Source organism: Cavia porcellus, unplaced genomic scaffold (assembly GCF_034190915.1).
Source record: "Cavia porcellus strain 051 isolate PalLab524CR breed Dunkin Hartley unplaced genomic scaffold, mCavPor4.1 scaffold_7, whole genome shotgun sequence".
Lineage (NCBI taxonomy): Eukaryota > Metazoa > Chordata > Mammalia > Rodentia > Caviidae > Cavia > Cavia porcellus.
Genome location: NW_026947490.1, coordinates 82,044,956 through 82,117,044, shown reverse-complemented (window position 1 = coordinate 82,117,044; position 72,089 = coordinate 82,044,956). Strand labels below are relative to the sequence as shown.

The window sequence follows — 72,089 nt, the reverse complement described above, 5'->3', positions numbered from 1 at the left end:
AGATTCAGCATGAAGTTAACATGTATTGAAACATCACATGTTACTACTAAGGTAGGTATAAACTTCATGATTTTAGGTTCCATCTAAAGGAAATTAAAACAAATAAAAAACTTATATTAGAACAGCATGAGCATGAAATGATTTATTTCTGCTTAACTCATAACTGCCCATTAGCGCAAAGAAAAGTGTCATTCAATCTATGAAATGATAAAGAAATGTGGTATAAAAGTAGAGTAAAATACTCCTGATAATGATTTTTTAAAAAAATATCCATTCTATGCTCTGAAATGGCCACATAGTTTCTTGCACTCAAATTTTTGGTTTTTCTAAATTTTAAAAAAGTTTATTTGTCTTGTATCCACCTTCCTTCTCTAGACATTGTGCTTTCACTTGAAGAATTAAGATCACTCTTACAGTCTGAATACGTTTATACACAGATTATACAGAACTCTGCTCCCTGAATGTCTTTTCTCTGTTCAAATATTTTCTTTGTCATCCAGTACACCCCAGTGTTTGCATGGAGACTTCCTTCACAGGCCCTGACAGTGGCAGATTGTCCATATTTTGGAGTATGTCACAAAGTGCCAGATGACAAAATCAATGTGTTGTGAGGACTTCAATGTGTTGTGGGAGCCATCATCAAGGTAGTAGCCCTCTTCTTTTGGAGATGCACTTATGAGGAGAGGTCATTTCTAACTCATGCATTGATCAATTTGAATAAAATATGTTTTGATTGACCCGCTCCTCACTGTGATGTCTGCAGTACACTGTCTGTGCTGTTTGGAAAACAAGGCTATGCTCCTTTTGTGGACCTCACCTCTCAGGCCTCAATAACACCAATGACCCTCAGTCCACATAAGTTAGCTATGACCTCTACCTTGCTTCACACGCTGTCACCTGCCTTAAGATTTGATGCAAATTTTTCTCACATATGAGTTATCTGTGACCTGTTAAAATGTTGGCATGCACAAGGTCACATCACAATATTCACTTTGTAGGTAGAAACCCTAGAGAAGATATCAATATGAATTATGATTAACATGAATGACAGAGGTCCATGCAGGTGGGCCAAGGTAGAGACCACAGCACCAGCAGGAACAGCACCTTCCTAAAGGGTTTCTCCAGAAATTAATATTAAAGCCACAGAATGCTGGGATGATAGAAGCCAAACAGAAAGTCTCAGTGTTTACTTTACATGATCATCATATACAGCACTACTCTGTGTAAAGCCACAAAACAGAGAACAGATCTGCCAGGGCTGAATTCCACACCAGCAGTGCCACATTCAGCAGCTCCCACCACCCAGTTCAGATGTGAGGATCCAGTGTTGTCCTGGCTCAGCCACTTATACAGCCACCAAGACACACATGCAAATCACCCTAGGTGCCGGCAGAAGAAATCTCAGTTTCCAGCACCTTGGGAGTACAGATCTCCATCCTGCAGGTAACATGGAGATGCTGTTCAACTTTTTCTGCCTAGTGGCACCTCCCCTGTTGTTCCAGGGTGTCTAGGTGTTTGTGGGAGCCAGGATATAGGAAAGGAAAACCTCACCATGCCTCCCCTTGTCCTCAGGTGTGCTGTCTGAGCTGACACTTTGATAATCAGAACCCAGCTTGGTGAAGCCCAAGGAGACCCTGTCCTTCACCTGCACTGTTACCAGGGGCTCTATCATAGTAGTGACTACTGGAGTTGTATCCGCCACCCTCCTGGGAAAGCTGTACAGTGGATGAGTTACTGCATAGGAAAACAAAATACAATGCAGTACAGGGTCACACTTCAATCGCAGTTGATACAGGCAACAACAAGTTCTCCCTGCAGATGAATTCTGAGACCTCTGAGGACAGGGCTGTGTATTACTGTGCAAGACAGAGGGAGATGAGTGCAGTGTGAGCCCAGGCATAAACCTCTATGCAGTTTCATATGTGACCTGCAGGTGGAACCCATGTGCACTAAACTCAGAGCTCAATGCCAGAGACAAAGGAAGCCCGTAGATCCCTAGGTAGATCCCACAACTCACAGACAGGAGAGTGACACTAACTATCCTTCCTCTTTCACTCACACTCTTTCAAATCTGTCACTTAGGTATTTGCAGGCATCACTCCTCATCTTTTTTTACTCTTGATTCCTAAGGAGCCCATTTTCTCTCAGCTGGAAAATGAATTTCCTTGCACCCTGGACCTGCTTTATGTTGGGCTCCTCCACAGAATCCTTCACACTGAGCCTTCCCTTGGAAATGCATTCAGTGCTGCACACAGTCCCCATGTGCATACCCTTGCCTGCTTCAGGGAGTTTCTCAACTGACCCAAGTTGCTTCTTCTCACTGCTGCTCTTTCCCAGGCAAAACACAACACTCTGCATAAGAACAATTGTTTCAATCAGCGCCAGCCAATTCCATGCATATGAAACCCCTGCTGTTTGTTTTTGAATATTTTTTGCATAAAGAGACTTGGAACTTGCTCTTTTCTTTTTTTAATATTACTTAAAGAGATTTTTTTTTTTTTTTGTCTTTTTCGTTTTTTATCGGTACCAGGGATCGAACTCACGACTGCCTGCTTGCAAGGCAGGCGCTTATGTGGCTGAGCTAAATCCCCAGCCCCTACTTAAAGAGATTTTTAAAAAAGCAAAAGAGAAAAAAGGGTAGAAATAATACAGAATTTCAAAAAAATAAAAAGTAAGAAATCACTGGTTGGTATATTACACACTGTCATCTTAGAAATAGTTGTTTAAGTTACAAAATTAAAGGATATAAAGTGGGCATTCAAACAATGAGACAACGAACAGTTCTGTTCAATGAGCCAAAAAAAAATTTAGTAATATGGTTATCTATCTTACACATTTAAAAATACATGCAGTTATAACCTTTAAAGAACTTTCTTTCCCTCTCTTTTTTACAATAGCAATTACACATTTTGGGTTGTATTAATCTTACATTTGTTATTACTTTTTACACTAGAGACACAATGTGATATTTATAAATATGATCCTTATCTATTTCACTTATGAAGCTACTCTCAAGTTGCCTCCATTTACCTATGAAGGCCTCAAGATCATGCTTTTTATAGCTGAGTAATATTCCATTGTATAAAAATACTACATCTTTTTATCAACTCTGCAGGTGATGAGAATTTTGGTTGTTTCAAAGATTTAGCTAATGCAAGTTGTCCTGCTATGAATATGTCATTGTGACATGACCTTTTCAGTTTTCTGGGAAAATACCTAGAAAGGGAATACCTGGATTGAATGAAACTTCCAATCTCGGTCTTATGAGAAATCACCATATTGATTTCCATAGTGGCTGCACCAGTCTATACTCCCACCAACAGTAGAGCAGTGTTACTTTTTCCCCACAGCTTCACCAACACTTGATATTAGTTGATTACTTGGTGTCAGCTATTGTTTCCCGAGTGAGATGAAATTTCAATGCTGTTTTAATTTGCATCTTCATTTGAGAACTGTGTATGCATCTCAGATGTCCATTTTTGGAGAAGGCTTTTGAATTAGGAGGGTTTGATGCTTTTCAATTCTTTACATATTCTGGATATGATTCCTTTGTCTGAAGGGTTGCTGGATAAAATTCTTTCACATTCTGTGGATTTTATTTCACTCTGTTGGTGATTTCTTTTGAAGTGCAAAACTTTTCAATGATAGTCAATGATATGTTGATTCTTTCAAGTGTTTCCCATGCAGTTGCCATTTTGTTCCTGAATTCTCTGACTACCCCATATGTCTCTAAGATTTCTACCTACCTTGTCTTCCAGTAGCTTTAATGTTTCTAATTAATATTTAGATCTTTGATCCATTTAGATTTTAGATTTTTGCATTGTGATAGGCATGCATCTAATTTCAGTCTTTGGCATGTGAACAGCCAATTTTTAAACATCATTTATTAAAGAGGCTATCCTTCCAGTGAACATGTTTAACCCCTTTGTCATACATCAGATGGCTGAGTGTCTTTATAGTTGTGTTTGCACCTTCTAATCTGTTCCATTGGTCCTCTGGTCTGTTTCTTCACCAATATCATGCTGATTTTATCACTTTGGCTTTTTAGTATAGTTTCAAGTCATGAATTGAGATGTCTCCTGCATTACCTTTGTTGCCAATATTTGGCTTTGGTATTCTAGGTTTCTTCTGTTTGCAAATGAATTTTAGGAATGCTTTCTCTAGATCTGTGAGGTATGTTAATGATATTTTGATTGGGATTGTGTTAAATCTGCCTAAGAGTTTTGGGAGTATGGCCATTTTCACAATGTTGGTTTTTTTTCTAGCCAGGAGCAAGCCATCTCCTTCCCTTTTCTAATATCTTCTTTAATCTCCTTTTTTAGTGCAGCATAATTTTCAGCATATAGATCTTTTACTTTCTTATTTGGACTATACTCTTAAGTATTTCTTTTTTGATGAAGTTGTGAAGGGCCATATTTCCATAATTTTTCTCTCAGTGAGATTGTGTGTGTGTGTGTGTGTGTGTGTACAGGAATGCTTTTGATTTTTGAGCATTGACTTTGTATCCAGCTACACTGCTGAATTTATTACCTCTAGTAGTCTTTTAATGGAGTTTTTTGGGTCTTCTATATAGAGTATCATGTCATCTGCAAATAGTGATAATTTAACTTCTTCCATTTCTATCTTTATTCCTTTTATTTGTCTCTATTTTCTGAATGCCCTGGCAAGTGTTTCCAGAAGTATATTGAATTCAGGAGTAGTGATCATGGACATCCTTTTCTTGTTCCTGATTTTATAGTAAAAGCTTTCAGTTTTTGTCCATTTAGTATATTGTTGGCTGTTGGTTTGTCATAGAAGCCTGTGTGAAATTGAGGTAGACACAATGTATTCTGAGTTTCTCAAGGAGTTTTAGCATGAACATATCTTGGGGTGACTTTATTGAAAGATTTTTTCTGCATCTATTGAGATGACCATGTGGTTTTGTTTTTGGCTCTGATGATGTAGTGTATTTCATTTATTGTTATGCATATATTAAACCATCCCTGCATTTCTGGAATGAATCTCACCTGATCATGGTGTATAACCTTCTTGTTGATTTGCTGCATTCTATTTGCCAGTATTTTATTGAGAATCTTTGCATCAGTGTTCATGAGTGAGATAGTACTATAGTTCTCCTTTTGATTGGGTATTTCTCTGGTTTTGGTCTGAGAGTAATACTTGCCTCCAGGAATAATATAGGGAGGATTGCTTCTTTTACAATTTCATTGAAGAGTTTAAGGAATATTGGCATCAAATCTTCTCTAAATTTCTTGTAGAATTCAGCCTTGAACTCATCAAGACCTGGGCTTTTCTTTGTTGGTAAGTTTTTAATTACATTTTCAATTCCAATAGCTCATATTGGGGTATTCAAAATTGCTATATCTTCTTGGCTCAGCTTTGGTAGTTCATACATCTATCCATTTCCTCTATGTTTTCCACTCTATGAGTAGAGATTTTAAAAGTATGTATTTAAAATATTTTGAATTTCCATGGGATCTGTAGTAATTTTCATCTTTTAATGTGTGAATTTAGGATTTTTGTGTGAACTTAGGATTTTTGTGAATTGTTTGAATTTAGGATTTTTCTTGATGAGGTTAGCTAGATGTTTGTCAATACTTTTTATTCTTAGAAAAAAATCAACTCATTAGCTCCTCTATCCTCCTTCATTCTCTTGATATAGTGCTTTCCCTTGAAGAACTGAGATCGTTCTTACTGTCTGAATACAATTACACACATTATTCCAGAATGCTTTGCTCCCTGAAGGTCTTTTTTCTATTCAAATCATTTTCTTACTCTTCTGTTACACACTAGTGTTGTGTGGAGACTTCTGTAAGAAATCCTGATAGTAGTAGATTGTCCATATTTTAGAGCATGTCACAAAGAGCCAGATGACAAAATCAATGTGTTGTGAGGACTTCACAAGGGGCCATCATCAAGGCAATGGGCTTCTTGTCTTGGAGATGCACTTGTGAGGAGCAGAGGTCTTTTCTAATTCATGCACTTGTGCATTTGAATAGAATTGTTTTGAGTGAATGCTCCTCCCTGTGATGTATGCAGTATGCTGTCTGTGCTGAATGGAGATCAAGGCTGCCCTCCTTCTTGTGCTTCTTTTCACAACCCCCACATTCCATACACAAACCAACACTCTGCAGTGAAGAATATTGCTTAAACTCAGTGCCAGCCAATTCCACACATGTGAAACCCTTGGGTTTTATTTTTTTAAATATTTGCTATTGCTTATATTTTTGAAGCATAGAATAATGGTTACATTGCATTAAATGTAGTGCATTCTCTTCCCATCCACCTTTGAAAATAATGCCATTCATTCCATTCTAGATTTTTAAATGTGATGTGATTCCTTGAGAATTTACTTATGTCAGTGCCTACAATTATACTCTGTTTTTTGACTTTTGAAACTTCAGAAAGTTCTTCTTCATTAAAATGGATTCTTCCACTTTTCATTCATTTTATGTTTTATCTTTTATCTGTTTTATATTAGAAAATTCAGAAATACTTTGTAGGAGGGCTGTACAGTTGCACCTTGTGTCATTTGGTCTTCAGACTTAGTATAATATTCTTTCCTTTCTTTTGATATGGTTTCTAATTTCTTTTTTTTTTTTTCTTATGGTTTCTAATTTCAAGATGTTATTAGTGGTGCAGTCATCCCTGGACAGAGGTACCACATTGGTGGTGTCTTACCCCAAGCCCCTAGGGTCTCCATCTTCTCATGGCATACTTCACTAGTTATGTCTTAGTTTGGCACTGATGCACCTTTGTGGGAAGAGGGGCTCCAAGTTTCTGTCATGTCATATCTGCACTTCCTGAGCACTGTATATCCTTGGTTTTCTGTCTGAAAATTCTTAAAACTCTCTACAGCATTAAGTGCATAATGTGGGAGTTAACTAGTTGGGAGGTGATAAGATTATATAGTGTGTCCAAAAGATGAGAAGTATAAAACAAAAGAGGCCTTTATTCTGAGAAAGGGGAGAGAGAAAACAACCCCCAGCCCACCCCCACCGCTGGAGTCTGGCTTTCTCTCTGGCTGACACATGGTGTGAGGGGGGTGATATATAAGTAGCCTAAGCTTAAGGTGGTGCCCTAGGGCCATTAGAGATGCACACGTATCTCATTGGCACTCGTTTAGCACCAGGAGCAAGTTCTAAGGGTGGGGGCGATGGAGTCACAGGTAAATTCCTAGGGGTGGGGGAGATGGGAGCTCCTTGGTTCTGGCTGAGGCTTTTCTGGCTACAGAGTCCCGTCTGGGCGAAAACTCTTTCGGGGGCAGCATTCCACTGTACAGAAACACTTCGAAACAGCATGTTGTGCACAAAAAACACAATTTCTCTTGTTCGATAATAACTAAATTTACTTTCTACAAAGATCCTCTCTGAGGTGGAAACCTCATTCCAATCCCACAGCCACATTGCTGTGCCTATCCTGTGTGAGAGACACACTTCTGAAGTGTCTTCTTTTCCAGACTTTTCACTCTGAATTAAAATGTACTGTATAATAGTGTCTGGCTCACTGCAGGATCATTTTTTGGTGGAAATACGTGAAACAAATCACCCAGTGCTTTAGTGTGTGTCCTCAAGTAAGCAGGACACTTCCTAAGAAGATATCTTTTCCTGGAAAAGAATTAATTATAACATTTAGAAGGGAGAAAATGGCAAGGACGAGAAAATGCATAAGTGTAGTACTAGTGACATAAAATCCACAAGAGTATGAAGACAAATTCCTGATGTGCATAAAGCATATGATAATCATAGTTACAGGGAAAAATATTTTGGAATAACTATAATTAATTACTCACAGAATCTAAAACATCAGAGAAATATTATCTGAAGGATTACTCAGCATAGAGAGAAAATTACCTGCATGTGGCAGAGAGTATATATTTTGGCCCAACTATTTGAGAGCCTCCCTAAGATGTGTCTCTAAAATCCCTTTCCTGTGACACAGTAATCCACCTAATTAATATCTTCGTTTAGTCCAAAACTCTTTAGTGAACAAGTAGCTGTAATTTTTGGGAAATGGAAGTTGATGATAATTTTATCATACACAATTTTTTGTCCACACTAATGCAGTAAGAGAATGGGGATAACCACCCTTGCAATTTTATATGGAAAATGTTCTCCAACTGGTGGCACTTGGTAGGTATCTGCTTCCTTTTTCTGTGGCTGCAACAGGATGCGTGTAACAGGGTAAGTTCTAAAGGATCAGAATTCATTGTCATCATTTGGACAGTCACTCAAGTGCTCAACACAAGCCTCTGCTGGTTTAAGGAGAGCACGTCACATTGGGTCTACACAAGGCGGTGGCATCCTGTTTGAGAAACTAAGTGGCTATGAAATACCCCTCTTATGATGAAGTTCCTCACATACAACCTACTAATCCACTGTTCCATGAGAGGATGAATCAAGCTGTGATGGAGTTCTCAAGACCTAATTACCAGTTCATATTTGCATTTCCAAATACTAATATTTCTCATATACTGTCTATTAATATTAATTACTTTTTCCATTCTCTACTTTCACATAGCTCCTCTTTCACTAATGTAGCTAGTAAATTTTAGGAATCTTTATATACCTGGTGTACATTACAGTATTTCCATTGAATAATGTTCTAATGTTATAGAGGTAATTGTGTGGCGTTTAGTAGATACTTAGTTTAGGTGCATAACTGGTGAATATTTTGTTTCTCTTAGTGTTCACACCATAAATATAGATCCCTTTTCTATAGGTAAGTGTACTATTTTATTGGTCCTTAAGGTCAATATTCATTTTCATTTAATGACATAATAATACTGATTTAATTACTATACCAAAATAACATATTTATTACTATGAATTGACTTTCATTGACATGCAAGTATCTACATAAACTTGGTGTCATTAATAATACTCTGGCCCACCCCAGGAGAACTGTGTATGAGGCCCAGCATATTATACATTCATATATCAATTAAACAGATGTGGCTGAATCCTGGGACAGAGGCAAAGGCTGCTAGTTAACCACATCCAAGGAACCTCACTGAAAAACTGAAATTAACCAAAGACACACCTACAATAAATAGTCCCCTGCAATAAACTACTCTCAACACCAAAAAAAAAAACACAAATAGAAACATAAGAAGGCAATCCAACAGAATGCTTCCCAGAATTCCCAACTCTCCAAAAACTCATCCATGTGGCACTGATGAGGAAGAATCCAAAAGCCTCAAAGGAAATCAATCAGTGAGGTTTTAGGACAGATAACAAAACCATTCAATCTAAAAACTGGCACAAGACCAGAAGGCATAAGTAATAAGACATGGTGCTGGTTAAACAATGCTAAAAACAGAACTAAACAGAATATAGAAGAGCTATGCAAGTGATGTGGAGCACAGATGATAAACAGAATGATGGAGATGCTGGAGAGAAAAATCAATCTTTATTCTGTAAGACCCTTATCTGATGTAGGTAGGCTGTTATAGTCCAAGACAGACGCGCAAATATCCTCTTTGCACCTCCACCAGTAAAGCACCTGCATGAAGTGTTCTCTGGACATTGCAATTGCAGCCACAGCCTGATGGCTGTACAGTGTAAGAGCATGATTATAAATTAGTAAAGGCACAGTTAGTGTAGCAAACTTACAGACCTGATAGCAAGTCAAAAATTAAATAGTGGCCTCTGCCTATGCTATTGCTGCTTGTTATGTAGCACCCTGCTAAATACAGTCACCCTTGACTTTATTTCTTCTGACAGTGAGCTGATCTGACTATTCCTAGCTTGTGATTCCTTTAGTTAAAAGACCATATATCTTATTTCCAACTTCTTTCAAGGACTTTGGTGGAACAAAGTGATAGAATCAAGGATACTTTTAACTTTACTTGCTCCATTCAAGTCCCCTCTTCTCATCCCCAGGGTGTTCCTACATAACATTAAATGGTTGTTTTTAAGTAAATCTATTTAGAGTTAACTTGCCTGACAATATGTGACTAATTTGATTCAGGCAACTAAGCATGTATTAACGTGTCATCTGCCTTGTATTCCTGCTTGCAAACTATTTAATCTGAACTCAAATCTGGCTCCTTACTAGTGATTTAGACACTATAGTCCCCCAGCCCAATCACTTTGAGATCACTAAAGTTGCCGGCTAGATCCCTTAAGGCATAGAGTCTTCTGTCTGCTATGAAATTGGATTTTCTGCAACAATAGAAGTCAGGAGGGAAAGCCTCAGCATTTCCTTTCCATGCCCATCAACTACCTCAACCACCCTTACAAAGCCACAGAACACAGCACAGCTTAGGCAGGGATAAATCTCACATGAGCAATGCCAAATGTGGTAGCTCCCATACACAGTAATGCCAGACCTTGGACACCAGTGACAGTCATCCTATATGTCAGCATACTGTATGTCCCCATTCAGCATATAAATTCAAATTAGGCTAGAGGCTAGCAGAATAATTTACAGTCACCAGATAGCCTGTTGGGGTGGTATTCATCCTGCAGGCAACATGCAAACACCATGGACCCTTCTTCTGTGCCTGAGTGCTGCTCCCCTGTGTGAGGCTCCTGGCTTCTCTAGATATTTAAAGGGCCTACATGTGGGAATGGAAGATTCTTCATGACTTCCCTTGTCCTCATATGTGCTATCTGATCTGACATTCTGGGTGTCAGAACCAAGCCTGTTGAAGTTTTGGACAACCTGACCCTCACCTGCACTGTCTCCAGTTACTACTGGAGTTGGACACACCAGCCTCCTGATAAAGCTAGACAGTAAGGTGGGATATTTCTTAGAGAGCACAAACTACAACTTGGCTTTCCAAGGCTATGGAGATCTCTTTCATTGTGCTGAAAAAAATTTCTCCTCAGCAATCTAGCAGCTTCACTGTAGATTCATCCATACAATTGCTTTGTTTAATAGGGCAATTAGTCATTATCAAAAATGAGTGCACTAATTTTTTCTGGATGAGAAAGACTTGTCTCATTCAGAACTAAATGCTTCATTTTAGTAAATTAAATCTATCATGGTCCTAAGTTCTGAGAAGTCACAGCTCTCCCTTCTCCTCATCAGAAGACCTGGTCCCCAGTTCAGTCCAGCACCACAGGCAGACCTCAGGAAGGAAGGGAGGGGGCATCATGGTTGGACTCATGGCAGTGTCCAGGGACTTCAGTGTTCTCATCCTGTGACAGCGCATTGAGCAGGACTTTGGCCTGCACATTTCTTTCAGACTTTAGAAATCAGGGATTCATAAATGTAGCATGTTTCTCTGCCTCTCTGACTCTGTCTCATTGCCTCTCTCTCTCTCTCTCTCTCTCTCTCTCTCTCTCTCTCTCTGTTTCATGTTCAATATTAAATACTTCGGTATCATAACATTAACTATTTCTTAAACAGACTCTCATACATTTTCCTTCATGTATTTTCTTTATCTCAGGTTGCCTCAATTAATTCTGTATTTATCAGCCATATATATCCAAGGTTTCCTATATTCAAATGTAACTATATAGCTAGTAACAGTCATAAGGCTATGGTCTTCTTTCAACCAGGTTCCTAATGAATTGAACAACAGCTTTGCACACTCACAACCCCAGTTGCTTTTCTCATGAAGTCAGAGCTGAGATAAGATTCTAATACACATGCCACTGTCCCTCTGATGTGACCATGGACTTCACGGTCACATTTATCCTGGGAAGTCAGATGCACCTCCACTTCCCCTCCCTGCCTTGCACCTGAGCTGGACAGCATCCTCAGACATGTGCCCTTTGGTTAAGGATCACAATTTCCTATTCCTGTTGTGATGTCTCTGGTCCATCTGTTGTTTCCAGGCCAAAACAAGGACATCTTCCAGAACAGATCATCACCTGAGATTTAGCCAGACCCCCTCTGATGGATTTTCTTTCTTTCTTTCTTTCTTTCTTTCTTTCTTTCTTTCTTTCTTTCTTTTTCCTTTTTTATCAGTACCAGGGATCAAACTCATGACTGCCTGCTTGCAAGGCAGGTGCTTATGCCGCTGAGCTAAATCTCCAGCCCCGATGGATATTCTTGATTCCAGCTAACAACATGTCTAAAATTTTAATGAATTTCCTATTGTTTCTTTCTCTGTTATTGTGTGTTCAGTCATGGATGTGCAAATGTCAGTTTCCATTATTGATCTTAGAACCCTGATTCAAATAAGAGGTCAAATTTTGCTACTGAAGTTGTACCTAGCATTTGCTTCAACCTGTAAATGAATAGAAAATTGTTACTCCTATATTCAAATTTACAAGAATCTGGATAAAACAACATCACTCTCTTTTAATTAACCAATGAAAGAAATAAAATTGCAGACTAAATGATAACCCATTAACAAAGAGCTACAGGATATCCAGAAACTCAGTTGATCCTTGCCATCTGGTATAGCAGGAGCCTCAAAACCAGAGTAGGGAGCACGTTAAGGAGATGTTGGATGACTGGAGGAGAGGAGAAGTCCATGAGGAGGTCACATCATGCTTCTATGCACTACACAGATCACATGGTACCTCTAGAATCTCTCAGAATCTTAAGGGGATTATTAATAAATATCATGCAGGGTACTGACAGGTGAAGGAGAGGGCTAATCATTGGGAAATGGATACAGACCTTGGACCAGAAGGCAGGTGCTCAGGAAGGCCATTTCCAGAAATGGATCCTATATGGTGATAAAATATAACAAGTAGAGAACAATCACCCAGCCTTCAAATATCATCTTTAGGTGTTAAAATAGTTTATAGGTGAAATAAATGAAAGTAAATGAGCTGTCCCACAGAAAGAAACATTTGTCAGGTGATAACGATCCAAATCCCTAGACTTTTCTTGTGGGTGTCACATGATAGGAAATCCTAGCAAATACTGAATCCCACAGTGTCTGGAACACAGTGTAATGAAAGAGGATTAGAGCAGTGGGAGCTGCAGGACCCAGGTTCATCTGAGAGAACTCAGTGAAGCTGCAGACAGCAGCAGAGACAGAGGAGAGGACAGGACAGCCTTGAGAAACCTTTGCCTCCACCACCTCCTATGAAATGCTCAGAGCCCCCAAGGCCGCAAGCCCATTTCTCCCTCTCCCCTTGGTGATCACTGAAAGATTTTTCTCATCTGGGTATTTGGGACATCCAGGTTTGCCATGAGATGCAGCTAGAGTCACAGACCCAGAAAAACACATCTGCCGCACATGTTTCTTCAACCAACGGATCACACACCTGACAGACTCAAGGATGTCTGTGTTCGTGTCTATCCTGGTTTCTAATGTCATGAATAGAAAAGACCAGTATCTGGAGCCCACCAGACCAGCATTATGTTCTTCCTGGTAAGAATGTGTCCTGTAGAGTGTGGGTCCCCCACATGCAGGTGAACTGTCTCACAAGGCAACTGCTACATCCAATTGATGACCCTGAAACCACACTACCATGGTCAGTGGGCCAAGATGCTGATACTGAGTCACCTCTTGTCATGTATAGGAGACACTCTGTGACATGCATAAGAACAAGACAGGTCCTGGTCTGTAGTGGGAGAGCGTAAGGGAACTTAACAGGGGAATTGCCCTGCACCTCAAACAAGAGCAGTTTCCAAAAACTGGACATGTGCCTCCAGGACATGGATCCTTGCATGGTCTAAAATTAGAAGCCTGAAAAGATGGCAATCTTTTGTTTATCTTTCTTCTATAGGGGCCCTGGAAGGGACAATCAGGAGGAATAAAGACTCCTTTATCCTCAAATGTTCTAGTTTTCATTTGGCAACACCAGCAGGTGTCTGGGTTAGAGAAGTCATTTTCTCCACAGGTGGATGATAACTTTCCAGGACTCCAATGCACACTGTAGGAAATCCAAGTTGTAATTTAAAGACTTTCACAACTTTACATTTTTTTTTTAATTCTCACATTGAAGGGACTGCAGTAGCATAAAGAAAGGCCCTGAGCACACTGGATTTGAAACAGGAGGGTTCAGAGCAGAAGAAGCAGTAGGGCCCCATAAAAGTAGCTTTCCCTCATGTCAGCCTTGTGTCCCAGAATAGAGACACTTGTCCAGGGAAAATGGACATTGAGACAGTGTTAGGAAAGCCAGGCCTAACCCCCCTGTAGAGTCCTCTTCCTTCTCAAGGATACACTGCCAGATGACTATGGGCTTTCACTGGATCCCAACACCCTAATCTTGGTGATTCCCTGGGAATGAGGGATAGGTGACAGAGAGAGGACAGATTTGTTGGAGCTGGACATAGAGCCATCTGAGTTGGATCTAAGACATGTCAGGTATTCCAACTTGGATGGAAGGCAGCAGTATGGAGCATTTCTAGTCAGTAGGCACTAAACTTATTCTAGCTTTTTATATAACATTGTAAGTTATCATCCTGTGTGTCTCCTACTTGTTACTTCTGAGCAATTTAGGGTCCAAATGATTTGTGCACACAGGTTCTGGAGTTTGTGGTTACTACAGGCTTTAATTCAATAAATTGCACTCATCTCCAGAGATCAGTCAAAGAGCCTGTATTGTAGCAGCTGCCCTCTGTGCCCCTGAGGACCCTTCTGTGCACCACTGTGTGAGAGACACAGTGAGTGTGATCACTGTACATCAAGACAGAAAAACCTTGTGGAGACAGAAAATTGAGCTTTAGGGCACTGAGGATCTGAGCTGCACTGTGACACAACCCATGATCTGTGCAGAGTTAGAATGGCAAGGGGATTCCCATTGGGTGTGTCGGATTCCTGTGTACTCACAGACACACAGATGGAGACACATACACAGACATAAACACCAAGACAGAAAGAAGGACACACAGAGACACACAGGCACACCTAGTGCGCCTGGACTCTTTCTCTTTTGAAGTAGCTACTTCTAGTCTTATCCTACATCTTTACCAATATGATTTAAGCTCCTGTGCTCTGTCTCACATTCCCATCCTGGTCTGATCTTTGGAAAGTACGAGCAAAAATACACCTTTATTAAAAATTCCATTTCCAATATCAGAATTTTTCAGATACTTTGTCACAGTAATAGTTCAGTAACACAAATGCAGAATGGCAAAAATTCAAGAACCATCTCTTCTTGTAAGTACAAAAACACTCAGGAATCCAAAGTTTATAACATTTATAACAGAATTTATAACAGAATTTATTCAATTTTAAGACCAATAAAGTGCCTTTGCAAATATGGAGGTTGTCAAAAAGACCATGTGGCAATTAATCTGCTGGAATTTCATAAAGAACCTACTAGTGCCAGGTTTCCAATCTTTCCTTTTTTTTTTTTTTTTTAATCAGTACCAGGGATCAAACTCATGATCACCTGCTTGCAAGGCAGGTGCTTATGCCGCTAAGCTAAATCCCCAGCATGATTTCCAATCTTTTCTAAGGAGTGAATTAGGGGCTCAGATAAGTTAGAAGCTTGATGCTTAGAAACAAAAATTTATGCCCTTAATATTAAATACACCCATCACATTAAATCTGGTTAGATACATGATTGGTAATTAAAAACTCAATCAGCACACTTATTTAAAAGTCTCTTATTCAAGAGGTACTGTTATTAGGTAGAGAGTAACCAGTAATCATTGCAGAGAAAATTATTGAACTTGTTAATTTGGTAAAAACTGAGCCCTGGGACTCAAAAGGACAAGGAATGTCACTGTGGACAAAAACAGGAATTAAGGAGAGATATTTTACTTAATTTGCTAGAAGGTAAAAAAAGAAAAGAAAAAAGGTTTTGGCTGCTCAATAAGTAGAATACATAAAAAAAGTCAAATGATTTTCTACCTGACCTACTTACAGATTGGGGTGCACACTCTACCACTGCCCTTTAGTAAATGAGTGAATGTAACTTTCATAAAAATAAGGACTTAGAGATAGCAAGATTGAAAGGGAAAATGAAACCACTTCATTTGGAAGAAGGAAAAGAAATGAAGATCAGACAGCTATGTGCCAGAAGGTAAGTGGCTAGGTAATAGAGGGCCTTTGTTTCTGGCTGCATGGCTTCACAAGGCAAATATGCCCTTTATCTGGAAATTGTGCCAGGCTCTGGGACTCCAACTCAGGTACCATTGCCTGCCTGTAAATTCCTACTTCAGCTTTAGATTTTCTTTCATGCTGTCTGTGTTTTAGATCTAAAATTTACGGCTTGGTTAAAATCAACCTTAGATATGAAGTCAAGTCAACAATTAGGTGATAGGATAATGCTCTAATATAATGACCTTAGAGTGGAGTATATCCATACATGCCAAAAAATGTTTTCACTTCCAGTCTAAAGTGTTTTTGTATCCCACACTTAATACCAGAAAGTGATCTGGTGGATCAAGTACAGGACTCTGTTTCAGCAATTTTTGTGAACCTCTTACTTGGCTAGGTGTTATCTTCAAAATTAGGTACTAGTTATGACACTGGATACAGTATGAAGTTTTCTGAAGCTGCTGGCCTGTTTGATTTTCCTTCATCTTTACTTTTCCTAGAATCCTGTTACTATTTTTGTATAGTTTCTTCAATGTAATGGATTTCTCTTGCTGAATGCATATTAATTAGTTCAATGAAAATGTGCAGACTGAGGGTCCCTGTGAAAATCAGGGCAATAAAGCTTATGGCCTCCTTCCTGACAGCAGTTCCTACCCATTCCAGTTTTTCCTGGTCTGACCTGGCCAAGTAATCTTTTCTCTTCTCAAGGGCTTGGTTCTTCCAGAGGACATTCACCTGGGAACATTTAGGAACCAGCATCAGGAAAGTACACTGAGCCCTTAAGGAAACCCAGGACAGCTCTGAAAATCTGGTAATAAAGCCTTTAAATGGGAGTATTAATCCTGCAGTTGTGGGTGACATCAACAGGAGAGAGATAGGCCCAGGAGCCAATCATTGATAAAGTTGGAGCTGGCTGCTCACCCAATCAAGTGGGCCAAGGGAGGAGGGCTCTTGCCAGTCCTGGTACAGAAGTGCTTACTTTGAGTTTGGTGATGAGATCCTGGAGCTGAGCATACCTCTCTGGTTTCTGTGACTTCTTACTGAGGGTTGCAAAGGATCCTTGGAAATCCTCAAGCATCACAATGGTAACTTTTTGGTACTGGAGCTGGGAATGGGATGGAATTGTGTGAGTTTTGGAAGGAAATAGGCAGAACCATTGTAAGCTTAGAAGGTCTTTTAGGGCAGCCCCAGGTACAGCTGTGTTTGAAGAGTGAAGTAGTTTGGGGGCAAACCTGAGTTCTCTTCTGAGTAAGGAAAAACTGTCATCTGAATTCTTTCTCTGAGAACTCTACTTGCAATGATGTTACCACATAATCAGAATGCACAGTCTCACCACACTGACTGTCAAGTTCTGGAACCAAAATCAGAAATGGGAATAGCTCCTTGACTTCAGGAATGATTCCCATGTGGGTAATCAGCTGACCAGCTACACATGGCTCTGTGGATTTAAAATTGATCTCCACCTACCTATGTGTCTGCTTTCTTTACATTTCTCCTTTCTTTTCTGTTTTATTTTTTATTGTTTGGATACAGAGGATATCTATGTAGTCAGGCCTGACCTTGAGCTCTGGGTCATACTTCTCCATCAGCCTCCAGTGTGAGGAGATTACAGCCCTGAGTCGCTGTATCCAGAAAAAAGAACTACTTTGAGACCAGGTTCTCTAACCCACTTCTTCAGCCTGTGGGGTCTACAGGAAACGGGGTTTACAGATAAACTGGCTCTTTGTATTTACATTTCTGTTATCTCTGGAATTTAGTAATAAGCAGCTGCAAGTCAGCTGCTAATAGAATGGAATCTGCATTTTATTGTGGGGGAGAAAAATTCCCTGCTGGTTTAAAGCCCTAGGTCATGGTCTATTCTTATTTTAATTCTTATCAAAGCCGCTAATTTTGCAACTTTATCTCTGGCCCTTTCCTTACCTAGTGCCTAATTTTTAAGCTAAGTAAAGGAAAACTTTTTACATAGAACTACGGAAGCAAAGATTTTCATAGAGCTTAGAATGCTATGAAGTATTGACCGGAGCCGCGGGAGACAGGAGACCAAACTCGAGCAGGATCAGCTCTCAAACTTTATTACGTACAGCGAACCGGACCTGACAAGGTCCGCCACCCTCAGTGTTGCTTCCTCTTCCGCCGTTGGGGGCAGGAACAACCTCTTATAAGGGGAAGCAGTATCCAATCACAGAGAAGCGCGCCTAACAAGCTGATAGGCTAGCGTCACGGGTAACTGGGCAGATATGACAATTTGGCGGGCTTGTTCAGGCCGGGAAGAACCCGGAAGCAGGAAATGGGCGCCATCATAGGCGGCTTCCCACAAAGTATTGGCAGGGTGCTCCTGAGGAGAAAGTTCCTGCAGAGAACAACTTCCTGTAGGTGGTGCATGTTAATCCCACCCTGAGAAACACTGCAAACTGTTGTTTACCAGAAATGTGATAAATATGAGAATAAAAAGGGAAATGTGTCCCTTCAGAAAGAATAGCTGTAGCCTTAGGACCATGCTTAGAAATGGACCTGAAATTTAAACATGTTTGGGGTGTGGTGGCGTATTCCCTTAATCCCAGCATTCAGGAGGTGGGTACAGGAGGATCTTTGCAATTTTAAGGCAAGCCTGGGCTTTAAAGTGAGCTCAAGGACATAGTGTACTGCATTGTGAGATGCTGTCTCAAAAAGAGAGAAAATTTGGGCTTTTTGCTGAAGTAGGGGTATATTCACAGAGTCAGGATCTGCATGAGTATTCAAGAATAAGGACAAAAGGTTTTTTTGAATGAGAAGGAGCCAAGGTGATTGAAAGGAAATGAGAGAGCCGGGCATGTTGAGGGAGGCCCAATCAGCAGCCAGAACAGTAAAGGACTTCTTAGATGAGCTTGAGCTTGTGTGACAACCCTGAAGGAATGCCTACTTGCTAGGACTAAGAGTAGGAAAAGAGTCCCAGGCCTACAGAAAGGAGGGAATCTTTGTCATGGATAAGTACTTCTACTGTGTCTACTGATCAACTTGCATAATCATCTTGAGGTAAATAGGAAATTAGTACGTATTGGCGGTTTGAAAATATGTTGGACATCATAGCTAAAGTAGCATGGGAAAGTTTTTCTGTTGGACACCATACATTTTAAGGCATATATGATATTTCTTATTGTCCAATGACTGACCTCAGAAATTTGGCCCCTACCTTCAACCTCCCAAATTTGAAAAAACATTTTAATTAAAAAAAAAATTTTTGTTGCAGTTGGAGATGTAGTCTTACTACTTTGCCAGAGGTGACAAGAAGTGTTGAGACTTTTCCAGCACTTTGACTGTTGAGCTTGATATAGGAGGATGAAACTATCAACCTACTATATTTCCAGTACAGCTCATGTTCTCTGAATTTTAAGAATGAATTTTATAAACAATGAGATTAAAAGCAAAAATATATATTGAGAGAAAAAAAGCTTCTCTCTGAGAGAGAGAGAAGGGGTCCTAAGAAGGTTGCCAAAGAATGTACCTTGTAGGCATTTTTATAGAGTAAAACCATGAGGTGAGGTGAGTCTAAAGAGGGGAAAAATGAAAACTCACAAGTCAGGCAGGCAAGAGGTAAGAAAGAGATATGGTCAATCAGTAATTTTAATTTGTCAGGTAAAGTTGACTAAATCAGGGACAAATGGGGAAACCAGTCACTTGTTAAGCAAGCATTCTTTATGGATCAGTGACTCTTCCTGTAGGAGGTTGGCATGGTGATTCCTGGCTTCTCAAAATAACCGATATCTAATCCCTAAGGATTATACTTAAGGGTGAAAGGACTTTGCCCCATTTGAGACACTGTAGCTAGTGAAAAGCCTTGGAGGTAAAACCAAGAGGCTCTATTTTGAGCTCTATCTTCCCCGCCCCTAGGAATTTACCTGTGGCATGAAATGAATACCCATGGGCTACCTGCACATCACTAATGCCCCTCAGGCACCACCCAAAATCTAAGCTACATGTATGCCCCCACTCCATGTGTCCCATGGAGAGATTGCCAGATCCCAAAGGCTGTATTTCTTTTACTTCTATTTTGAGATCTGGCCCACAGCAAGAGGTGTGTGGCTTCTCCAAAGTCACCAGACATCTGGTCCTCTATGCCAGCTAACTGGAGTGGCTAGCCCTGTCTGACTGCCTGTAATGTTTCTAACTAGCTCAGCTGCCTGTAACATGTTGACAGACATGGGCTATCTTGTTAGTTACAGTGCTGTGCCTCTGCTTTGGTGGAGAGCACTGGGTCTCCTTCTGTAGTTCACACTGTCCTAAACTCTCAGAGTCTCATGTATCATCTTCTGTAGTTCTAGGGTTTCAGGCATGCACTACCATGCCTGGATCAGTGTTTTCATTTTTATGTCACCACATTTCACCAAGGTTTCAGTGTTGGGGTAAAGTAAACAGCACCGAGTCTTGGAGGTTCATAGATATAATGCCAGCCACTTGGGCAAGTTGCAGTGATTATAAACCAAGACCACCCTGGATAACTGAATAAGAATTTTTTCAATAAGAGATGCACATTGTTGTTTTACGTCCACACCAGATTATCTTTTCTAAAGTCCATGTGGCCCTTAGATGTTGAAGAGAAAGTGTTTGCAGATTAAACTTATATTGAATTTTTAAGTTGATGCATAGTTTTTACTACTGATACATGGAACAATGCAAAGCTTACCTGCTCATGTCAGGGGACACCAAGATGAGTGTCTGGTCTCTGAAAAAGGACACCATGGATGAATAATGAGTGATTCACAGTGTCCTGCATTCAGTAAGGTACATATGCTATTTAGTGTTATGTTATAAATTTGTCTTTTTTTAATATATAAAATAAAGATCAAGGCATTCATTTTCTGCAGGTTGAAAAAAATCTGATGCTTAATGAATCTGTTTGGCATTTCAGGTTTATTATTGTACTTATTTAAAGCATTTTGTCATCAGTTACATTTAGGTAGATATAGTCATTTTCCAGTTGAGACTCAAATATCACTTTTGTGTCTTGCCTTCCAGTCTTCATATTGTCCACTGTCCCAGTTGTTTCCAGTTTGGAGAGCTGTACTTATCTGTGTCTCCTGAGCAGCTCTATCAGAGAGCAGTGCAATGCTTTTTGTCAATGCAAACACTACTGTGGGTCTTTTGTGTCTTTTTTCCCCTGGATTTTTATTATTATTATTCTACTGAGGTAGTCCAGTCTGGTCGTATTTCATGACATGTATCCCCTGTCAAGAAGATAAAATGGAAATTTTAAATTGGCACAATTGAGCTGATGTTTAGACATTAGGATTAGGTTAGATATAACAAGTATTTCTGTAATATATCTTTTAATGACATCTCTGTAACACAGCTTCAGGTTTATAATTTCAGTTCAGTGGTGTGATTCAGCCTCAGAAGGATTCAAATTTTGGCAGTTTGATCTTTTTAAAGGGAGAGGAATTTTTAAGGAACCTAGGACTTACTAGAGTACTGATTACATGCATAGTTGTATGAGCACACAGAAAGAGTTCCAAAAGGTGAATAGAGCATAAAAATTACTAAGTAGAGTGCCTAGGCCTACACACAAGTAGAGTGGGGAAGGAGAGCATGCACAGGAAAAATGGACAATTCACATTGGATATTTTGTGATTAGTTTTCCCATTTAAAAATAAAATTTAGGTTTATTTGATTTTTTTCATGATATAAATTATTACTTTAACTCTATGAGTATGATGTAGTACACTTGAATATGACAAGAAAATTGTGTCTCATGTACAGATAATCTTGTGAATCTTTTCCTTTTGAGGAAATTATTCTGGTTGCTATAGGATTTTTTTTTTTTTTTTGGTAAATGTACCCTTTTTCTCCTGTGAAGATTTAAGGAAATCAGGAAATAATTACTACATATGAAGAATATCTGTGAAGGGAATTCTTAGCGAATAAAGATTAATGTTTTGTGATGACCACTTGGGGTGCATGTCATAATGTGTATAAATATACCAGTCCATTTTTAAAGCTGTGCACTTCTTTGTGGATAACTGGTTAATGTAACATGGGAAATAACTCCCTTTGTATGTGCTTGACAATCACCAGTGTGTCCTGGGTATGATATTAAGGGGAAAATAAATCTCTTATTTTTTGAGCATAAGCATAGATGTTTGCCATTGACTTAGGATATTGGCCTCAGGTTTGCTCATAGTCTCAAAATAAAATTTTCAACCTGCCTGTGGGGATTGTTCAGCAGAGAGAGGTTGGGAAGCAGGGACCATGCACCAGATGTAATCTCATAAGTCATGATTCTTCACCATATGAAACTATATCCAGAAATGTCTTTCCTAATAACCTTGGAGTCATCAAACTTACAAAATGTGACAGTAGAAATCTAAGCATCAGGAGTTTCAAGTTGAGTACATTATTTTGGAAAAATTACTAAGCCATAAGAAATTAACTTTCAGCCATTGAGAAGGAAAGGGATATTATGGTAAATTTACTATGCTATGTTCTTACCCCATAACAAGGAAGGAATTGAGGGTGAGGCTACATGTAGCTCTCATTCTGCCTCCAGCTAGGGTTAGTTTACATAAGTCTGGAATCCCTTGTGATGGAGCATAAAGTCAGGTAACATTGATGGATTTTATCACAGTCATAGGAAGTGGCAGAGATATCTAACTGTGCTAAATAAAATGAGAGTTAAAATATGAAATCTAGGTGCTTTTAGCTCAGCGGCCTGCCTTCCAAGCATGCAGTCACGAGTTCGATCCCTGGTACTGATAAAAAAAAAAAAAAAAAAAAAAAAAAAAATATATATATATATATATATATATATATATATATATATGAATTCGTAAAAAGACAGCTTGTATCCTACAGATTGTATCCTTCATTGTAATGATGGTGATTTCCAGAATTAAGGAACACACCCTCACAATTCCAAAGTTATTTTAGGATGTTTAAAAATCACATAACAATTTTTTATAAAGTTTAACAAAAGTAAATTTTAACATACATTTTAGGATTGGTTATGATGAAAGTAATTATTAGGATCCTTACCAGGCCTGTGTAAACTACTCTCTTTTATCTAGAGTCATATGATAAATGAGTAAACTATCGAATACATTAGCTTCTACAGTTCATAGTGCTAAAACCTGGATGTATGATAGGAATTTAAATAATAGAATGTTAAATAATGCTGAAAAGCACAAGTTGTAAAGGAGCTGCCTGTTAAATCCATATATTGATTTCTTTGAAGTATGGAATTCACATGTACATACAATTTTTTTAAACTGAGAATCAATCTCAAAATCTCACATTGCAAGGCAGGTACTGTGCTGTTGAGCTATATCCCCGGTCTTGTAAAAGAATTTTTTCTTTGAGTGCAGTGCGAGAAGCACCATTGATCATGTCATTATTATAATCCATTGATAGTTACTGGACATTGTTGGAAAGGACATGCTAAATGTTGCACTTTGTGCTTTTTATAGCTGTTTCATAGATGGTTTTCACATTTTTGAAATTATGTCAATGTGAATTGTATTTGGTACAATACTCATAATATGCAATCCACTTGTTTATATCTGGTACGCATTTACATGGCACAAAAAAGTAACTAATAAAAAAAGAATAGTGTGTATTCTCAGGCATCATAGCACAAAGTGTTTTCTAGACTTTAGAAAGTCCTTTGTCTGTGGAATTTCATAACCTTATAAGAAAAGGAGTTTGTGGAATTCAGGAGCTGAGTGTTGATTTAATGAGTTATTTTGTTCTTCCACACTTCAATATTGTTTTGTGATTTTCACAAATGAGAGTTGCATTTTTTCTATTCACTATTTCTCCTGAGTTAAATAATTTTTGATACTTTTAGATTTGTGTTCACTGATCTTAACTTTGTATGTAAAATATTTGTATTTTGTTCCAAATCAATGTTTTCTTGTTTAATTCCCATCTTCATAGATTTCAATTTCTTTTAATTTTCATGGCTGCTTGATTTTCTTCTGAGGAAACTGTCATTAACTAAGCATTTTTTAGTATAAATTGCACAGTCATTCCTTTTTCTCTATCCCATTTCAATAGTTCTCCAGTGCACATAGGTAAGGAGAGTGTACAGTCCAGATGTATAAGGATATGCCTGTCTCTCTGAATGTAAATGAAACACACTGTGCTTTGTTCCTGAGACACATAGTATCAGCTCAATCATGAAACAATGTTCTATTTGAATTGAAGGTTGTCTTCCTTTCCTGGGATCCATTTGTCATCCTCCAAGAATCTTCCTCTGATGTTAATGTTGAAATTTGAATGTTTTTCATACTTATTATGCAAAATATTTCCATGCTTACAAGTGTTGAAAGTCTGCAGGCTTTTTTTCTAACTTTCACCTATAATCAAAGGTATGTTTGGTTTGTTTCTTTAGAAATTGAACTCAGGACCTTGCATGTGTCAGCCAGATGCTTGTATCACAAAGATACAATCCTGGGGGCTGGGGATTTAGCTCAGCGGCATAAGCGCCTGCCTTGCAAGCAGGTGGTTGTGAGTTCGATCCCTGGTACCGATAAAAAGGAAAAAGACAAAAAAAAAAAAAAAAAAAAAGATACAATCCTGGTACAAAGATGTGATTTGTAAATAGCTGTAAATTAATTTTGATGTTCATTTGTTGAAGGAGTTTGATGAATGGCCTCACTTTGTAGTCTGAGCTGTTCTTATTGTATAGACCAGCCTGGACACTTTGCACATGGCAATCCTGAAATTCCTTGTAATCCTCTTATATCAGCCTCTCAAGTGCTGGGAGAACAGACTTGTACTACACAAATGGGCTGAACTCTTCCTTTTGTATTTAATGACCAGTTACCTTGTTGTACTCCAATTTTCATTGTATTTCAAGCATTTTATATATATTCTTTCCCACATTAGCTTCCTTTACACCCTAATAAAAAATTTCTGTATTCAAGTAAAATGATGCAATTTGGTGTCTGTGAACTATAGGTTTATAATTGCACCCTTTTAAATTCCTTGTCCATAGAATGCTCAAATAAACTTTAGTTTTCATTAAAGTTTAGTAATTCATAAGTCTCCTTTTATATTCAACTAAATATTTATGTGTGAAACCAGTTTCAAGATTCTAAATGCTGTCTTCAAGAAAGATGAACTCATTGTTATGAAAAACCAGATATTTGTGAATGGTGATTTGCAGTCTCCCTCTTTGAGCTCTGCCTTAAAGCCAGAGAAAAGTATGGTATAGGAGGCCCTGCAGGGCAATCTATGCTACAGTTCTGTGATTACTTTGGCAGGATGTTATAGACTATATTTCGATGTACTTGAGGATTGATGGTGATGACATGCAGTTACTACATGAAAGAATGACCTTCAGTTAGACTACTTATGACAAGAGCTGTGAAATATCAGGTTGAGTGTGTCTGAACTACAGGGCAATTGTCATTAATTAGGAGACAGTGACCTTTGAGGATGTAGCTCTCAACTTCACCCCAGAAGAGTGGGATTTGCTGAATGAATCCCAAAAGAAGCTCTACAGAGACGTGATGTGGGAAATATTTATGAATATTAATGCTACAGGTAAGGATGATATTTTTGTTTATTTATATAAGCAGCAATAATTATTTCTCAGTAATATAGTTTTACATGATTGATAATTATTACATTTGCTTGTATATCTCAGGCCCAATTATATTATACCATGAGTATAACTGGAATCAGTCATGTTTTAATGTAAATTTATAGTGAATTTTAAAAAAATTTCTGTCTGTAATACAGGAAGAATATGGCATAGCCAAAAAATTAAAGAAGAGGACAAAAAGTGCTCAAGACATCTAAGGTGATTGACACACAAAAGAGAAAGGGAACATTCCTTAAGTGTCCATGTTTGAACATAAATTCTACAACAAAGGAACTGGAAGCAATGAAATCACGTTACACTTTACTTAACCTCAGAAAAATATCCAAAAAAACACTTGATTTTATTTTGTATTATCTGGGAATCCATAGAAAAGTATTTGAATGTAGGAATCAGAGATAGTGCTGATAGTATGTATCAAATGACACTGTATAATATATCAGTTTAAAAATTGCCTCCACGATCAATATCATGAAAGGGGGAGTAAAGTTAAATATTGTATTCTTATATGTAGGAAATGAACAAATTTTGAATTTTGTTTGAAACTCATCTTCAAATTATCCATTTATGTATATATGTGAATACTGAGATTTTCATGATCTAAAAATTTTTTCACATAAAATCAGGGTGTAAAATGCAAATGAATGCTACTGTTATAACAAGTATTTTGAAAATATCCTATAGAATGTTGAGCTATTCATGTTAAAGATTCCTCATACAATGTTCTTGGATACATAAAATAGAAACTTAGTAATCAATATTCAGGTGTCTGAAAAGTAAAATAATGTTTCATATTACTCCATGCATTCATCCATATGTACTTTTTTTTTACTTTTAATCCATGATTTTATACTGTAGTTCAGGTTGATTTTGAACTTGCTGTGCAGCCTATAGAGACCTAAAACTCAGAGTGATCCTTCTGTCTCTGCCTCCTGACTGTTGAGAGGGTTGTACTGTGCCTCTTATGTGCAGTGATTCTGTATATTGTGAAATACATTAAAATCATCAAATGTTAGTGATCAATCCAGTGTTTTGTTCAATGCAGCATATGAAAGGGCATTTAGAGTATCTAATATGAAAATCAACTCATATAAGAATCAACTCAGCTCTGGGAAGAGCCCAGATGCCCATCACTAGATGCCTGCATAAAGAAAGTGAGGGGTCAGCTCACTATGGTGATGCATTTTTTTTTAAATTTTATTTAAAAGGAAAAAGAGAAAAAACAAAACAAAACAAAGCGATGTAAGGGTACAAGTAATACAGAACTACCAAAAAAAAAAAAAAAAAAAAGAAAAGAAAACAGTAAGAAATCACCAGTTAATAGATTACATATTATCATCTTATAGATAGTTGCTCAAGTCACAGTATCAAAGCATACAAAGTGGACATTGAAACAGTGAGACTGCAAACAGTTGTGTTCAATGACCCAACCAAAGACATTAATATGGTCAGCTATTTAACACCCTAAACTCACTTGCTGTTGTATCCTTTAGAACACTTTTTTTCCCGCTCTTTTTTACAACAAAATTCACACATTTTGGATTTTATTACTCCTTAGTTCTTATTACTTTTTTGGGGGGGAGAGAATAAAGCCAAATATGGCAAAACAAAGCTGTCAGTCAAAACCAAGGATAGACATAGCACATGATGTAAAAACAGAGTACAAGGTTATCAACAATGGTTACTATAATGACTCTTGTTTCCTTAAAAAGAATTGTCTATCTCATTAGGTATTATAAAGTTGAACAAAACAGTAGAAAACAAGACCAATAAAACTTAAGCATTGTAAACATTACAGGACTTCCAAAGGAGACAATAGTCAAACCAGAATGGGCATCTTAGTGAATCTTATTGTCTTCAAAGTAGTTGCCTAGACCCTCAAACTTGATACTACCACACAGAATGGAACAGAGTCTACTCAGTCAAAACAAGATAGTGGGAGTATTACAGGACTTCAACAAGTTAATAGGAAATCAAAAATTTACTATTATATATCCTGCTAATTTTTTTAATTTTTCCCTTTAATTAAAAAAAAACCATTAAAAATAACTCAATAATTTTTTTAAAGAATAAGGGAGAGATTGAGATAAAAGAGTATGTAACAATATAACAGTACAGGTCAAAGCATGACTGTTTCAGCAACCTAGTGCTTCACCACCAAATAACCCGACTTAATAGTAGTTACCATAGTGTTTGTCTTTTTCCTTGAAATATTTGAATAAAACTTCATATACTATAGCTTCAAATATTTCCATATCAAGAAGCCCAGAATAAAACCTTTGCAATTAATAAGTGAAAACTTTATAAGGCTTCAAGGCCACATAATGAGGAATCATGATTACCACATATTTTTATATATTTGAAACATTACTTACATTAGATAAACTATTCGGTATTCACACATGCAAGATTGATTTATTTCACTTATGAGTATGGTCTCAAGCTGTGCCCATTTATTGATAAATATCTCAATGTGATCCTTGCTTATAGCTTAGTAATACTCCATTGTATAGAAATACCACAACTTTTTTATCCATTCCTCAGTTGATGGACACTTGGGTTGTTTCCAAGATCTGGCGATTACAAATTGTGCTGCTATAAACATAGGTGCACATATATCACTGTGGTATGATGCTTTCAGTTCTTCTGGGAATATGCCTAGAAGTCGAATAGCTGGAATAAATGGGACTTCCAATCCCAGCTTTTTGAGAAATCTCCAGACTGACCTCCACAAAGGTTGTACCAGTCTAGACTCCCACCAACAGTGCAGGAGAGTTCCTTTTTCCCCACAGCCTTTCCAGCATTTGTTGTTGGTTTTCTTGATCATGGCCATTCTTTCAGGAGTGAGATGCTATCTCAGTGTGGTTTTAATTTGCATTTCTCTAATGACCAATGATGATGAACATTTTTCATGTATTTATTTGCCATTTGTATTTCTTCATCTGAGAAGTGTGTATTCATCTCAGATGCCCATTTTTGGATTGGATCTTTGAATGTTGGGGGTCTGAGTTTTTTTAATTCTTTATATGTTTTAGACAAGATTCCCTTGTCTGAGAGAGAGAGTTCACTAAAATCTTTTCCCAGTTTGTGGGTTTTCTTTTCACTATGCTGGAGATTTCTTTTGACATGCAGAAACTTTTTAATAAGAAGTGGTCCCAGTTATTGATTCTGGGAAGTATTTCCCGTGTGGTTTGAGTCCTGTTCATGAATTCTCTACCTACCCCCATGTCTTCAAGGTTTCTACCCAATTTGTCTTCCAATAGATTTAGTGTTTCTCTTTTAATATTCAGATCTTTGATCCATTTAGATTTTAATTTAGTACATGGTGATAGACATGGGTCTAGCTTTAGTTTTTGGCAAATGGAGATCCAGTTTTTCCAGCACCATTTATTAAAGAGACTGTCGTTCTTCCAGGGAACCTGCTTGGCTCCTTTATCAAAGATAAGGTAGTTGAGTGTGTTTGTAGTTGTGGTTGTATCTTCTAATCTATTCCATTGATCTTTGGCTCTGTTTTGATTCCAATACCATGTTGATTTTACTACTGTTGCTTTGTAGTATAACTTCAAGTCAGGGATTGTGATACCTCCTGCCTTGCCTTTGCTGCTTAGAATTGCCTTTGCTATTCTAGGTCTCTTCTGGTTCCAGAAATCACTCCATTTTAGGAGTGATTTCTCTAGATCTATAAGGTATGTTGATGGTATTTTTATTGGGATTGCATTGAATCTGTATAACAGTTTTGGAAGAATGGCCATTTTCACAGTGTTTGTTCTTCCTATCCATGAGCAAGGGATGTCTTTCCATTTTCTGAGAACATTTTCAATTTCATTTTTTAGTATATTATAATTTTCCCTGTATAGGTATTTCACTTCTTTCATAAGAGTAATTCCTAAATATTTCATTTTTTTGCTTGCTAATGTGAAAAGTGTGGTTTATCTTATTTCCCTCTCTGTGATTTTGTTGTTAGTATATAGGAATGCTATTGATTTCTGAGTATTGATTTTGTATCCAGCCACATTACTGAATTTATTTATTGTATCTAAGAGTCTTTCAATGGAGTTTAGGGGGTCTTCTATGTAGAGTATCATGTCATCTGCAAATAATGATAATTTAACTTCTTCTTTTTCTATCTTTTCCCCTTTTATTTCTCTCTCTTGCCTAATTGCTCTGGCTAGTACTTCTAGTACTATATTAAATAGGAGTGGTGATAAAGGACATCCTTGTCTTGTGCCCGATTTTAAAGTAAAGGCTTTCAATTTTTGGCCATTTAGTATGATGCTGGCTGTTGGATTGTCATAAATGGCCTTTATTATATTGAGGTAAAGACCATCTATTTCAATTTTCTGTAAAGTTCTTATCATGAATGAATGTTGGACCTTATCGAAGGCTTTTTCTGCATCTATAGAAATGATCATGTGATTCTTACTTTTGGCTTTATTGATATGGTGGATTACATTTATTTATTTTCATATGTTGAACCATCCTTGCATTCCTGGGATGAATCCCACTTGGTCATGGTGTATAATCTGCTTGATGATTTGCTGCATCCTATTTGCCAATATTTTTTGAGGATTTTTGCATCTGTGTTCATTAGAGAGATTGGTCTGTAGTTATCTTTTTTAGTTGGGTCTTTCTCAGGTTTTTGTACTAGAGTAATATTTGCTTCCAGGAATGACTTAGAAAGGATTGCTTCCCTTTCAATTTCATTGAATAGTTTGAGGAGTGGGTGATGCATTTTTGCAATCCCAATACTCTGAGAGCCTGAATCATCAGGATAACTACTTGAAATTCAGCCTGAGCAAGTTCCTGATCAATAAGAATCTCTATTTAAAAATATTAGATCAGCAAATGTAATTCACTCTAAGACCTGTGTTTAACTCTCTACAATGAAAAAATATGCTATACAAGGAACCATGATATCATTTCTCAAGAAACAAAAGGTGTTGGACCTTAAGTGAAATAAATCAGACAAAGAAATGAAAATATCACAAATTTTCTCTTAAATGAGAAATTAAAGCATATTTGATGAGTAAAAGGTAATATAGATAACACAAGACCAGACATCTTTACTTCCTGTAGCTGAAAAAGATGATCTGCTAAATAGACAAGGGGGAGAATGAAGACATGAACAGCTAAAAAAGTGATTAACATTTGATAATCATTTGTACTAATCTTCTAAAACAATATTATGTAGTGGAGGCACATACACCAATTGAAAATTACCAAATGAAAACCATCCTTTTTAGAATGAATAATACTGTGAAAGAAGTCCTGCAGGGGGGTGAGTCAGTTAACCAGCAGAATTACTTGACTGGCATCAAACCAAACTTATCATCATAAATCTCAATTGTTAATGTAGAGCCTCTTTCATTGTGATTGATATCTTTGTTTGTACTTCTTTACAGATGTGATGAAGACAATGATTTGAGAATTAAAGAGCAGCAATACAAATTTAATGAAGATGTGGAGACTTTCAGGGATTTCCAGTCCTTTCAGAAGCATGAAATGAGGAAGACTGGAGAGAGACTCAGTCAATATGGGCAATGTGGGGAGGACAGCTCTGATCTTAGGGAACAAACACACTGAGCAGAAAAATTTTGCAGGTAAGAAAAGTGTCAAAACCTACACAAAACCTAACAATGTTCAAAACCATTGGAGAAATCACAGTTCAGGGAACTCACATGTACAAAAATACTATGAGAATAATTGTTTCCTCATACTATATTGGAAATGATGTTACAAAATGTGTTGGAGAGAAACACCATATAACTGAGAAATATGCAAAAGCATTATCTTGCAGCAATTCCTTTAAAACCCATAAAAAGCATCGTCCTGGAAAGCAAACATATGAACACAAGCAATGTAGGAATTCATTCAGTACATGCAGTAGCTGTCAAAGATATAAAAGAATTCAAACTGGGGAGAAATTATATGTAAGCAAAAAATGTGGAACAGCATTCCTGAGAACCTCAGAATGTAAAATACATGATAGAACTCATACTGGGGAGAAACCATTTGTTTGTAAGCAATGTGGAAAATCGTTCAGTCAAAATGGTAACCTTATTATACATGAAAGATTCACACTGGGGAGAAACCCTACTTATGCAAACAATGTGGAAAATCTTTTAGTCAAAAAGGTAACCTTTTTACACATGAAAAAATTCACACTGGGGGAAACCATATGTATGCAAAAAATATGGGAAAGCATTCAGGATAGCCACTCATTGTAAAGCACATGATAGAATTCACACAGGGGAGAAACCCTTTCTTTGTAAGCAATGTGGGAAACCTTTCAGTCTAAATAGTAACCTTATTGTACATGAAAGAATTCACACAGGGGAGAAACCCTATGTATGCAACCAATGTGGGAAAGCATTCATTACAGCCTCTGTTTGTAAAGCACACACTAGAATTCACACTGGGGAGGAACACTTTGTTTGTAACAAACATGGGAAAGCATTCAGTACAGCCTCTGATTATAAAGTACATGATAGAATTCACACAGGTGAGAAACCTTATGTATGCAACAAATGTGGGAAAGCATTCAGTACAGCCTCTCATTGTAAAGTACATGATAGTATTCACTCTGAGGAGAAACCATATGTATGTAAGTAGTGTGGAAAATCTTTTAGACACAGTTGTTTCTTAAGTAGACATAAAAGGTTTCACAGTGCAGAGAAAACTTTCATATGCAAACAATGTGGACAATCTTTCAGTCAAAATTGTAACTCTTGTACATGAAAGAATTCACACTGGGTAGAAACCCTATGTATGTAAGCAGTGTGGGAACTATTTCAGTCAAAATGGTACCCTTATCATACATGAAAAAGTTCACATAAAGGAGAGGCCCTATGTATGCAACAAATGAGGGAAAGCTTTCAGTACAACTTACTGTTTTAAAGCACATGATAGAATTCACACTGCAGAGAAACCATATGTATGTAAGCAGTGTGGGATATCTTTCAGTCAAAATGGTACCCTTATTCATGAAGGAACTCAGACTGGGTAGAGCCACAATGGATACAAACCATGTAGCAAAGCATTCAGACTGCAGAGGTGCTGATAACAACCCCTATCTATTTACATCAGCACTTTGGGATGTCTTTCAGCTTTAGTAGTAGCTTTTGTATATATAAAAGAATTCACTTTGTAGAAAAACACTATATGATAAATGAGTAAATGGATGTGTTGATAAATGCTCACTTCACTAACATAAAATATCTCTCTGGGAAGAAATCCTATGAATGTAAGTAATATAGGAAAATCAGAAAGATTTTTCCTACATGAAAGAACTTCCTCTGTGTAGTAATTCTATGCTTTTGAACAATGGTGGAAAGCCTTCAGCGCACAAAAATTTCATCGAACAGAAGGATTATGCACACAAGGAAGAACCCCTATGTATTTAGGCAAGATAGAAAAGATTTGCAACAGTGTTTCCTTCTGCAAATGTAAGATTCCCCTCACACTGGGAAGTAACTGCATGTAAGAAATATTTGGTAAATGTTCAGCTGACAAAAGTGCTAACCTTCTGAATGATATTATGTTGTGCCCAAGGCCTATACATTGCAATGTGGAAAGAATTCAGTATTCAATGATTACTGTTAAATGTGTGAAAATAATCATAGTTAAATGAAATCATACATATGTAATGACCATTTTGATAATACTTTGAAAATTACTCATGTAGAGGAGACCTGTAAAAATAATATAAAATTATTGCTGCCAGTATATGTGCATAAATTTTTGAAAACACCCTCAAACATAGCATTGTCCTAAAATGTTCATGTTTTGTGTTTTATAAATCACACTTAAATATCTTTTAATAAGTCACATTTCTGTAGTCTTAATAAAAATCACAATTTTAATGAAAATTTAAGTATGCTGAATCTTTTTTTACCATATTTTTGATCCACCTATGTCTTGGTCTAGACGGATTACACTGACTTATCTCAAGACCACTTTTCCCACCACAATCTATAACTCCAGTATCAACTTATCAAGAAGGATCTATATGTACATATTTAGAAGTGTGTTGTATTGATAGCCTGTATCTATGTATTCATGCTTATGGTAAGATATACCATCACAAATGCAAAAGCAGAATCAGTCACTGCTAGAAACAAGAATGAATTAAAATTAGGGGAAAATCTTTTATATTCAAGAAATTTGGAAAAACATTCGGTACACAAACAGGTTATAAAATACATGACAGAACTCATACTAGGGAGAAACCCTATGTTGGTGAACAATGTGGAAAATCTTTCAGTCAATATTGTTACTTTGTACATAAAATTGTTCACATTTAGGAGAAACCTTATGGAAGACATTTGTGAAAGGCTCTGCTGATCATCCAAATTTTCTAGACATAGAAGATCCCACACGGGGAGAAATCTTATGTATGTAAGCAATGTGGGAAACCTACCAGCCAAAGCCATAGCTTGCAAATGCATCAAAGAATTCACAGTGGGAAAACTATGTGGGTAAACAATTTGGGAAAGCATTAAGTTCACACAGTCACTGACAAACACATGAAAGAACACACAATGGGGAGAATCTGTGTGCATGTAAACAATGCAGCAAATGTTCCCAGCACCAGTGATTGTAATGACATAAAAAAAAAAAAATCACACAGGGAAACAATTCCACATATTCCAAAAAAGAAGAAAAGCATTTAATGCAAAATAATGCCAACAACTAAGGAAATAATGCACACATTTGAGAAACCCCATTCATGCAGTCAATGTGAGAAGGATTTCTTGGAGATTTTTCAATTAATAAATACTAAATTTCCCACATATTGTGGAGTAACTGTGAAAAAGATGTATTGAAAAAATTTCCATTGATAGAGATGCTAACCTCCAAAATGAAGTCACATTGTGGCCACAGCCTATGTATGTAATGTGAGAAAGTCCTTAGTACATATGGGTATGGTCAAATATGTGAAAGCCAGCACTATGAAGTGAAATTGTACTTATGTTAAGTGACTACTTTGAAAATACTTTGTAAATTATTCATGTCCAGACCTGTAGCAATACCAAAGAAAACTGATGTCAGTACATATTCATAGATGTTCCAGAGAGCACACTTGAAAATGGAGATATTGGCTGGGGATTTAGCTCAGTGGCATAAGTACCTGCTTGGCAAGTATAAGGTCCTGAGTTCGATCTCCAGTACCACAAAAAAAAAAAAAAGAAGAAAATGGAGATATCCCAAATCATATTAATTTTGTGTTTCAGTATCACACATACCTAGCTGATCTATTTGTCTGTAGTCTTACTTTTTAAAAAATCACAAAATACTTTTAAAATACTTTAAAAATACTTTTAAAGATAATTCAAGGATTCTGAAAATTTTCCCCACATTTTTGATTCACTGCTACTGTCTTCATAGATGGTACCTGTTTTCCTCACAAGCATTCTTTTCCACTTAGATCTGTCTCTATTTTTTCTACAAGGATCTACACAAACACATTAAGAAGTGTCCTTCACCAGTTTTAAGCATCTATGTAGGTATGCTTATGATAAGATCATCACAAAAGCAAATTTAAAATATGTATAATTGCATTAGCTCCTGTTTCTAGCACATAATGCAAGTGTTCCTCTTTGGAAGGCATCTGTGTGTGTAATGGGTCTGAGTTCGTTATTGCCTTAACATCTCCTATTTATGTTTTTCCTCTATTTCTTGCTCCTCTCCATTTCTGAAAGATGTATGATCCTACTGCCTATCACACATCATGTACCTTTTTTTTTCCTTTGGCACTGAGGATTGAACTAACAACTTCAAGTTTGCAAGTCAGACACTTCTTCCACTGAGCTAAATCTCCAACCATACATTGTGTGCTTTTATTCAAATGTAAACACCATGCCTCTTATATTAAGTCAGTCATTTATAAACAGCAGAATTCTGAATATGCAAGTGAATCGGGATGTCACACAAATTCCAAGGGTTCAAGGAAAATGCCTGGAATAGGATTGCCAGAATAGAAATAGTGAATGATGAAAATGATGTCACATTGAGACACCAGAAAAACAGAGTCAGCAGTGTGCAATGAATAAGGTGATTCTCATATTGTAACATTAGATTTTTTTGACTGAAACCATCTTGCTATGAAGTTCAGGTGGGCCTTGGGCTCACTTTGTAGTCCAGGATGATCTTGAACTTGCAGCAATACTTCTGTCTTAGCCTTCTGAGTCTTGGGATTACAGGCATGCACCACCATGCCCAGGTTGTAGGATTAAATTTACCTAGCAAAAAAATTTCATGCAGGGAATTTCATACACCATTCTTGCCCCTCTATGTCCAGCCTTTGGTGCATGGCACTGTTAATTCTCAGTAGTCCCCCTTTAGGCACATGTTCCACAGTGGAATTTTGGCAGCATCATATGATATTAAAATGTAATTCAGAAATAAATGTTGACCAAGTTATAATCATGTTCTATTCTCTGTAACATTATTTTGCATTTCTATTCTCTGTAACATTCATAAATCTAATGTCACTTGGACCCATAATGGATCTCAGTTTCCTTCATCAGAGGGCTATCATATGATGTGACAACCTGACAAGAAGGGTAAGTGCAAGGTAGGATGAGAAATGAGAGACAAGACATTCTCAGGATGCTGATTATACCATGGTTATTAACCCAATGTCTGTAATTAGTAACACTGTTAATAAACACATTCATAAACATAGTTAAATGTATTCCAAAATCATAAATGTATATTAAATGTAATGTGTAAGTTTCCCTGTGTGTAAAATATTACTCTCCAATATTGGGAAAATACATTGAGGCAATTGGTATTTCTACACACTTGATTCTGATGTAGAATATTGCTGGCAAATTCTACAATGTAGTTCCTAATTTTATTCCCTTATTTTACTGTTTATCATTTTTAAAATAACATGGCTCAGACATAGGCAAGGTTGTGATTTCATGTGATTTAAGTAGTCCAGGAACCTGAGGCAAGATGATTTCAATTTTTCCATTTAAGTCCAGGCTTGGCAACTTGGAAACATAGAGAAAACCTGTCTGCAAATACAAAATAGTACTGGGGAGATAGATCAGCATAAATATGATGAATTCCAATCTCAGTCCTGAAAAGTTAAAGCAGACCTTGTTTCCTGATAATGCAGTAAAACCACTGGCCTCATCTCACACACTGAGAAGACCTGGCCTCACCATCCTTCCTCGGAGTTTAGGAATCATGTCCAGAGTACATAGCCACAAATCACGGCATTACCATTTCCACCCTACTAATAGATGTAGGAGTAAATTTGCGAAAAATACAGGAATCAATCCCTGCTCTCTTAAGACAAGAGCAACCTCATTTTAAGTGCAGTAATGCCCTTGAGAATTGCAGTAGCCCATATGTAAACCAGGAATTGGCATGTATTAACTTGTTCATCAGTTCAGATTTCAGATCACTTTCCCTTTCACTTTAGTTTCAAATGTTTGGTCTTTCATTACCAGCTATTGAATGATGCAGGAAGGCTGTGTGCACTGTGATTTGGAAAGAGGTATAGGGAGATCAGGGCAATCAATTATATGGGGTCCTCTTTTATATTTTTGCTGTCATATTTTGGACTGAGGGTCACCTGCTGATGAAGGGCCCTATAATTTGGGCGGGGTTGCTGGATGACTTCTGCAGACAGCAGGAAACTATACACAAGGAAACATCCTCTAGAGGCTAAAATATAAGTTTGGTGCCAGGGGCTCTGAGCTGGATACAAATGGACTAGATGTTATCTGATGAAGTTGGAGTCTCCCCATGAAACTTGTGAAGTCTGTGACATGACTTCTGTACTGGCTTCAACCTGATCCCTTCAGGCCTGTGCCATAAGGCTTGACTGGCAGTGGGGACCCCAGTGCCCTGTCCTGTTCCTGATTCAACTTCAGCATCATGCAAAGTGGCACACATTCCACAAATTCTCCTTCAGCTCTGTGTCTTGATATTCTATATGGTGACTTCGTTAGTGCATGTAGAGTCTACAGGTTCGTCTGCAGTTTCTACATGGAAATGTATTTTTTTCCTCCATCCCCAGTCACTCTTTTGTCTCAAAGTCAGTGCTGATTGCCCTGCATTAACTGAATGTTTTGGAAACAGAGTCAAGTTCATGAACTGAAGAGTGAACCAAGCATATACAAGGTAGGAATTAAATTTCCGTTTTCCAGATCATATCCACATGGACATACACAATACACAGTACATGTGACTGTTTTTCTAGAGAATATGGAGGCTGCTTCCATCTTTGACACAATCTGTGCCATGGAGCGCTTTTAAACCTTGTTTCACAAACATGTATCCTGACTGAGGTTGAACGTGTTTCATGGAAATAATACAGAAACCTGGGGATACACTGAATGTGTACTCTACCAGCATCTCAATCATAGGCAAAAATAAGCATGAAAGAAAAACCTAATAGTGTGGGACATAGGGGATGATGGAACATGGCAATATCAACTCCTGGACCAAGGAAGGTCTCCCTGAGTTCAGCTTGTCATAGGGTGATAATAGAGACTGGGTGTGACCTACTGAACATCCAGTGGAAATTTATGGAGAAATCTGTTCATATTAACCCTCCAAACATATTTACAAAGGTGAATTTAAACAGTTGAACTTTGGCAAGAAGCAATCTGGTATTTCCAATTTTTCATCTGACAAATGTCTATTCATTTTAGATACCCATTTATTAACATTTAAATTTAGGAGATCTGATTTCTACTTCATTTCTTTACATATCCTAGATATTAGTACTTTTATGATAAAATACTGGCAAAAGCTAGTTCCCTCACTATGTGTTGCCTCTTCATCCTATGAGTGGCTTCTCTTGTAGTGCAAAACCTCTGTAGTGAAAGGTCACAGGTGATGTTTCTTTGTTATTTTCTGTGCAATGGAGGTTTTGTTCATAAAGTTGGCCTCAACCAATGTCATCAAGACATCTTATTCTATTTTCCCACACAGTTAGTGTTTTGATTTTCATATTTATACCTTTGATCAACTTCAATTACAGTTTAGTGCGTGGTGAAACAATGGCTCTAGTTTTACCCTGTGGTATGTGGAAGCCAGATTTTCCAACACCGTTTATGAGGTTTTACTTCTTCTAGTTAATGTGTTTGGTTCCATTTTCAAAGATTGAAGTGGCTGAGTATGCTTGTAGGTATTTCTGCATATTTCAATTTGTTCCATTGGTTTTCAGGTCATTCTCATCCTCTTTTCCAGTAGCAAGGTGTATTTTTAAATCACCATAGCTTTGCAGCCCAATTTAAAGGCAGAGATTGTAATGTCCCTTGTCTTGCATTTGTTCCCATAAATGTTTCTGGTATTCTAGGTCTCTTCTGCTTCCAAATAAATTGTGGAATAGTTTTCTCTAAATCTATGAGATATGCTACTGTAATTTTGCTATGGATTGTATTAAATCTGTATAAACACTCTGAAAGTATGGGCATTTTTACAGTATTCAATCTTCCAAAATAATAAGGGATATCAACACACTTTCTGATATCCACTTCAATCAGTCTTTTAGAAAGCAATACTTTTCAAGAAGAGGTCTTTTATTTGTTAGATTTATTCCCATGTATATTCTTTTTGAATGGAGCTATGAACATAAATTTTTCCAATGCCTCTTGTAAAAATCTAAAAATGAAGAAGTGTTTTTATTATCTACTTAATGTAACATTATTATTGAATAACTGATAAGAAATAATTTTAAGAAATAATTAAAGCACTTGCTTTTTGTGATTTTAGATGTTAAAGTGGGTATACATGATAATATCTCCTTTTTGATGTCCCATTCTGCTATTAGGCTGACAAGTGTCTTGGACAGGTACTGTTTTGGCACAGGTGGGAACTGCATATTTCCCTGGCTGTCCATGTTCTGGTCTTCTCAACTAAACAATCCAATATTCATCTCAGATATAATAGCAATTTGTATTTCCATCTGTCTCTCATTACAAGTCAATGTTTGATTTGAGTTTTATTAAATCTTTCCACTCTATCTCATCAGACTGAGCAAGTCATGTATAGACTTTAATGCACTTAGTGTCATCAGAAAACTTTCCTAGATTAAGTTTAATCTGCTTTAGATTAGTGAGAAAGAGAGAACTTAGACAGTGTCTTATGACATAATTATAGTTTGAAGGCAAATAAAAATTACTTCTTTTGTGAAGAAAGTTGGGACATAAGGCAATTCTGACCCCTTGTCAATTTTTCTACATTGTGGTCCATGAAATGGTGGAGAACCATAATTAATAATTCTCTGTGCATTCCATTTTGGTTCTAGAACACATGTTTTTCCTGTGAAGGTTCCAGAAATATCAAATGGCACTACTTTTGGTGCCTCATTGCCCTGTGCCTTCCAGGAAAGCTCTTGTACTACCAGGCTAAAACACTGGCCCTCAGAAGTCACTTTCCCAACATTAAAAGGTAAAGCATTTTGCACTGCTTAAGTATGTATCAAAAGCAACAAGGTACTTTGATCTTGTATTCATGTTTAAAAAGAATAAAATATCAGACATTTGTGTTAATTTCTATTTATTTTTATATTCTCAAATCATGCCTTAAGAAAATTCCACTCAAAGGAAAGTGAACACCATCCAAAATGAGCTCAGAAGATAAAATTTGACAAACCTATCTCTGCTCAAACTGGTGTGTAATTTTTTCTTCTCCAGAAATTTGTCTACTTACTCCCATAAGTGTTTTCATGAGGACAAGTTAAAATTGACCTTGACAAAACAACCTGTTTAAAAAAGAAAGCAGAATTTAGCATAAAACTAACTTTCTCTGGTGACCAATTTTTGAGTTCTCCATTCACTATGTTCTTTATAGTCATTGCCTGCCAAACGAATAGCTGGAAAAAATTGTTGCACTATACAAGTGAAATAAATCAGAAAACCTTAAATACTTCATAGTTTGTTTTATGTAAGAAAGCAAGAATATAAATATGTTGAATGACAAAAAAAGAGAGGTAAAAACAAAGATATTCTGAAAAACTAAAGGGAACTAAGAAAAGGAGAGATGTTAGAGGAAATGTGGTGAAACAAGAATTAAAGAGATTTAGGCACATGTGTAAGGACCTACAACAAATGCATTCAATATATAATGTAAACACTATTGATAAAAATGAATAACAATAAGAAATCACTAGTTAATAGATTACATATTCTCATTTTAGAAATAGTTGTTCAAGTTACAAAGTTGAAACACCTAAAGTGGACTTTCAGTGAGCATGCAGTTTTGCTCAATGATCCAAAAAACACTCAGTAATATGGTTATCTGTCTTATACACTTAAACATATATGCAGTTATAACCTTTAGAGCACTTTCTTTTCTTTTTTTGGTAGAATGACAATTACACATTTTGGGTTTTATTACTCCCACAGTTCTTATTACTTTTTTTGAAGAGAGTAAAACCAAATGTGACATATCAGAATAGAGTCAGTCAAATCAAAAGGATGGACATAATAGATAATGTAAAAGCTAAATATAAGGTGATCAACAATGGTTACCATACTGCTTCTTGCTATTTTAAGAATTGGCAGTTATAATAAAATTGAACTAACCACGAAAGAATAAAACCAAAGCATTGGAGACATTCCAGGATTTTTTTTTAAATTTTATTTAAGGAGAAAAAAGAAAAAACAAAACAGAAAAAGGGTACAAGTTGTACAGAATTTCAGAAAAAATAAACAGTAGGAAATCACTAGTTAATTACATATTGTCATCTTAGAAATAGTTGTTGAAGTTACAAAATTAAAGCATACAGAGGTGACTTTCAAACAGTGAGACTGGAAACAGTTTTGTTCAATAATCCAACAAAACTCAGTAATATGGTTATCTATCTTATACACTTGAATATATATGTAGTTATATGTTTTAGAGAACTTTCTTTTCCTTTCTTTTGTACAAAGACAATTACACATTTTGGGTTTTATTACCCCCACAGTTCTTATTACTTTTTTTTTTTTTTTTTGAAGAAAGTAAAACCAAATGTGACATAACAGAACAGAGTCAGTCAAATCAAAAGGATGGACATAATACATAATGTAAAAACAAAACACAAGGTGATCAACAATGGTTACCATAATGCCTCTTGTTATCCTAAAAAGAATTGCCTACATCATCAGTTATAATAAAATTGAACAAAACAGTAAAGAATAAGACCAATAAAACCAAAACATTGGAGACATTAGAGGACTTCAAAAGAAGATAATAGTCAACCAGAATGGGCATCATAATGAATCTAATTGTCTTCATAGTTGTTGCCTATACTTTCGAACTCAGTACTATCAAGCATAACAGAATAGAGGAAAATCAGTCAAAACAAGATGGTGAGAGCAATACAGAGTTTCAAATCAAGTTAATAGGAAATCAAAGTGGGTTACTATACTATATCCTGCTATTTTTAATTTATTTTTCCCTTAGTTAAAAGGATAAAAATGTAAAAGTAGATAATAAAAAGGAGATTGACATAAAAAAAAAGAGGGCATAACAACAAAACAGCGCAGGTCAAAACATAGCCATTTAAGCAAAATAGTGTTTCACCACAAGATAATCTCGACATAATAGTAGTTACCATAGTGTCTCTTCCCTTAAAATCTTTGGGTATAACTTCGTATACTGTAGCATCAAACGTATCAAGACAATGTAAAACCGTTCAAGAGAATGACAGTATTACAGGATATTTAGAATCAACTAACACAAAATGAACAATGGTTTCTGTATAATCCCCTTGTCTATAAAAGTTTTTGTTTATATTATCACATATAATAAAATCCAATAAGATACAACACGTTAAAACCGATGGAGACAGAAGAACAAAAGCTTGATGGGACTTCAAAACAAGAGGATATTAAATCAGCACTACCTATTATGATGTCTTGTTTTCTCCAAAATGGCTGTTCCTGCCATCCAACCTTCTCTGCCTCATTTCTGTTGAGCTTTTTTCTGTCACTAGTTGTGAGTTTTTCCTCTTCATTTCGCTTTCTGCTCCATTCATTGTGGCCGCTCTGCCACTGTTTCTGGAATCTTGGTATTTTTCATTTTTAGAATATCCTGCAGGAATCTCTGTAGAGTTGAATTGGTGGTTGCAAATTTCCCTAGTTCCTCTTTATCCTGGAACCACCTTGTTTTTCCATGAATTTCTAGGGACATTTGTGCAGGATATATCAATCTTGGCTGGAGGTTATTATCTTTCAAAGCTTGAATTATTTCCCCCCACACTCTGTGATTTGATGGTTTGTGGTGAGAAGTCTGCTGTAATTCTGATGGGTGTTCCCTTGTAAGTCATCTGTTTCTTGTCTCTGATGGCTTTTAATATTCTGTTCTTATATTGGCTTTCTGGAATTTTGATTATTATATGCCTTGGTATAGCTCTGTTTGGGTTGTAGGTGGCTGGGGTTCTGTATGCCTCATACATCTGAGTATCTTTACCTTTTGCTAAATTAGGGAAATTCTCCTGGATTATTTCTGTGAATAGCTTTTGTAGCTCATTTGTTTCAGTCCCTACTTCTTCTATTATGATCTTAATTCTTAAGTTATAGATCCTCTTTTCATCTTCTAGTCTTTTTATTATTGCTGTTTGTTTTCTTGTTATTTTTAAGAAGTTTTTCATCTCATGCTCCCACCTTATAAATCTGTCCTCTAGTTCTGGTAATCTATCCTTAGTTTCTTTCAAGCTGTTATGCCAGCTTTCAATAGAGTTTTTAGTTTCCTGGTAATCTCTGTGAACCTGCTTCACGTATTCTATGTTTTCTCTATTTTCTCCATCAAACAATTCTCCCCTTTTTTTCTGTTCCTCCATTCCACCATCTGTTTTTTCTTGGGCGGTGCTTAGCATTTCTCTAACTATTCTACTTATTTCTTGCTTTATTTCATTAAATACTTCATTTTTGAACTCGTCTATGAGGCTCAAGAGATACCAATTTATGTCTATTGGTGCCGTATCTGATATTGCATGTTTTCTGTCTTCATTCTCTCTTGCTGTTATTTTTCCTGGATCAGTGTTCTCAGGATTGGAGACTGAGGACCATTTCTTGTTGCTCCCTTTTCCCATACTTTTTGTTCCTTCCATACAAGTGTATGTAGGAGGCTCAGTTTTTTTTTTTTTTTTTTTTTTTTTCTCTTTGTCTGTTACAGTTTGTTTGAATGCACTGGCTAGGTGTTCCTGCCCATTGCAGTGTACTAGGGAGACACAGACCTGGGCAGCCTCTGCTGGGCCCACCCCTCCAGGTCAACCTACTGAATGTTTCACTGCTAGGGTGCACCGCCAGGCACAGGGACCTGATTTGGGCTAGCTTACAGGATCTTAGTCCGCAACATCACCAGGCCAAGCGCTCCCCACCACTCCCGCTTAAGAGGGGAATATGCAACTAAAGTCACTGCAGGGCTGTGTTCCGGCTAGTCTGCCCATTCCCAGAATGTTCTCTGTTGGAGCCTCCTAGTCTATGAAAGGGTCCCCATTTCTCTCACTCACTGCAGGTCAATGCAGGGCTCCCTGCCAGTCCCGCTCTCAACGCTGTTTGGTTCATCGATTTCAGCTCTCAGAGCTTTCACGTGCCTCTTTCCCTGCTGTGCAGATTGGGACGCAGTATTGGCAGCAGGAAATTCAAATCACGCCTTCCAGTGGCACGGGATCCAGCTTCCACACTGAGATTTTATCTGTTCCTGTTATAGCATCAGGATTGCATTTCCAGTTGGTTTCTCTCAGCTTACTTTGTTCCTGGGTTGGCAAGGTACATCTCCCCTCCCATAGGACTCCTCACATGGCACCACTCCTGGATTCTAAGCTGGTAACCTCAGAGAGCCTCCGTGGCTGCTGTTATTTGTCTGTCATGTTCTCCTAGATGACATTACAGGATTTTAAATGAAAATAATAGTTTATTTTTTAAATTTTATATTACTTGTAACCTTTTTCAGTTTTTTTCCTTTTTCTCCTTAAATAAAAAAAATGAGTAACAACCAAAAATTTTTAAAAAGGAGGTAGAAAAATTTGAGACAGAGGAAGATAATCACAAGTAACTTTGACAAACTCACTAAAAGGAGCCACATGAATGTTAATGTTGTTTTCTTTCAAAAAAGACCAGAACACAGCACAGGCACACACATTCTCACCACTGGGAGAGGGGTCTGCCAGTTGCAACAGGAATGTCCAGGAGCTGGAGCAGGAATCAATCTGCTCACTGACAAGGAGAGCAAAGATCTAGACAGTGGGGATGACATTCACACAGCGTCAGATTCTTTGTGGAGGACACAACTGCTCATGGCACTCAGTATTTGACATGTTCACAAAGCAAGCATCATTAATATAAAAAGTATGATCTGAGTATATGGACAAAAATGAAGGCTGATGAAGAGTTAAAAAGACAACAAAGCCCTCTCACATGAGCTGTCAGATTCTCTTGAATGCATCTTTGTTACCAGATTTACTCAGTGCACTCACAACTGCTGTGGACAATGTCTGGTCTGAGGGTCCAATCACAACTCTGTTTATACAGCAAGAAGAAATGCAAATAGGGCCTCCCTGTGCTCATGAAAACCAGCCCAGCCCTCACCTGCAGCTCTGCTAAGCAGCCCAGCCCTGGATAAACAGAGGTTCCCACTTAGAGATCAGGACTGAGCACAGACAATCGCTATGGATTTGGGTCTGACTTGTGTTTTCCTGTTTGCACTTATGAAAGGTAAATTATGGACAACAAGCGATAAGGGAAGGGTAAGTGGACATGATTAGGATAAACAGTGGACATGTATGACAGTTTCCTGTCTGGGAGGTCCTTGTGTTTTCAGATGTCCAGGCTGAGAAGCAGCTATTGGAGTCCAGGGGAGGCTTGGTGCAGCCTGTGTGTTTCGAGGAAATCCCCTGTGCAGCTTCTAGATTCCTGTTCAGGAGCTGTGGATTACACTGTTTCCTCCAGACTCCAGGAAAGGGGCTAGAGTGAATCACATACCTCAATCATGATAGTACTTTATACACTACTCAGACTCCGTGAAGGGCCGATTCACCATCTCCCAAGAGAATGGCAAGAACACACTGTACCTGCAAATGAGCAGCCTAAGACATGGGGACATGGCTCTGTATCATATTGCTGCAGCACACAGTGAGGGGACATCATTGAGAGCTCATACCAAACTCTCCTGACTTGGAACCATAGGGGGTGCACATTCCATGGGGGAAGAAACAGGGCTCCAGGAGCAGGTGCAGGAAAGGAAGCTGGCATGTGAGGGCTTTCATTTAGCCTCTAGGAATTTTTTTCTACTTTAACACCCTGTGACCTGAGGAAACCCTGAAATACATAGCCTTCATATGATATTTGACCTATCTGAGGTGAAGTAAATATTCTCGGTTAAAATTAATTGCATATGTACATATATATGTACTTACTTTATTCATCTTTTATTTAGGGATTTCACGTAATGGTTATCCATTGCCATCTCAAGGAAAAAAATTTGTGCAATGTGATTTTTTTTAAATATCAAATTAACTGCGCATGGTGGCTCATTATTGTGTATCACTTGGGGTGTGAGACTGGAGGATTAATTGTAAATGTGAGACCATCCTGGGCTACAAAGTGAGCCCAAAGCCAGCCTGAACTGCATAGTGGAACCATGTCTCCAAAAGACAAAAAAAGTCGATTGAACATCATGCAAAAATGAATTTGCTACTTTTATTCTTGTGATGAGATGTTGTCAAATGCTGAAATACAAGCTTCAGAGTAGGAAATTAAATCTATCATGTCTGCGTTTATAAATCTGAAAAATAAATGGCCCAATCCTCACCTTGGCAATGTAAGAATACCTGATTCCTAAGCTCAGCCCCATCCCCATTAGGAGTCCTTAGCTCAGGGATGAGAGAGAGGAGAGAGCTGGATGAACTCAAGACAGAGCCAATGGGATTCAGTGAACACTTTCTTCTCAAGAGCACTAGCAGGACTTCAGCCTGCAATTTCTTTTTGGACTTTAGAAACTAGGAATTCATAAAATACAGCATGCTACACTAAAAACAATCTCTCCCCTCTCTCTGTCCCCACTTCTCTTTTTCTCTCACTCTCTCTACCCCCCTTATTTAAATCAGTTAAATAATGGAGACTACGTAAGAACAAATACTCCAGTTTCGTTATTCAGAATTTCCTTTCTAAACTGATTTCCATAAATCTGACCTTACACATTTAGTTTTATTTTATAGCAGTCTCCTTTCTCAGGTGATTCTGCATGTATCAGTGGCATATACTATAATTTAAAAAGTAAAATACAGATATTGGAACTCAGGACCCTGGGAAACCAAGCAAGCAGCTGAAGGTTGTGTTTATTAGGGGCTTTAATCCAATACACTGCATTTAATTCCAAAGACCAGTCCCACTGGTCCCAGCATGTTTTGAGCAGCTGCCCTCTGTAACCCTGAGGACTCTGCTGTGCATCACTGTGTGAGAGACACGGAGTGAGATCAGTATGCACTGAGATAGAATTACCATGTAGAGACAAAAAAATTGAGCCTTAGGGCACTGAGGGACTGAGCAGCATTTTGACACAGGTCAGAAGTTGTGCAGAGAAAGAATAGGGGGTGGATTCCTGGTGGGATCGATGAATCCCTGAGTGGTTACAGACACACACAGAGAGAAATATACACAGACACATACACAGAGAGAGAGGAACACAGACACAGACACACACACACACACACACACACACACACACACACATAGTGACCTTGGACACTTCCTCCTTTGATGTATCTGCTTCTTGTCTTATTCTACATCTTGACCAATGTGAGGTAACTCCTATACTCTGTCTCATTTTCCCACCATGATCTGATTTTCAGAAAGTATAGGATAAAATATACTTCCATTATAAGTTCCATTTCCAGTGTCTGAATTTTTCATATACTTCAGGAACACAAATACAGAATGGCAAAATTTCAGTTACCATCTCTTCTTGTAAGTACAAAAACCCTCAGGAATCCAAAATGCATTAATTAAAGAACTTATTTAATATTAAAACCAATAAAGTGCCTGTGCACTGTGGAGGTAGTCACAAAGACAGTGTGCCAATGAATCTGCAGGAATTTCCTATGGAACCTGCAAGTGCCAAATTATCAATCTTTTCAAAGAAGTGAATCAGGAGCTCAGATAAATCAGAAGCTTGATGCTTAAAAATAGAAAATTATGCACTTGACTGCAGATACACCCATCACATTAAATCTGGTTAGATACATGATTGGTAATTATAAGCTCTACCAGCACATGTATAAGATAATCTCTTATTCAAGAGGCACCGTTATTAGCGAGAAAGCAATACTATTACCAACAGCCAACCTGTAACCATCACAGAGAAATTTATTGAACTTGTTAATTTGGTAGAAACTGAGCTCAGGGACTCACAAGGCACACGAATATAGCTGTGGACAAAATCAGGAACTTCAAGAGATATTTTTTTATTTTACTAGAAAGTAAAAAAGAAAATAAAAAATGTTCTGACTACTCAATAAAGGGAATCTGTAAAAAGAAGAGAAGTGATTTTCTACCTGACTTAGTCACAGGTTGGGGTCCACTGCCACCACTACCCTATAGGAAATGAATGAATGTAACATTCATAAAAATAAGGGCTTAAAGATAGCGAAACTGAAGTGGAAAATGAAAACCCTTCACTTGGAAGAAAGAAAAGAAATGAGAGTCAGACAGCTACCTGTGTGAGAAGGTAATGGCCAGATAACTGATTGTCTTTGTTGCTGGCTGCATTGATTAAAGAGGCAAAAATGCCATTTCCCTGGGACTTGTGCCAGGCCCTGAGGTCCCAGCTCAGGAATCATTGCCTGCCTGCAAATTCCTACATCAGCTTCATTAGATTTTCTTTCATGCTGTCAGTGATTTATATCTAAAATTTATGGGTTGGTTTAAAGCAATCTTAGATATGAAGTGAAGTCAACAATAGGCAACAAGATAATGCACTAATACAATGACCTTAGAATGGAGTATATCCACACATGCCAAAAATGTTTTCACTTACAGTCTAAAGTGTTTTTTTATACCAAACTTAATAACAGGAAGTGATCTAGTGGATCAAGTGCAGGACTCTGAGCAAACATTGAGAATCTCATGCTTGGCTAGTTTTATCTTCAAAATTTAGGTATGATTTATCACACTGGGTACAGTACAAAGTTTTTCTGAAGCAGTTGGACTATTGAGTTTCCTTCATCTTTACTTTTTCTCAGAAACTTGTTACTTTTTATGTGTAGTTTCTTCTTTCAAGCTATAATGGAATTCTATTGGCGACGCATATTAAATAATCAATGAAAATCAGCAGACTGAGAGAGACCCTGTAAAAAGCAGGGAAACAAAGCTTATGGCCTCATTTCCAATTTGTCCTGATCTGACCTGGCCAAATTATCTTTTTTGTCCTCAATGGATTGGTTCTTCCAGAGGACATTCACCTGGGAACATTTAGGACCCAGCTTCAGGAAAGTGCACTGAGCCCTTAAGGAATCCCTGAACAGCTCCCTAAAGCCCTTAAAGGGAAGTAGGAATCCTGGCGGATGAGGGTGACATCACAGTAGAGAGATGGGCCCAGGAGCCAATCATTAATAATGTTGGGGCTGGCTGCACACCCAATCAGGTGAGCGAAGGGAGGAGGGCTCTTCCCTCTCCAGGTGCGGAAGTGCTTACTGTTGAGTTTGTTGCTGAGAGCGTGGAGTTGGCTGCATATCTAGTTTCTGTGACTTCTTCCTGAATTCTGCAAAGGATTCTCAGACGCCCTCAAGCATCACAATGGTAAGTTGATGGTACTGGCGTTGGGAATGGGATACAACTGTGAGTTTTGGAAGAGAATAGGCAGAACCACTGTAAGCCGCGGTCTTTTTGAGCAGCCCCAGGCAATGCTGTGTTTGAGGTGTGTAATCATTTGGAGCAAATCTGAGTTCTGAGCTCAGAGTGAGAAAAAATTATCATCTGAATTCCTTCTGTGAGATCTCTGCTCGCAATGATGTTACCGCATAAACAAAATTCACAATCTCACCACACTCAGTGTAGAGTTCTTGAACCAAAATATGAAATTAGAAGAGATCCTTAGCATTCAGAATGCTTCCCACATGGGTAGTCAGCTGGCCAGCAGCTACACGTGGTTCTGTGGATTTAAAACAGATCTTCACATATCTATTATCTATCTTTCCTTTTCTATTTTATTTTATTTTATTTGGATACAGAGCATATCTGTGTAGTCTGACCTGGCCTTGGACTTTGGCCATGCTCCTCTATCAGCCTCCAGTGCGCAGAGATTATATGCCTTTGTAACTGCACCCAGAAAAAAGAACAATTTTGAGCCGTTTCTCTAATCCATTTCTTCAGCCTGTGGCGTCTACAGAAAACAGGGTTTAGAAATAAACTGGCTGTTTCTATTTACATTTCTGTTATCTCAGAAGTGTAATAATTAGCAACAGCAAGTCACCATAGCAGAGGGAAATTTGCATTTTATTATGGGGGAGAAAATTCATTGTTTGTTCCAAGCCGGAGGTCATTGGCTATTCTCATTGTAATTCTTATCAAAGCCACTAATTTTACAACTTTAAAAGGGGCCCTTTCCTTTGCTAGTGCCTGATTTATAAGCTAAGTAAATAAACACTTTTTTACAATTGAACTACTGAAGCAAGGCCTTTCATAGAGTTTGGAATGCTGTGAAGTATTTGGGGGATGGTGATGCCTTACACCCTGAGGGGAAAGTTCTTGCAGAGAACAACTTCCTGTTGGAGGTGCATGTTAATACAACACTGGAAAAAACAGTTAACTGGTGATAACAGGGATATAGAGATGTGATTAATGTGAGAATGGAAAGGGAAATGTGGCTCCTATGAAAGAATGGCTGTAGCTTTAGAGCTGTGCTTAGACTTTAACCTGAAATTTGAAACACAGAGCATGGCATGCTGGCATATCACCTTAATCCTAGCACTCAGCAATCCTGATACAGGAGGATTCTTGTAAATTTATTTAAGGCAAACCTTGTCTATGAAGTGAGCTCAGCGACTGTACTGTACTGCATTGTGAGGCCCTGTTTCAAAGACAGTGAAAAATTTGCAACTCTGAGGTCAACTTTTTCCTGAAGTAGGGGTATATTCAGGCTCTGCATGAGTATTAAAGAATAGGAATGAAAGTACTTTTTGAATGAGAAAAGTCAAGGTGGCAAAAAGGAAATGGAAGGGCATTGGCATGTGAAGGGAGGCCCAATTAGCATTAGAACAGTAAAGGACTTCTGAGGTGAACTTGAGCTAGTGTGACAGCACTGAAAGATTTTCTGCTTGTTAGGTCTGAGGAAAAGTGCCACCGGCCTACAGAAAGTAGGGAAACTTTGTGATGGATAAATACTTCTTCTGTGTCTACAGATCAGCTCCCCTAATCATCTCTGAGGTTAGACAGGAAATTAGAACACTAGCATAGGAAGTTTGGACATCACAGCTAAAGTATCATGGGAAAGATTTTCAATTGGACACCAAAGATTTCAAGGTATACATGACGTTTCTCTTATTGTCCAGTGACTAACCTCAGAAATTTGGCCCTTATTTACATCCTTCCAAATTTGAAAAAAAAAGTAATTTTTAAAAAATCTTTCTTTTGCCTTTTCAGTTGAGGTCATACTACTTTGCCCAAGGTGGCAAGAAGTGTTGAGACTTTTCCACCACTTTGACTGTTGGGCTTGATATAGGGGAATGAAACTCTCAAGCTGTTTTATGTTCAGTACAAGTTCTTGTTCTCTGAACCTTAAAAATGAATTTTATGAACAACAGAGGTTAAAATCAGATATATTTATTTGAGAGAAAAAAGGGATCTGTCTGACAGAGAGACCGAAGGGGTCCCAACTGGGTTACCAAAGACTGTGTGTTTTCTAGGAATATATATAGATTAAGTCCATGAGGTGAGGCCAGTCTAAAGACAGAAAAAGGAGAACTCACAAGACAGGCAGACAAGAGGTGGGAAAAGGTCAACCAATAAGTTTAATTGTCCAGATAAAATTGAATAAATCTGGAACAAATGGGGAAGTCAGTCAGATAGCAAGCAAGCATTGTTTATGGATCAGTGTGACTCTTCCTGTAGGCAACTGGAATGGTGACTCTGGGCTTCTCAAGGTGATCCATGTGTAATCCCTAAGAATTACACTTAAGGGTGTGGTTGCATTTCTTTTTACTTCTGTTTTGAAATCTGGCCCACAGCAAGAGGTGTGTCTCCTCCAAAGTCACCAGACATCTGGTCCTTTGTGGCAGCCCCTTAGAGTGCCTAGCCCTGTCTGGCTGCCTGTGATAATTCTAACTAGCTCAGCAGCCTGTGACATGTTGACAGACATGTGCGACCTTGTTAGTTATACTGTTGAGCCTCTGCTTTGATGGAGAGCACTGGGTCTCCTTCTGTAGTTCACACTGTCCTTAACTCTCAGTCTCATGCATCATCCACTGTAGTTCTAGGGTTTCTGGAATGCACTGGCATGATTGGATCAGTCTTTTCATTTTTATGTCACCACATTTCACCAAGGTTTCAGTGTTGGGGCAAAATAAACAGCACTGAGCCATGGTGGTGCATGAATTAATGCCAGCCCCATGGAAGCATGAGAGATTTTAAAAACCAAGGCTACCCTGGATAACTGAGCAAGAGCTTTTTCAATAAGAAATGCACTTTTAGGGTTTATGTCCATCCCAAATTATCTTTACTACAGTGCACAGGGTCTTTAGATAATGAGGAGAAAATGTTTGCAGTTTAAATTATATTGAATTTTTAAGTTGACACGAAGTTTCTACTAGTGATTCATGGCACAATGCAAAGTTTATATGCTCATGTCAGTGATGCAGAGATGAGTCTTTAGTCTCAGGAAAAGGACACCATGGATGAACAACTAGTGATTCAGAGTGTCCTGCATGCAGTGAGGTATGTGTGATGTTTAGTGTTGTATTATAAATTTGTCTTTCTGTTAGACCTGGAAAAAAGTTCAAGGCATTTGTATTCAGCAGGTTGAAAAAATCTAATGCTTAGTGATGAGGTTTACAATAGCAGGTTTCTTTATTCACATATTCAATGCATTTTGTTGTCATTTACTCATAGGTGGATCAAGTCGTTTTAATTTTGAAACTCAAATAGCACTTTTGTGTCATTCCTTCATGCTATCCCATGTAGAACATGAGCCTTACCCAGCTGTCTCCAGTTTAGAGAGCTGTATTCACCTGTTTCTCCTGAGCAGCTCTATCAGGAGAGCAGTGCAATCCTGTTTGGAAATGTGAACAGTACTGTGGGCATTTTGTGTCTTTGTTTTCCTGGATTTTTTTTCTTACTGTATTGATGTGGTCCAATCTGGTCTTACTGCTTGTCATGTGTCCCCCAGACAAGAGGATAAAATGGAAATTTTAAATTGGCAGAAACCAAGGTGAGTGGTTAGCCATTAGGGCTAGGATGAGACATAACAGTTTTTCTGTAATATATCTTTTAATGTCATCACTATAATAGAGTTTCAGGGTTATAATTTCAGTTGAGTGGTGTCATTCAGCCTCAGAAGGACTGGAACTTTGGCAGTTTCACCTTTCTAAAGGGAGAGGAGCTTCTAAGGTACCTAGGACTCAGGAGAGTACTGACTGCATGCGTAGCTGTGTGAGCATACAGAAAGAGTTCTAAAAGGTGAATAGACCATGAAAATCACTAGATAGAGCACCTGAGGGCTATACTCAAGCAGAATGGGGGAAGGAGAAAATGCACAGGAAAAGAGAACATCTCCCAATAGATACTTTGTGACTAATTTTTCCATTTAAAAATAAGATTTGAGCATATTTGATTTTTTTAAGATACAAATTATTCCTTTAATTCCATGAGTATGATGTAATACTCTTAATTATGACAAGCTGCAGAATACTGGAAAGATTTCATTCCATGTACAGATGATTTTGTGAATCTTTTCTTTCTAAGGAAATAACTTGATAAGAGTTTTTTTCGTAAAATATTTCCTTTTTCTCCTGCAAAGTTTTAAGAAAATCAGAAAATAGTTATTACCTGTGAAGAATATCTGTGAATGTAATTCTTACCAAAATAAAGATTAGCATTTTGTGATGATTACTTGTGGTGTTTCTCATGATAAGTATGAATATTCCAACCCATTTTTAAAGCCCCACACTTCTTAGTGGTTTATAGCACATGGCAAATGACTCATTTTGTATGTGCTTGACAACAACCAGTATAACCTGGGTGGGATAATAAAGGGAAAAGAAGTCTCTTCACTTCCTGTACATGACCACAGTTGTCTGCCATTGGCTTAGGTTATTGGCCTCAGGTTTGCTCATGCTCTCAGATTAAAATCTTCAACCTTCCAGGAGCAATACTTCAGCACAGAGAGAGCCTGAGAGGCAAGGGCTATGTACCACACGCAATCTCATAGGTCATGCTTCCTGGCCACATGAATCCACATGGATATATGGCTTTCCTAATAACCCAGGTGTCTTCAAACTCACAAAATGTGACAGTAGAAATCTAAGAATCAGAGGTGACAAGGGATTATTTTTCAACCCTTGAGAAGGAAAGGGCTATTATGGAAAATTTACCATGCTAAATCCTTGTCTACTCACAGGGAAGGGGTTGAGGGTGCCCTCCTAACCCTAACCCTAATCCTAACCCTCCTGCTATGATTAGTTTTCATAAGTCTGGATTCCCCTGTGATGTAGGGTAAAGTTAGGTGACATAGTTGGATATTTTATATGAGTCATAGTTCCAGAGACATATAACTGTGCTAATTAAATGACAGTTTAAATATGTTGTTAAACTGACAAATTATATCCTCAATAGTAAGCTTCATTGTCATGAAAGTGAATTCCAGAATTAATGAGCACACTCTCACAATTCCAAAGTCATGTTAGTATGTGTGAAAATCTCATCAGAATTTTTTAAAATGGTTAACATAAGTAAATTTTAATATACATTTTAGCATTGGCTAAAATTAATTTATTAAAATTAAAATATTAAAATAATTGTTAGGGCTTTGCCAGGCATATGTCAACTACTGTCTTATATGTAGAGTCATGTGATAAATGAATAAACAGTTGAATACATTATTTCTATACCTTATAATGATAAAAGTTGGGTTTTATGATCTGAATTTAAATAATGGAAGGTGAAGTAATGCTGTAAAGGACAACTTGCAAAGTTACTGGCTGTTAAACACACAAACTGATCTCTTTGACTTAGGAAATTCACTTGTACATGCAATTTTCTAAAACTGGGATTCAAACTCAAAATCCTACATTTCCAGGCAGGCACTGTGCTGCTGAGCTATATTCCATGCATTTTAAAAGAATTTTTTTTTCTGAGTGCAGAGAGAAGCACCATTGGTCATGTGACTATTCTAATTAATGGTCAGTTACTGCACTTTGTTGAAGAGGACATGCTAAATGATGCACTTTGTGATTTTTTATAGCTCTTTCATATATGATTTTCACATTTTTGAAATTATGTCAATGTGAACTGTATGTGGTATATGCTCATAATTTCAATCCACTTGTTTATACCTGCTCCATATTTAGATGGCACATAATCTATATTTCAATCCAGAGATGTCTGTGGTAGGTTATCTTATAAATTCTATTAAATTTGATGGAACTTTAATTTTTCCACCATATACACTGTGATGTGAAAGTGACTACATTTGTATGCATTTGAACTGATTCTCTGCTAATTTTATTTTGTTTCTTGTGTCTTTTCTGTGCCTACTGACATCATTGCAAGATGTTTTTCTCTAGATTTTAATGTGGTTAATTACGTTAATTACTCAATAATGCCTCTAATACTTTTAAGAGTTTCTTCTCTATTGTCCTTTAGAATATGCACAAATATAGAGCAATGAAATATCCTGTTTTCTGTAGGGTAATTAACATTTTTATATTTCAGTAGTTTTCTTTACTCTCTAGGAACTCAACTCCCAGAGGCTCGGGGATGTACCTGTTATGGGCACTGCTGGCCCTAGTGTGAGTCTTCCTAAGACTGTAATGCTGATAATTGCCATGCACTCAGCTCATAGTTCTACCTTGTGTTCTGTAACATTCTGAAATTGAAGTGTTTGTTCTTTTCCAGTACCTGTATCCACTCTTGTTAATATGTCTTGAGGCATTGATTTTAAGTAACTGAAATAACTCAAAAAATGTATATTCATTGTCATGGATTATGAAATCCTTAATTATTTAAGCTGTTTTTTTGAAACATGTAATTTAAAATTTGTAGTTCAGCCGGAACAGGGCCCTGCAGTGACTTTAGTCACATATTCCCCTCTCAAGTGGGACTGGTGGGGAGCATTTGGCCTGCTGATATCGCAGACTAAGATCCAGTAGGCTAGCCGCAATCAGGTCCCTGCGCCTGGCGGTGCACCCTAGCAGTGAAGCCTTCACTAGGTTGATCTGGAGGGACAGGCCCAGCAGAGGCTGCCCAGGTCTGTGTCTCCCTAGTACACTGCAGTGGGTGGGAACACCTAGCTGGGGAATTCAAACAAACTGTAACAGACAAAGAGAAAAAAAAAAACTGGGCTTCCTACATAAACATGGAAGGAACAAAAAGTATGGGGAAAGGGAGCAACAAGAAAGGGTCCTCAGTCCCCAATCCTGAGAACACTGATCCAGGAAAGGTAAATGCAAAGGAGAATGAGGACAGAAAACATGCAGTGTCAGACACGGCACCAAGAAACATAAAGCAATATCTCCAGAGGCTCATAGACAAGTTCAAAAGTGAAGTATTTAATGAAATAAAGCAAGAAATAAGTAGAATAGTTAGAGAAATGCTAAGTACCACCCAAGAAAAAACAGATTTTGGAAGGGAAGAACAGAAAAAAAAGGGAGAATTGTTTGATGGAGAAAATAGAGAAAACATAGAATATGTGAAGCAGGTTCACAGAGATTACCAGGAAACTAAAAACTATTGAAAGCTGACATAACAGCTTGAAAGAAACTAAGGATAGATTATCAGAACTGGAGGACAGATTTGTAAGGTGGGAGCATGAAATGAAAAACTTCTTAAAAATAACAAGAAAACAAACAGCAATAATTCAAAGGCTAGAAGATGAAAAGAGGATCTATAACTTAAGAATTAAGAACATAAAAGAAGAAGTAGGGTCACAAACAAATGAAATACAAAAGCTATTCACAGAAATAATCCAGAAGAATTTCACTAATTTAGCAAGGGGTAAAGACTCAGATGTATGAGGCATACAGAACCCCAGCCACCTACAACCCAAACAGAGCTATACCAAGGCATATAATAATCAAAATTCCGTAAATCCAATATAAGAACAGAATATTAAAAGCCGTTAGAGGCAAGAAACAGATCACTTACAAGGGAACACCCATCAGAATTACAGCAGACTTCTCACCACAAACTATCAAATCTTGAAGAGCGTGGGGGGAAATAATTCAAACTTTGAAAGATAATAACCTCCAGCCAAGATTGATATATCCTGCACAAGTGTCCCTAGAAATTCATGGAAAAACAAGGTGGTTCCAGGATAAAGAGGAACTAGGGGAATTTGTAACCACCAGTTCAACTCTACAGAGATTCCTGCAGGATATTCTAAAAATGAAAAATACCAAGATTCCAGAAACAGTGGCAGAGCGGCCACAATGAATGGAGCAGAAAGTGAAATGAAGAAGACAAATTGACAACTAATGACAGAAAAAGAGTAATGAGGCAGAGAAGTTTGGATGGTAGGAACAGCCATTTTGGAGAAAACAAGACATCATAATAGGTAGTGCTGATTTAATATCCTCTTGTTTTGAAGTCCCATCAAGCTTTTGTTCTTCTGTCTCCATCGGTTTTAACATGTTGTATCTTATTGGATTTTATTATATGTGATAATATAAACAAAAACTTTTATAGACAAGGAGATTATACAGAAACCATTGTTCATTTTGTGTTAGTTGATTCTAAATATCCTGTAATACTGTCATTCTCTTGAACGGTTTTACATTGTCTTGATACGTTTGATGCTACAGTATACGAAGTTATACCCAAAGATTTTAAGGGAAGAGACACTATGGTAACTACTATTATGTCGAGATTATCTTGTGGTGAAACACTATTTTGTTTAAATGGCTATGTTTTGACCTGTGCTGTTTTGTTGTTATGCCCTCTTTTTTTATGTCAATCTCCTTTTTATTATCTACTTTTACATTTTTATCCTTTTAACTAAGGGAAAAATAAATTAAAAATAGCAGGATATAGTATAGTAACCCACTTTGATTTCCTATTAACTTGATTTGAAACTCTGTATTGCTCTCACCATCTTGTTTTGACTGATTTTCCTCTATTCTGTTATGCTTGATAGTACTGAGTTTGAAAGTATAGGCAACAACTATGAAGACAATTAGATGCATTATGATGCCCATTCTGGTTGACTATTGTCTTCTTTTGAAGTCCTCTAATGTCTCCAATGTTTTGGTTTTATTGGTCTTATTCTTTACTGTTTTGTTCAATTTTATTATAACTGATGATATAGGCAATTCTTTTTAAGATAACTAGAGGCATTATGGTAACCATTGTTGATCACCTTGTATTTTGTTTTTTATATTATGTATTATGTATTATATTGTGTATTATGTCCATCCTTTTGATTTGACTGACTCTGTCCTGTTATGTCACATTTGGTTTTACTTTCTTCAAAGAAAAAAAGTAATAAGAACTGTGGGAGTAATAAAACCAAAATGTGTAATTGTCATTGTACAAAAGAGAGGAAAAGAAAGTGCTCTAAAGGATATAACTGCATATATATTTAATTGTATAAGATAGATAACCATATTACTGAGTTTTGTTGGATCATTGAACAAAACTGTTTCCAGTCTCACTGTTTGAAAGTCCCCTCTATATGTTTTAATTTTGTAACTTCAACAATTATTTCTAAGATGACAATATGTAATTAACTAGTGATTTCCTACTGTTTATTTTTTCTGAAATTTTGTATAACTTATACCCTTGTTCTGTTTTTTTTTCTTTTTTCTCCTTAAATAAAATTTAAAAAAATAAATAAAATAAAAATAAAATTTGTAGTTTGATCTCTCATTCTAAGAGTATTCTTAATTTGTTTCTGCTTTTCATTTCTAATTTCATTCCAGCATTGTGTAAGAGCTTTCTTTTCCTGACTTCCACTCTACTGACTAGGTTACATTCTATATTGCTGGTCTCAGCCTGGGCCACATGTGTGAAGAGTTGACTTGTTCTGACAACAGTGTGCTATGTATTTCTGTGATAAAACATCCACTAGAATCCACCTGATACGTTACTTTGAGTTGTTATCATTGTGATTTTATGTTGACTTTAAAGATTGTTCTGTCTTCCTGAGCTGTCAGTCACTGATAGATTTGTTATGAATTCTTAAATATACTTTATAAATGACTGATTTTTCTCTTCCAATCCTGTTCCTGTTTTGGTAGTTAGTTCTCTTTATAGTGGGATATGTACTAAGGAATGATAATTTGTTTTTAAAGAACTGCAGACTATACACATGGAATATAGTCAAACTTATGTAGCTTCAGTAGATTTGTTGAATCAGTGCCACCCAGGTATGTCTTTTTTCACAGCTTTCTATTTAGTGTATCATCATCAGTGTCTACATAATAACCACTGCTCTCCAGGTGGTGTATTTGCCCATTACATAGTTTTCTAGCTATCAATCAGCTTTGCCACGTGTTCTCTCCATCCCTTTTAATGTGACCTGTACTCCTGATAATGTCACCTGCTCCTTTGATAGGCTGCCCTGTTCTCCTTTTGGTGAATTTGGCATTACACAACTGTTGGTTGTGGATTTATTGCACTGATATTTGCAACTGTAGTTTGCTTAGCACTATTATTGATACTGTCTCATCATTTCATGTTGAGAGACAAGCAGATATAAAAGAATAAATACATGAATTGCAATTTATTGTTTTAATCATTTAAAGAAAAGCTTATTCTCAAAAGTTTTTTTGTTTAGATTTAGTGATAACAATGAAAGCGTCCTACATGTATTCAGAAAGTTTTACCACTGGATCTTAGGCAAGAAGTGAAAGTAACCAGATGATAAAATCCTTTCAGATCAGAAGGTTTTATTACATTATTGATGACAACTCTTCTTTGGAAAATTTCCAAAATTTCCAATGTGTGCTTTTTCATGGAGACTGTTTCATTGTTGTTTTGGGGTGGTTTTTTTTTTTTTTTTTTTTTTTTTTTGTTTGTTTGTTTGTTTTGTTTTTCTTCCTTTTTACTTTTCAGCAACTGCTTCAAAAATTGTGTAGAGAAATATTGTGTGAGGTTTTGTGGTATTTCTCAATTTAATCATTTTTTGCTTTTGTTCACCAGGGCTGGTATGTGAATCAAGGCCAAAGTTCTTTCTCATTTAGTCTTTTGGTCACAGTTTCTGACTCTTTAATTTCACTTGAAAAGAATCACATGTATTCCCAGGAATAATAGCACAAAATATTTTCTAGACATTATAAAGAAGTACCTTTTCTGTGGATTTTCATAAACTCCATAGTAAATGTGTTTGTGGAATTTAGGAGCTGAGTGTTGATTCAGTAAATCTAATTATTTTGTTCTTAAACGCTTCAATATTTGGTGGTTTTCACAAACGTGATTTAGATTTTATTTTCTATTCAGTATTTCTCCTGAGTCAATAAGTTTTTGATTAGTTTTAGATTTGTGCTCATTGATCTTTACTCTGAATGTAAAATCTTTGTTTCCAATAAATGTTTTCTTGTTTAATTCCCATCTTCCTACATTTGTTTTTTCTAATTTTCTTGGTTGCTTGCATTTCTTCTGAGGAATCTTTTTCATTAACTGTGTGTTTTGTAGTATAAATTACATAGTCATTTATGTTTCTCTTTTCCATTTCAATGCACATAGGCAAGGAGATTGTATAGTCCAGAATTCTAAGGACATAACTGTTTCTCTCTGAATGTAAATGAAATGTATTGTGCTTCCTTCCTGAGAGGCACAACATGAGCTGAATTGTGCAACAATATTCTGCTTCCATTTGGATGTATTGAAGACTGTCACCTTTTCCTGAGATCAATTTGTCCAGCAATATGAATGTTGAACTTTGGATGTTTTTCCTGTTTATTATGCAAAATATTTCCTTGCTCACAAGTGTTAAACATTTGTAGGCTTTTTTTCTAACTTTCATCTATAATTGTTGAAAAAAATCAAAGGTGTGTTTAATTGTGTGAAAAAACAAAGTTTGGGTGTTTTGGTATTGGAAATTGAACTCAGGACTTTGCATATATCAGCCAGATGCTTGTACCACCAAGATGTATCCCTGGTACAAAGCTGTGATTTGTAAATGCCTGAATTAATTTTAGATTTCATTTGGTGATGGAGTTTGATGAATGGCCTCACTTTGTAGTCTGAACTGTCCCTATTACATAGCCCAGACTGGACACTACACATGGCATTGCTGAAATTCCTGGTAATTCTCTTACACCAGCCTCTCAAGTTTAGGGAGAACAGGCCTGTGCTATCCCAGTGGGCTGAACTCTTCCTTCTGTATTTGTGACCAGTTACTTTGCTATACCTCCATTTTCATTGCATTTCCAAAATATTCTTTCCCACATTGTCTTCCTTTACACCCAAGTAGAATTTCTAGTATTCAAGTACAAGGAGATAATCTGGTGTTCCTGGGCTATAGGTTTATAACTAATTTTCCCTAATTTCCTTGTCGAAAGAATGGTCAAATAAACCTTTATTTTCATTAAATTTTAGTAATTCATAAATCTCCTTTCATATTCAACTAAGTATTTATCTAAGAAACCAGTTTCAAGAGTGTAAATGCTGTCTAGAAAGAAAGATGAACTCAGTGTTATGAATAACCAGGTGTTTTTTCTGTTCATTTGCAGGCTCCCTCTTTGAGCTCTTTAAAGTCAGTAAAATATAGGCAGCTCTGCAAGTCAAGGCATGCTACACTTCTGTGGTGCTTTGGCAGTGTGTTACAGTCTAGCATCAGTGTTACTGAGTGACTATATTTGAATGCACTTTTGTTTTGATGACCGTGACATGCAGTCAATTCTTGAAAGAATGACCTTAAGTTAGACATTTTATAAGTGAACCTGAGATATATTAGTTATGTTTCTAACCTCGAGTACTCTTGTCATTATGTAGGAGACAGTGACCTTTGAGGATGTAGCTGTGAATTTCACCCTAGAAGAGTGGGATTTGTTGTCTCCATTCCAAAAGAAGCTCTACAGAGATGTGATGTGGGAAACATATATGAATATTACTGCAGTAGGTAAGTATGATGTTTTGTTTATTTATACAAAGAGCATTAATGATTCCTCAGTGATATAGTTTAATATATTTGATAATTATAATATTGGTTTTTATATCTCAGGTCTGATTATATGATACCATGAGTATAACTGGAACCAGTGACATTTTAATGTAATGTTGTAGTGAGTTTTTTATTTGTATGTCTGTAATACAGGAAGAATATTGTATAACCAGCAAATTAAAGAAGAGGACAAAAATTGCTCAAGAAATCTAAGGTAATTGACACACATAAGAGAAAGGGAATATTTCTTAAGTGTCAGTATTTGAGCATGAGCATTGCAACAAAGGAACTTGAAGGAATGAGATCACGTTACACTTCATTTAAACTTAGAAAAATATCAAGAGATACACTTGTTTTTACTTTGTTTTATTTGGGAATCCATATAAAAGTATTTGAATGTAGGAATCAGAGGTAGTGCTGACACTACATAACAAAAAACACTATCAAATACATCAGTTTAAAAGTTGCCTTCATAACATCAGGGGAATGTATGAGAGTAAATTTAAATATAGTATCTTAACATGTAGGAAATGAAAATAACTGTGAATTTTGATAGAAAATCATCTTCAAAATGTCCATTTATGTATACAGGTGAATACTGAGACTTTCATGATGTAAAAAATGTTTTACATAGATTCAGTTTTCAAAATGCAAATGAATGTTACTGTTTATAATAAGGACTTTGAAAATATCCTATAGAATGTTGAGCTTTTCATGTTTAAATTTCCTCATACATTGTTGATTTATACATAAAATAGAAACATAGTAATAAATATTCAGAGGTCTCAAAGTTAAAATAATGTTTCATATTTTTTAACATGTACATTCATCAGTACATAATTTTGTTTTTTACTTTTGAGCCATGATTTTGTACTGTAGCTCAGGTTGACTTTGAACTTACAGTGTATCCCATACTAGCCAGAGCATCCTCCTACCTCTACTTCCTGACCTTTGAGTGAATTGTACTGTGTCATTATGTGCATTTGTTCTCAGTATATTATCAAAAATATTAAAATCATCAAATGATAATAATCCACACAGTGTGTTGTTTAATGCAGCACATGAAAGGACATTTACAATCTCTGATATAAGAATAAATTTATAGTAGCTAAGCTTTGGGAAGAGCCCAGATGCCCATCACTAGTTGCCAAGGTAAAGAAAATGTGGAGTCAGTTCATCATGGTGATGCATCCTTGCAATCCCAACACTCTGGGAGGTTGAATCAGCAGGATGGCAACCTGATGCTCAGGCTGAGTAAGTTCATGGTCCATAAGAATCTCTCTCATAAAAACAAATAATGCATCAGCAAATTTACTTAAGTCCAAGACCTGTGTTTAACTCTACACTGAAAAAATATGCTATACAAAGAACCATATGGCTTTTTCTGTTTCCCAAGGAACAAATATAGTTGGACCTTAAGTGAAAGAAATCAGACACAGTAATGGAAATATCACAGGTTTGCTTCTAAATGGGATGTTAATAATGTATAAGAGGAGTAAAAGTAAAGAGAGATAATATGAGACCAGAAACCCTTACTTTCTGTAGAAGAGAAAGATGATCAGGCTAAATAGATGCTGGGGAGAATGAAGACATAAGGAGCTAAAAAAAAGTGATCAATATTTGATAGTCATTTGTACCAATCCTAAAATGATATTAGGTATCAGAATCATATACCAATTTAAAATTCTCAAATGAAAATCATCCTCTTTAGAATGAATACTACTTTGAAAGAAGTACTGCGGGGCAGTGAGTCAGTTAACTATCAGGATTACTTAGCAGGCATCAAATAAGACTAGTCATCATAAATCTCAATTGTTAATGAGGAGCTTTTCCCATTGTGATTGATATCTTTCTTTGTATTTCTGTACAGATATGATGAAAACAATTGTTTGAGAATTGAACAACAGCAATATAATTATAATGAAGATGTAGAGACCTGCAGTGACTTCCAGTCCTTTCAGAAGCATGAAATGAGGAAGACTACAAAAATACCCTGTCAATATGGGCAATATGAAGAGGTCAGATCTGATCTTAGCGAAGAATCTCACACTGGGCAGAAAATCTTTGTAGGTAACAAAAGTGTGAAAGCCGACATAACACCTAACAGTGTTCAAATCCATGAGACAAACCACAGTTTGGGAAACTCATATGTACAAAAACACTATGAGAATAGTTCTATTTCTTCATCCAATATTGAAAAACCTGTTAGAAAGTATGGTAGAGAGAGACATCATATAACTGAGAAATGTGCAAAAGCATTATCTCACAGTAATTTCTTTAAAAAACATAAGAAACTTCACACTGGAAAGCAATCATATGAATGCAAGCAAAAGGGTAAAGTATTCAATAAACTCAGTAGCTGTCAAAGAAATAAAAACATTCACACTGGGCAGAATGCCTATGTATGCAACAAATGTGGCAAAGCATTCAGTACAGCCTCTAAATGTAAAGAACGTGATAGAACTCACACTGGGGAGAAACCCTTTGTATGTAAGCAATGCGGGAATTCTTTCAACCAAAAGGACAGGCTTATTACACATGAAAGAATTCACACAGGGGAGAAACCCTATGTATGTACCAAGTGTGGGAAAGCATTCAGTAGAGCCTCTGCTTGTAAACTACATGATAGATCTCACACTGGGGAGAAACCTTTTGTATGTAAGCAATGTGGGAAATCTTTCAATCAGAAGTCTAGCCTTATTACACATGAAAGAATTCACACAGGGGAGAAACCCTATGTATGTACCAAGTGTGGGAAAGCATTCAGAACAGCCTCTGCTTGTAAAGACCATGATAGAACTCACACTGGAGAGAAACGTTTTGTGTGTAAGCAATGTGGGAAATCTTTCAATCAGAAGTCTAACCTTATTAAACATGAAAGAATTCACACAGGGGAAAAGCCCTATGTATGTACCAAGTGTGGGAAAGCATTCAGAACAGCCTCTGCTTGTAAAGACCATGATAGAACTCACACTGGAGAGAAACGTTTTGTGTGTAAGCAATGTGGGAAATCTTTCAATCAGAAGTCTAACCTTATTATACATGAAAGAATTCACACAGGGGAGAAACCCTATGTATGTACCAAGTGTGGGAAAGCATTCAGTAGAGCCTCTGCCTGTAAACTACATGATAGATCTCACACTGGGGAGAAACCTTTTGTATGTAAGCAATGTGGGAATTCTTTCAACCAAAAGGACAGGCTTATTAGACATGAAAGAATTCACACAGGGGAGAAACCCTATGTATGTACCAAGTGTGGGAAAGCATTCAGAACAGCCTCTGCTTGTAAACTACATGATAGATCTCACACTGGGGAGAAACCTTTTGTATGTAAGCAATGTGGGAAATCTTTCAATCAGAAGTCTAACCTTATTACACATGAAAGAATTCACACAGTGGAGAAACCCTATGTATGTACCAAGTGTGGGAAAGCATTCAGTATAGCCTCTGCTTATAAAGCCCATGATAGAACTCACACTGGAGAGAAACGTTTTGTATGTAAGCATTGTGGGAAATCTTTCAACCGAAAGTACAGTCTTATTAGACATGAAAGAATTCACACAGGGGAGAAACCCTATGTATGTACCAAGTGTGGGAAAGCATTCAGTATAGCCTCTGCTTGTAAAGCCCATGATAGAACTCACACTGGAGAGAAACGTTTTGTATGTAAGTATTGTGGGAAATCTTTGAACCGAATGTACAGTCTTATTAGACATGAAAGAATTCACACAGGGGAAAAGCCCTATGTATGTACCAAGTGTGGGAAAGCATTCAGTATAGCCTCTGCTTGTAAAGCCCATGATAGAACTCACACTGGAGAGAAATGTTTTGTATGTAAGCAATGTGGGAAATCTTTCTACCGAAAGGACAGGCTTATTAGACATGAAAGAATTCACACAGGGGAAAAGCCCTATGTATGTACCAAGTGTGGGAAAGCATTCAGTATAGCCTCTGCTTGTAAAGCCCATGATAGAATTCATACTGGAGAGAAACGTTTTGTATGTAAGCAATGTGGGAAATCTTTCTACCGAAAGGACAAGCTTATAACACATGAAAGAATTCACACAGGGGAAAAGCCCTATGTATGTACCAAGTGTGGGAAAGCATTCAGAACAGCCTCTGCTTGTAAAGACCATGATAGAACTCACACTGGAGAGAAACGTTTTGTGTGTAAGCAATGTGGGAAATCTTTCAATCAGAAGTCTAACCTTATTATACATGAAAGAATTCACACAGGGGAGAAACCCTATGTATGCAACAAATGTGGGAAAGCATTTAGTAGTGCCTTTGCTTGTAAAGCACATGATAGAACTCACACTGGGGAGAAACCCTTTGTATGTAAGCATTGTGGGAAATCTTTCAGTCAAAAGCCTTACCTTATTAGACATGAAAGTATTCACACAGGGGAGAAACCCTATGGATCCACCTAGTGTGGGGAAGCATTTAGAAGAGCTTCTGTTTGCAAAGCTTATGAAAGAATTGACATGGATAAGAAACACTTTTTATCCAACAAATGTGAGAAAGCATTCAATACAGTGTCTGGCTGTAAATTACATGATAGATTTCACTGTGGGGAGCAACCCCATGTGTGTAAACAGTATGGAAAATCTTTCAGTCAATGTGATATCCTTAGTATACATGAAAGAATTCACACTGGAGAGAAACCTTTTGTGTGTAAGCAGGGTTTTAAATCTCTCAAAGTTCTACCCTTGTTCATGAAAGAACTCACAGTGGGTAGAACCTCTATGTATACAACCAATATGGCAAAGCATTCAGTATGCAGAGGTGCTAAAATAAACCCTAACTATGTAAGCAATTTGGGATGTATGTAAGCAATTTGGGATGTCTTTCAGCTATAGTGGTAGCTTTTGTGTATATGGAAGAATTCACTCTGTAGAAAACCCTAACTATATGAGAAACGAGTACCTGAATTTGTTGACAAATTTGCACTTCATAAACATAAAAGATCCTTGGGGAAAAAAGCCTATGAACATAAGGAATGTAGGAAAACTTCCCACAACTAGAGAGATCATTGCTACATAACAGAACTCCCTCTGTGTAGTAAATGCGTAGGCATTTCAACAATGGGTGACAGCATTTATTGCACAAAAATGCCATCAAATAGGAGAATAATGCACACAAGGAAGAAACTATGTACGTAGGCAAAGTAGAAAAGATATGTTGCAGTTTTTCCCTTTTCCAAACATAAGATTCCTTCACACTAGGGAGTAACTGCACATAAGAAATATTTGAAAAAAATTTGAGATGACAGAGGTGCTAACATTCTGAATGATGTCATATTGTGGCCTGAGCCTATGTATGCAATGTGGGGAAAGCATTCAGTATACATAGTCATTGTCAATCCTGTGAAAATAATCATAATAAAATGAAGTCATATGTACATAAGTGACCATTTTGAAAATAACTCATAAATTACTCATGGAGAGGAGACCTGTAAAAATAATGTATAATTAGTGCTGTAAATATATGTTCACAGAATTTTTGGAAAACACCCTTAAGCACAGAGTTATTAAAAAATGTTTTGTTTCTTTTTTTATAAATCACACAGAAATATCTGATCTATTTTTGTAGTCTTAATAAAAAAGTACAGTGTTTAAAGGAAATTTAAGTATGCTGAATCTTTTTTCCCATGTTCTTTATCCACCACTATTTTGTCTTATTGGGTGACATCCAATCTTCTCATGACCACTTTTCCCACCAGAATCTGTAACTCTTGTGTCAGCTTACCCTGAATGATTGATACATTCATATACAAAATTGTGCTTGTATTCATGGCCTGTATCTATGTAGCCATGCTTATGGTAAGATATACCATTACAGGATCTAAAGCAGACTCAGTCACTGTTAGAAATAAGAAAGAACTTAAATTAGGGAAAAATCTTATGTATGCAACAAATATACAAAATGTTCAATACAAAAACAGGTTCTAATATACATGATAGAACTCTCAATAGAGAGAAACCTTATGTAGGTAAACAATGTGGGAAATCTTTCAGTCAACATTGTAACCTTGTACATGAAATGAATGCTTTCTTCTATTTCGTGCTCCTCTCCATTTTTGAAAGATATATGCCCCTTCTTCCTATTACACATCATGTCCTTTTTTTTTTTTTTTTAATCGGTACCAGTGATCGAACTCAACCACCTGCTTACAAGGCAGGTGCTTATGCTGCTGAGCTAAATCCCCATCCCATACATGATGTACTTTATACAAATTTAAACTCCATCCCTCTTGTATTATGTCAGTCACTTATGAGTAGTAGAATCCTGAATAAGCAAGTGAATGAGGATTTCACACAAGTTCCTAAGGTTCAAGGAAAATGCATGAAATATAATCCCAGGATAGGAATGGGTGTCATCTCATGACACCAAAAAAACAGTCACCAGTATGCAATAAATAAGGTGATAATCACAAGTACGCAAATTAAATGTATGAGAATTGTAGTATTAATTTTTTTTGTGAAACAGTCTTGCTATGAAGTTCAAGCTGGTCTTGGGCTCACTTTTAAATCTACATTGATCTTGGGCTCACTTCGTAGTCTAGGCTGATCTTAGGCTCACTTTGTAGTTCATGCTGATCTTGAACTTGCCGCAATCCTTCCACTTTAGCCTTCCAAGTCCTGGGGTTACAGGCATGCACCACCATGCCTAGGTTGTATATATATATATATATATATATATAGTTATTTGTGTAACTTTCCATGTTAGTAATATGTAACTCTCCCTATTCAAAATATACTTTGAGGCACTTGGCATTTCTGCACACTCAATCCTGAGGTTACATATTGCTGACAAATTACTACAATGTAGTTCCTACTTTTATTTCCTTATTTTAGTGTTTCATCATGTTTTAAATGAAATGGTTCAGACTATGCTATGCAAGGTGGAGATTTCATATGATTTAAGCAGTATGGGAATCTGAGGCAAGAGAATTTCAACTTCGCAATTTAAACCCAAGCTTAGCAACTTGGAAACATAGTGAAAACCTGTCTGCAAATAAAAAATAGTGCTGGGGAGATAGATCAGTATAAATGTCCTGGATTCCAGTATCAGGCCTGAAAAGTTAAAATAGGCCTTGCTTCCTGATAAGGCAGTAAAACTACTGGTCTCATCTCACACTCTGAGTAGACCCAGCCTGTTGTCACCATCCCCTCTCAGAGTTTAGGAGTAATTTACAGAATACATAGCCTCAAATCACCGGAATACAGTTTCCGTGCTACTTACTGCATGTAGGTGTAAAATTGCAAAACATACAGTTATTCAGTCCCTGCCATGTAAAGACAAGAGCAACCTTATTTTAAGTGCAGTAATGTCCTTGTGGAGCATTTCAGTAGCCCAGATGTAATCCAAGAATGGCACCCATCACTTTGCTAATCAGTACACATTTTGGATCAATTCCCTGTCCCTTCAGTCTCAAATATTTGGTCTTTCTTCATCAGCTATTAGGACAATTCATTATGTGGAGTCTTTCTTTATATTTTTGCCACCGTGTTTTGGACCCAGGGTCATATGCTGAAGAAAAGCCTTAGAATCTGAGCATGGCTTCTGGATGACTGCACCAGAGAGCAGGAATCAAATACAGAAGCAAACAACCTAGAGGCTAGAAATGTAAGTGTGGGGCCAGGTGTTCTGAGCTGGACAAGGATTGACTAGGTGTTATCTGATGAAGTTGGAATCTCTCCATGAAATCTGTGAAGTTTGTGATCTGAGCTCTGTACTGGCTTCAACCTGATCCCTTCAGGTCTGTGCCATGAGGCTTGACTGGCAGTGGGGACCCCATTGCCCATCCTTTTCCTGATTGAACCTCAGCCTCATGCAAATTGGCACCCATTCAGCAAATTCTCCTGCAGTTCTGTGTCTTGACATTCTTTATGGTGACTTCATTAGTATATGTGGAGTCTACAGGGTCATCTGCAGTTTCTACATTAAAAAAAGTATTTTTTTCCTCCATGTCTAGTCCCTCATTTGTCTTAAGATCTGTCCTGATTGCTCTCAATTTACTGAATATTTTGGAAATAAAATGTCAAGTCCATGAACTGAATACACAATCAAGCATTTATAAGGTAGGGATTAAGTTTCCATTTTCCAGATAATTTCCACATGGACATACACAACATATGTGGACTGGGTTTCCAGAAAATGTGGAAGCTGTTTCCCTCTCTGACTCAGTCTGTGCCATGGAGTGCTTTTTAACCTTGTTTCACAAACATGAATACTGACTGAGTTAGAAAATGATTTAGTGGAAATAGTACAGAAATTTGGAGATACAGAGAATGTGTAATGTACCAGCATCTTAATCATAGGCAAAAATAAGCACAAAAGAAGAACACAATAGTGTAGGACATAGGGGATGATGGAGCATGGAAATATCATCTCTGGGACCAAGGAAGGTCTTCTTCAGGTCAGCCTTTCTTAGGGTGAAAATAAAGCCTGGGTCTTGACTCTTGATGAGAGGAGATCATAGAACCTATACCTGAAGATCCAATGGAAATTTAGGGGGTAATCTGTTGATATCAATCCTCCAATCATTGTATTTACAATGCTGAATTCAAACGGTGCAATTTTGGCAAGAAAGAATCTGGCTGTAGCAAATCTGAATGTGAGTGTGTGTGTGTGTGTGTGTGTGTGTGTGTGTGTGTGTGTGTGTGTGTTGTGTATTCATCTGATTCTAATGGGGAAAAATTTGTATCTCCAAACCAAAATCAACTGGAGTTTTTAATCTTTGCTAGATAGATAGCTAAATGGCAATATTAAGATAGTTAATATAGAGGACTAGGGATTTAGCTCAGCAGCATAAATGCCTGTTTTGCAAGCATGCAGTCATGAGTTCAATCCCCAGTACCAAAGGAAAAAGAAAATAGATCATTAATACATCTTTCCACATGCATAGAATCTCTAAGTGATTTTATAAGTGTATGTAAATTACACAGGATATTGGATTACATTTTGGTGCACTTTAGCTCGCATACAACATACATTGGTTTTTATGGAAGTTACAATATTATTTATTGTTACAATTGAGTTATACTTAATAATCACATTCATCACAGGTAGATTGTTCCTGTACATGATGTATCTTGATTCCCCCTTTTTTCATTCCTTTTTACTCTGTGCAATTGCTCTTTCCCTTCTTGTTGTCAATGATTTGTTGTTTTTTCAATCTTTTCTCATTTTTCTCCTTCTTTTTCTTTCACACTCCTTTAGTTTTCTTTTGTTTTTGAACAACTGTTTCTATTTCATTATATCTATTTTGCATTTGCTTTCTGCTTACAACTTCAAATCTTCTCACCAATGAGACATTGTAACCTTAATACAAGTTCTTGTCATTTATTTCACTGAAGGAGATTGTGAAGGGTCCATCATTTTAGCTTTTAATGTCTAAGTGTATCCTTAATGGCTAAGCATCAGACCATTATGTAAGATAATCATGTCTTTTTATATCTCCATCAGTTGATGGGCATTTGGGGTGTTCCCAAGGTTTAAGTATTACAAAATGTTGCCTTATAAACATGGGTACACATACATCACTGTGGTAAAATCTATTAAATTATTTTGGGAAAACACCAAGATGGACAACAGTTGCCATGAGTCCTGTAGTACTAGATTTGTTTTTAGGAATGTCTGCAATTGTTTTCCAAATTGGTGTGTCTGATTACATATCTATCAATAGTGAAAGGCTTCTTTCTTTCCCACATTACTCTTAGCAACTTTTATTGGTTTTGCTCTTGATCATTTCTCTTTTTCAAGTGTGAAATGGAATCTCAGAGTTGTTTTAATTTGCATTTCTCAAAAGGCAAATACATGGAACTTCTCTGCATATATTTATTTGCCACTTTATTTTGTCATCTGAGAAGAGTGTATTCATGTCAGATGCCCATTTTTTGATTCAGTCTTTAACTTTGGAGGTTCTGATTTTCTCCAATTTTATGTATGTTCCAGATAATAGTCCTTTGAGAGTAAATATCCAAAATTATTTTCCCAATCAATAGGTTTTGTTTTAACTTTAGCAATTTATTTTGTTGAACAAGAGCTTGTTAATAAGATGAGATCCCAGTTTTTTATTTTTTGTGATATTTCTGTGTGTTGTTGGTTCTGCTCATAAAGACTTTGCCTACACTAGGTGCTCAAATGTTCTGCCTATCTGCACTCCCAAAGGATTTTGTGTTTCTCTTTTCATAATTAGATGTTTTTAAAAATTTAGATCTTTGACCCATTTGTACTTTCATTTAGCACATGGTGAGACACATGGGTTGACTTTAATTGCTTGGTATGTGGAAATCCAGACTTTCAAGTTCTGTTAATTACTCAGTCTATCTTTCTTCC

The 72,089-nt window shown here is 37.0% G+C and overlaps 1 protein-coding gene across 2 annotated transcripts; it reads left to right on the top strand.

Annotated features, from left to right (window-relative positions):
* Positions 1-49,097: 49,097 nt before the first annotated feature.
* LOC100723435 (oocyte zinc finger protein XlCOF6-like) lies at positions 49,098-67,369 on the top strand. Of its 2 annotated transcripts, XM_023563659.2 has the most exons (4): positions 49,098-49,231; positions 61,577-61,703; positions 61,899-61,959; positions 63,616-67,369. In XM_023563659.2, exons 1-4 carry the CDS (start codon positions 49,229-49,231, stop codon positions 66,173-66,175), a joined length of 2,751 nt encoding a protein of 916 aa, XP_023419427.2. In that variant the 5' UTR covers positions 49,098-49,228; the 3' UTR covers positions 66,176-67,369. The 2 variants fall into 2 exon arrangements, with proteins under 2 accessions (XP_023419427.2, XP_063109984.1); XM_063253914.1 differs by lacking the exon at positions 61,899-61,959 and having other exon boundaries at positions 49,129-49,231.
* Positions 67,370-72,089: the final 4,720 nt, after the last annotated feature.

Excerpts from the sequence above, each read along its gene's own strand:
- LOC100723435 (XM_023563659.2), top strand. Across the intron at positions 61,704-61,898 it reads TATGAATATTACTGCAGTAG|GAAGAATATTGTATAACCAG; the intron begins GTAAGTATGATG and ends TCTGTAATACAG. Across the intron at positions 61,960-63,615 it reads AATTGCTCAAGAAATCTAAG|ATATGATGAAAACAATTGTT; the intron begins GTAATTGACACA and ends ATTTCTGTACAG.